Consider the following 60,948-nt stretch of genomic DNA (forward strand, 5'->3'; position numbering starts at 1 on the left):
ATAATACTATATATTTACATGTTCTTTGACACGTAACAATAATCGTACGGAGCAATAAATTCTATGGAGTTTGCACTATAATACCTGGGTACCTATATATAGTACTTATAACTGCAGTTACCATACTGCGACCATGGCTGCAGCCCACCTATATATAGTTATGCACATTTAGTTTTCACAATTTTTTTTTTCCCAACAATATTTGTAACTCGACCAAACGGTTAAAACACCGAACAGTAAATACCTAATATTATAATATAACATGTAGAAAGCTATTATTAACGAGTGCTTTAGATGAATAATATCAACCTTTGTCCTGACAAGTTCGATATAATACATACTATCGTAACATACCTACATACGGTTTAACAGACAAATTTAGTTCAACATATCATTAAGTAGATTTGCGTATAATTATTGCTTGTGTATATATAAGTGCTACGTAAATAAATAACACTACGAGATTATAGATCAGAGAATATTATAGTATTATATTATCACGCGTATACAAAAATATTGTATTCACAAATTAATGGGTTTCAAAGTGGAAGGGAAAAGTAAATAAGACAAGTATTGAATTTCCGTATAAAACCTACCTCAATCCATTCTTGATGTGATATATAAATTTAATAATCCGGAATTTCCGACGATTACTACGCTACAATTTATTTGTTTTGTCACAATACCATTCCATTTCTTACGAGAAAATTTTTGTTCATTTTAATGACGTGTCTTGTATTATATTATATGGAAAATACTGTGATAGCAATGAGTATATGGGTACGTACAAAGGTATAGACTATAATACGATATAGATAGGGTGCTGATTGTTTGGAGGTAGGTACTGTTTTAGTTCATTACCCCAGCAGAACATGTTAAGTACCTACTTGGTGTTTTTCCAAAAAAAAAAATTAAAAAATGTTTCTATGTCCCTTACTATATTTTTACAAATCAATTTTATTTTAGAAGTTTTATCGTTGTACAATAATTATTCTCCGTGCACCTTCCTCGGAGACTTTAGAGAAGTCAAAAAGTAAGTTGTAGTCATTGCGGTACGTTTTATAGATGTGTGTCTAAACCGTAAGTACCTACACCGCCGTCCACGTTCTTCGAGCCCACGGTCGCTTCCGGACGCGCAATAATGTACACGAATGATTGACGGGCACCGTCTCGTCGGTGGCGTCGGTGGCGGCGGCGGTGGCGGCGGTGCGGACGTAGGAAGACGGACTCGGGCTCGCAGAATGCTCGTCCAAGACGTCCACCTCACTCACGCTCGTGTAAGCATTATGTTATTATATTATATTGGTACCAGTCCGACTCTCGCCTCGGGGACCTCACAAGGTGATGATCGTAATAGGAGCGGCGCGGTCTCGAAAATAAGTGGATCATCTCTCCGTACAATAATAATAATATGTTTCATAATGTACCACCTATACGGCTGTATAACGTGAAATGTGTAGATTTATATACATATAGTGTGTGCGTGTGTGCGTGTGCGTGCGTGTGCGTGTGTGTGCGTGTGTGTGCGTGTGCGTGTGTGTGTGTGTGAGTGTGTGTGTGTGTGTGTGTGTGTGTGTGTGTGTGTGTGTGTGTGTGTGTGTGAGTGTGTGTGTGTGTGTGTGTGTGTGTGTGCGTGCGCGCGCGTGTGTAGGATTCACCGAGGGCGTGCAACGATCGCGAGCCCATTAATTAACCGGCGTGGTCTTACACATGTGACCTACGACCTTCCTCGTCGCTTCTCCTCGCTCGCCCCACGTGCACACCTCCATCGCGGTCGTCTGCAGTGCGCCAACCGCTGTTTATGGTCGTATATAATATGTGTATTATATATAATATAATATAAACCGTGAAGAAGACGACGGATACGCACATAGACTATAATATACGGGGTGATCCGTTTAACTAGCTACACCGATATTTACAACAGCATGAGGAGGTATCGTGAACACGTTCCGATGAGTATGTTTTAAAGTTGACGAAGCGAAATGAAATAAGCTCACATAAACCCCGTGTCGAAAAAAAAAAACATAATGATATAATAAACGTAGTCGAATAGGCGGTAACCGTTAAAACACATTTTTTCGAAAATACAAAAGTTGGCTTAAAAAAACGCGTGTAAGTCTATTGTGTATACCTAGTCAATTAGATGCAACACCCTGTATATCGTGACTCTGGTCCATAAGTATACTGTATAATATAGATAATTGCAATATAACAATATAACCGTCTACTCCGGCGGGCCCGCCGTTGCGCTCGCGAGATAAAATGCCGACTCTTCGTCAATATACTGCAAATATCTATACATCGCACACACTATACACACATAGGCACACAGTACATAAACATACACCATGCGCGCGGCACCTATATATAAACGTATATATTATACCATAATATAATATTATTATACCCGGTCGTAACCATAATATAATATATGCCTGGCAGTCATATTATATACGTTCGTCATTGCGATACTCGTACATTTTTTTTTTTTCGCTGTCGATGAGCGCACACACGGAATATCGTTTTATCCTCGTCAGTCGTCACTGTGTGTATTATCGTACACAATAATATATATATATATATATTATAATATTCTACACCATCGTCGGTCCCGCTGTTGCAGCCTACAGTACTCGAAGAGATTATAATAAAAACACGAAGACGTAAATCATATATACCTATTATAATACTAAAAGAGAAGAGTCTCGGTCGTGTTTGTTGTTCTTCTTCTTCTTCTTCTTCTTCTACTCCTTCAAAAGATAGAGCCTCGCGCGCACTCGAGTAATGCGGCCGAATTATAATATGCCACGCGCGCGCGCGTGCGCTTTTCTCATTGTTATTGTTGAAGACTTGAAGTCTTCGTGTCATTCTTTGCACGTCTACACAATAATAATAATATATAAGCGCATTACAATAATATGATAATAATACGATTACGCATTCCGTTTCGTAAGATATAATAAACTTAAATAAACAGAACCGCGTCGAGTTCAACAACGGGGGGGGGGGATACTTACTGCAGGAGACAGCGGGATCGAAGTTGAGAGATCTGTTCTCGTCCGTTTGTCTGCACCGTCGTATAAACGTGTGATATCATGATAACATTGAATATTATATAGTACAGGAGGGACGAGCTTCGCTTTTTAACTATAGATCGGCCGGAGTATTACCGTCCGCAGACTACAATACCTATACAAGACCTTGGCCTCGCGAACTATTAAACGGTTAATTGTTTATTTACCGATGTGTTAAAAAAAAAAAAAAAAAAACCCGAATCCTCCGCGTATAGACAATGGTTCTTCGTCCCATTTTACTACGATCAGTTCAATTGATATATTACAAACCTGTAGGTTGATGGGTTTAGTCGTTATAAAATATATACACACATATTCTGCGCTTTTGTATGCGCACTTATAAATATTAATACGAAATTCGTACTTGAAACCAATGTATATATTAATAATAATAAAAAATAAATAAAAACATTACAAACCCGAATTCGGTTAATTTGTATACGCTCCGAAACAAAGAAATTATACTGGATTGCCCTTATTGACGTCGCATAATATATCATACACTCCTGTATAATATATATATAGGAAGTATTCTGCAGGTACCTACTAATAACAAGGTTTTTTTATTCGATTATTTCAATAGCACTTTTCCAAAAGTAACCGTTCTTGTAGAACGCGGCGGGATTTCTATTCTAATGCTATAAAATAATAAATCGATATTTATATATAGGTACCCGTCAAACTTGTGAAAGATGATTGAAATTTACATTAGGTACACAGACGAGCAAATATAATATTTCATAGATACAATTTTAACGCGATTAAGGGTATAAAGTTTAGTTTTGAGCGGATCGATGAATTTGTTAATGGTTACAGATGTGTGCTTGTTAATTTTTTATTTTATTCAAGTCTGACATCACGTTTTGAAGCAGAAGAACTGTTGCAACCTTAATCATGAACTTTCATTTTTTCCGTTTCTAGTGAATCTAGTTGGTGATTTGTTTTTGTATAGAAAATTTCTAGTACCCATCTGCCTAAATTTTTTTTGAAAAAGCTGACGAAAAATGCAGCAAATGGTTGTTTTTGAAATTTTTTTTATGTAAATTATACAGGAATAATCGTAAGGACTTGACATTTTACCTAGTCAATTTTAATATTTTTAACTCGTGATTTAATTTTTAAAATATATAAACTGTTTTTGAACTATTTATAGAAATTAAAAAAATGTAAATTGTTATCTTTAAGTTAATAAAGTTTTTGTTATAAAGACAAAACGTTTGAAAATTGTGTACGAATTCCCATTTAAATCAGTTAAAAAATATTAAAGATTATATTTTCTCCGGAATCAATAGGCTGTTTTTAGCCTACCTGTACAGGCGGAATCGATGCTGGCGGAATTCATAGCCTTATACTCGAGTATAAAAAGGTCTGGCAGAATCGATGAAACCCTCGATGTCTCTGCACCGGCGCCACAGCCTCTATCGATAAAACGATTATCACAATGAACGCTATTCTGGATGTTCGAGAGTCGAGGTGTCTAGATTTGCAAAACCGTTTTATAGAACAGCACAGAAGTAATCCATCTATACCAGTTAGTATTTGATTATATATCATGTAAAACATATATCAATACCTTAAAATTGCACACTAATCTGATGAGAATAGTCACCGTTGGGCAGAGAAAAATTATTTTTGCTGTTTGCTGGACGGAAAAAAATTTAAGTAGGTACCTATTTACAATTGTTGCTGCCGGCATTGAAAATTAAATTTTCTGTGCAAGCGTGACACAAAAAGAATATCATAAAATATCTTTAAATATAATGAAATAGACACAACATGCATTAGGATACCATCAATGATTTATCAATGACTTCAAAAATTTAACCCAATCATTACAGCGATCAACTCAATTGCGAGGTACACTCGAAACCTATAACTATACATTACCACGTGTCCACGAAAACTGTGTACACTCCATAACTGAGTTACTTAAATTACTAAGTACCCTATACATATTTTAGAATTCTGTTTGCTTGAGATTGATGATCTAGCACTCTAGTTTCATGTCCTGAAAATAGAATTCAAAAATATGTATAGAGTAATATGGGTGATTTAATTATACAGTGTACTCTGATTTCAAGGACACACGGTATAGCAGAGCGAGTTCTGAGAATTTTTTTAAGGAAGTACCAATCACTAAATTTTTCAAACGCCCCTCCATCCTGTCCATACTTAGATATGGACAACAAGCCTGGACATTCACAACGTGAATAAAAAAAACCGTTATATTCATATGTATAATTATCTAAGTATGTTTAATTATTTTGAACCCCAAAAATTAAATACACCTTTTACATATCCTAATAGATGGAAACGAATTTATTATCAAACGTTGTGAAAATACACAGCGATTAATAACCCTTAATTAGGTACAGGTACTACCTATACTTATGTGATACAACTTTAATCAAAAACTGAATAAATTTATAGGTCGGACTTAATCATTCAACACTATTAAAATATATATCTAAATATAATATTTAAATACATTTGTATGATGCATATGTATAATTATACCTTTTGAAATTTCGAGGGTCTGATTCTGAATTTTCTAAAATAAGCTGTTTACCCAAATTTGTGTTACTTTATTACTGGTGGCACATTACATTTCTGTATCTACCTATAAGTATAGGTATTATGGAAACACTTCAATTATCAACTACTAATGTAATGAAATATCGGGTGGTCATATAAAAGTTCATATAATCATATAATTATTTCTATAATTGTATATGAAATTCTAATCTCATCCGGAAAATTCGGTTCAAAACAGCTTAAAATTATTATATTGGTTCCGAGGTCAGACAGTTGACCTCTAACAAGAATTTGAATTTTTAAGTATGAATTACTTCTATTTTAAAATATATATTAAAAAATGATTATTAAAAACATTTACTTATAATAATAATTTTTTTTTTTTATAGAATATATATATCTACCTAAGTTAAATAAAAAAAAAATCATTTAAAACTTTTGAATAAATACCAGTATTGTATATAATTATGTATGTTTAATAATAGTTACGACTATAATATACATATTTCTATGCTAAAAAAATCGATTATTCAACGCTGAAATTAAATTTTAAATATCCCTGAAAAAAATATTAGTTGTATGACCAACATTAATTTTGAAAGCGGACCGAAAGTATAATCAAATCCAAGTTGATATAATGACGGTGTAAAAATATAATGTAATATATAAACATTTAGTATTAATGTTCTAAAATTTGTTTGACAAAAAAACGTAATTTCATGTATAATAAATAATTAAATCATGATTTTCATACCAGTTTGACCATCTGGTAGTAAGTCCACCTTGTTTCCTTTACCTTCGCTGTAAAATGTAAAATGTAAATAATTTAATTATTTATAAATGTTTTTCGCCCAAGGTTATCCACGACACCTAAGTACGTAGGTACTTAATATAATTCAAAAGTATAAACTTACTTACGAGTAACATTGTTGGCATTCTGAATTCAACATTGCACGTGGCATTAAACATATTATGAATAAAATGAGTAAATATTAAATAGCCTCTAATGTGAATAATCCAAAACTATAATAACTTTTTTCAACGACAAGAGAGTTTAGGCACTTGTCACAGGTAAGATTACACACTGGCCGGTGTCACCAGTTCCCGGATGGGTGGCCACCTGGGATTTTTAGTGACAAATCCTTGCCACACACACGTGTTCAAACCAACAGTACCCTCTCCCACAGTAGCAAGCTAATGACCTCAGTTGCCAAAGCCTTAATTTCAAATTGAAAAAATAATAATAATACTTAAAAAAAATTGAAAATTATGCTAAAATCATTAACCCCAAAGTTGATGATATAGAAGTATTTCTACTGACCCAAAGGGTGAAGCGTCAGACACAAAAATATACGCACATGCATAGTTGAAAAAACCAATACATTCATCGCTTCACTCAGAATCTAAAATAATGTGTAATATTATACAAAACATTTAAAAGATGCAATTCAATCAAAATGATAGGCACCTATTATAGCAAAGGTCATTATAGAAAAGTTCATTACAGAAATCCACTGTAATCTTAATCACTAATGAGAACATACGGTTTTGTATTTTTTATCAAATTCAAAATCATACACAGTTGTATTCTTAATCACCCCGCGGTCACCAAATGGACATCAACGCGTATCGTCCCGTTCGTACGTCTAATTCGTAGAACGTAACATATTATATATGAACCGAAAAGCAACTTTACTATTCACAACATAGGGTATAAACCCTATGGCCTATGACAAGTAAAAATCAAGGGAATCTCAGAATACGACCGCTGTTTTCTTACATAAAACGAGCGCATTCGATAAAATATTATGTCAGCGTGCGACTGGTCGAAGCAGACGATCGGCGCCCGTTCATCCGAGTGTGAGACGCAAACGGAGGAACGATGCAATGTGGCGGCAGCAGTTATATGTGTGTGTATAATAATATTATATTATAATGGTATGTGTAATTGGCACGTGGGTGGACACCCGCGAGGAGATTGCACTCGAAACGGTCGTAAACGCGAGAGTGGAAAATTAGACGAGACCGTTTTTAATCGCTCGGCGTTTATTATGATCGTTTTCCATTTTTGACGAGACGGCCCGCGCGAGACACGTTATGCCAACGTCGTCATACGGGGTGCGTATCACGAAGATCTGACGGTTTTTTTTTTTATTCCAGCCACACATTAATACGTTGTAATATACGTCAGATCTCCGAGACGTACTCGAGATATCTGTGTGAGCAACACGCATTTAATAACATCCGGTCGGGGCTTCGTCGTAAAGCAAAAAAATTTATATATAAACTCTCGCGGCAGTATAAAGTTAAGGAGAAAAAAAATCACTGAACGAATTGTCTTTATAGTCGACGAACATGTCGAACGCACGAACGCAATATTACACTTGGACGGCCGTTCTCGTGCTTCGGCGCATACATTTACCAAAATAAACACTATCCATAATATTGTGTCGGACTACCTATATATAAGCCCATTGCCTATGTACAGGGTTTTCGTCCCCGAAAAACAACTTTTTTGCCAATTAAATGATTTCGAATAATTATTACTTTGTTAATGATTAAAATGTATAATATTTTTATTATGTTCACCTGAACTCCGACAATTAGAGCAACATCCAACACCTGTATGGAAGTAGATTACTTTGATTGCTATGAGTATTTTATAAATTGAGTTACTAATTTCCATTGATCGTGTTTTAATGTTTTGGGGTAGGAGGCGCGTGCAGTGCTCTTTAAGAAGACGCCTACACACCCAAAAGTGTGTGTCCCTGATTTACAAACGTATAACACATACCTAGTACCTACCTAACAAATTTGTGTACAGCAGTTCCAATTTAGTGTAATGAGTTTTAGATAATATGAAATTGAATAATATCAAAATCAAAGGTTAGAACAGCCTCTGTGTTTTTTCGTGGTTTCTTTTCTAATATTTTAATATTTTAATTTATGTTGGCGAGATATAGGTATTTTTAAAGAAATTGTAGTATTGTACACACCTACTCTTAACTTACTCAAAAATTAAAATATCGTAAAAACCCACGAGAAAACACAGATAATACTCCTACCTTTAAGTTTGTATTTTTTGCACAAAAAATGAATTTGTTTATATTTAAAATTACACATAAATTAATTAAAATGAATGCTGAACGATTAAGTTTGAACTAACTATCCACGTACTTATAATTCATAAATAATTTTTACATCCCCTACCTATATGAAAGAAAACATGTCACAAACAATATTTTATCACTAATCGGATAATGAAACAAACAATCGAAAAATTAAAATATTTTGCCCACCCCCGCCCTTAACAGAATACTGTGGACACCCTTGAATTACGAGGACAAAGCCTTTGGGCTTTTAAACACTGTATAATACCGGTCATATGAACCTACGAATACACTAACAGACTTGGGTAGTATTTCGTACACTGTATTCGAAATAATTTTATACAATTCTTTTTTTTTTTACTTTAAGATTTAATATTTATTGCTATGACTTATGATGTGTATCATACAACATTGCAGTTATGTATAGTATATACATACAAAGTATTACAAATCCAATATATTTCAAGATTGGATATATTTTCGAATTTTCCTCAAGACAAGACCGTATCGAATATATTTAATATCTAAGACAAAAAATATTTGAAAATCGTATCAATCGTGTACTCAGAATACCAATTTTCAGTGTTCGAGTATTTATTCCAATTGTTTTCAATAGTATTTTCTCTCCAAGTTTGCATTCGAGCGTTTACGATATCGATAGAACCTTATATCATAATAATTGTTTACGCGTGATTTATATTCTGTGCGCGCCGTGCGTTGTAATAATTTCATGATGTATAGCAATGATATGTAATCAATAACTATGGGTAGGTACCTGCAGTAGGTATTATAACACTACTATGACTTTTAATAATTTTCACTCGTCGACAAAAAAATAAATAAACAAACTCCGGCTCGAGCTCGTCAATGGCCATCGTCTTGTACCTTATATACGTGGGGTCCGGTAGGTATATAGTGAAAGAACGACGCACGAAAATATTGCTACGTCTTGTATTATGCGTGTTATATTATTATTATGAAAGTCACCTAGTCTTCGTCGTCGTTAAACCGCTCGGTCATCCGCACGGAGCATTACAATATCGTATGGGTAATAATTCGTATATTATATTATATTATAGACTTCGTAGGCGAAAATCGACTTTTTCATTAGTCGACACACTGTTACAGCTGCTGTATAAAATAATAATAATAATAATAATAATAATAGTACAAAGTATACAAGCATTATTATTATTATTATTATTATTATTATTATTATTATTATTATGCGGTACACGCGCGCGTCCACGACGACCGGCGAGCGAAATCACGTTGTTATATTATACGACAACGATCGGTGTGGTTTTTTTTTCCTTTATACATAAATTCCAACCGAGATAGATGTAAAAATAACGACAACAAATAGAAGATCAATGCGTCATTGTATGTTTTTATATCGGTACGTCGTGTCTTGGCCGTTTCGTGGCGATATAATCGATCGGAAATGACAAATATGATGCCACGGTGGAACGTGTTCAATTATGTTAAATCCAACGAAACTCGTATTCGTAGGTTACGATGATGGGCGAGGCTGTGTTAATGTTATACTAGCCCCACCCAGGGAAAGTTCGGGTAGATCAGGAATTATTATTAAAAGCTGGTCAAGAATTCACAAGTACCTGTATTGAGTAGGTATTTTCCTAATTATTCGTGAAAAAAAATTTTTAAATTCTGGTTGGTGGGTTGGTGGGTGGGGTGCGATAACGTACGTGAAAATAACAAGCCCGGCAAGGCACCTACGCATATTATTTTTGATTTCATATTATTTTGAATAAAAAAATTTTCCGTTATTGGTGATATGTGTGTACGAATATCGAACGTTTTACCAACGTCAACGAATTAAGATAAACGGACGATAGTATATTATAATAATACGATATAGCTGTATATAATATAGACTATATAAGTGCACCTGTACAACATTTCACAGAGTATTCTCTGCCATCCCATTCCAATAGCTATTTCAACTTAAGGTAACCGTTTCCATCCAGAAAAACATTTCACTTTATAATAATATGGCATTAAAAATATCTACAGGTATAGGTATATAAAAAAAAGTTACACTACCACAAGAAAAATCAAGTTTAAAGAATCACTGCGTGTAGGTATATATATACCTAAATATTATATATAATATTATGGTATAATTATTCTACAAAATATGTGGACTTAGAGTCCAATAATTTTGCATCGATGATGAACTAAGCAGGAAACCCATCGGAGGAATAGCTAAAAATTAATTGTGGAAAATCAAAGACTACAAGATTTTAAACCGATACTCACCTACATTATTTCAATCGACAGACTTACATGTTATTATATTATATAGGTATAAGTACTAATAATCACGATATCCAGCGGTACTGACGTCCGTAAAGTATAAATATCGTTTGTTGTTATAATAACTGCAGATTATAAAGTTGTGTACGTTACTGCGTCTCGTCAGTGATTCGTAAAACTTAAATTTGAACGGAAGTTGAACTATTCAGCACATGGGCGTGCAGAAAGCCGCAGAATATGCAGCTGCACGCCCTGATGGCCAAAAAAGGGCTAATTTAATATTTAGTTTTCGACTTTCAACGACCACCATTGTATTTCGGTGTGGTTTTGAACAGTTATTAATAATTAGTGTGTTCTAAATTATAGAGTAGAATATAATATTAAAAACTGTTTTTGGAATTTGTATGTGATAAATATATGTCATTAGTAATAACTAGTTTTACTAGTTTAGTGTATAACTTTCAAGGTGTATTTATATTTTACACACTGTGAATGTAACTCGACGATTTGTGATAATATTATGTCTGATGATATTATATTACATTATAGATTATAGGGAAATAACTAACTGCCGGCGGTCAGTTGATTTAACAATGCTCCTCCACATATTATGTAGATGATAATAGCTGACAAATATGTTTGTAGGAGTTTTCTGTTTTTAAGAAAATCTAACTATCAAGTTATAATAAAGTCACGCATGATGTCTATCATGCGTCTATTGATGTTTGGGGCGAATGTAAACCCTCCCGGGACTACTTCAATACTACTTGAAGAGTATAATATATGCAATCTGAGGACTGAGACTAATCTCACCTGTACCTGTAATAACTTTGCTTGAACATTATAATTGTATCGTTATATAGAATATAATATGAAAATACAAATTTAAAAAAAGTCAAGTATGTAAATTATAGTAAATAATTAAAAAAAAAAATAATACGAACCAATTTATTTAACTATGAGCTATAATTATAGTCAAGATACTAATAAAATAAAAAACTATTAGTTAAATTGAATATACATTTTAATTTATTTTTTATAATAATATGAACTAAACTCTAGACGAATGTCTCTGTATCCACTTCTAGGTAAATATTCCAAACTTAACCTGAATAATAAATTGCTGCTTTACAAAACCCGACTGAAGTCTATTTGGGCCTATGGTTTCATTATTCGTGTAATTACAAACGCGCTCTTCTTTGTATCGATTATCGAACCACACACTTCACTTAGATCTTGGAATTACTGTCTGTCGCTGAAGTAGACACATCCTCTTACAAGCGTTTCCGTTCTTGCCTTATATATACCACCCTTAATCTTACATTTTACTCGGTAAATAATAAATATTCCTCGAAAACTGCCGACTTAAGAGGCACTGCTGGCGTGATTTTGCTTAGCTAAACTGATGATACAAAAAATCAAAAACTAAATTAAATTAAAAAAATAACACAAAATGTATGTGCGTGAATTAATAGTCTAACAATAATCTTTGTCTGAGTGTTACTGCTGGGTAACTACTCTCGTCGCAAGCTTTCATATCGCGTATATATTTTTTCCTACGATCATAATAATATGCTTATTGTAACTGTTATTACAGGTTGCACATAGTCCAAAAAATGTTAAAAAAAAAAATTCAAATTTGAAGTGTCCAGTGGTTTTCAAACGTCCTCGCAAACCATCACAGTGCCGTTATATTTCTTAATGATAATAATATAATCGAGTAGGTATAGTTTAAAACAAAACCGTAAACGGGCGAGTAAAAACGAAGAGGGGAAAGTTCCCTTCCCCTTGTATCCGATAGCCGATTAATATTTAGCACAGTCGGATGAGGCAAAACACCTGGGCTACGCCTTTATGATTTACCGAGTGTGATGCGTTGTGCGCAAAGCGGCTACCCCCGCGCCCGCCTCGGCCGACGACGCAATATTATCATAATATTATTATGTTCGGTCGTCCGCGTAGACGCTCGCCGCCCGGTAAACGTCGATAGGGGACGTGCGGCGCGATGGAAAAAATCAAAAAAAAACAAAACAAAAATGATAATAATAATGGTAATGAAATCGACCAACGACGTGTATACCTAATATGAATAAACTGCACGATTTGAGGACCGACTGCGTAACGAGTGTTGTTCGTGCGAGCGGCCGCGTTCGACCGATAGAAATCACAGCACGCGCGGACGCCGTTGTTTTGTTTTTTTTTCGTCGCGCAATATCATAAAAATAATATAATATATAACAATATTAATCGGTCGGCCGCGGACGGACGCTGCGACGACTATCGTGTGCGGACCGACTGCGGAGAGAGCAAATTCCGCACAGACCGCGCGTGACGGATGCAATATACATACACACTATATGCGTGTACGACACGGCTCCATGTGCACTGCACACATATTATATGCATACAATATATATATGTGTGTGTGCACATACCTATATCATTTCCTACACGTTTTCGAATGTCGTGTGCGCAAGCCGAACGCCGTACAAGCGCATAACACACACACACACACACAATATAATATTATTATCGTTATTATTATTACCATTATACGAGTCTATAAAATATTACACACAACACATCGTCCTAACCTAACCTATCTCCAGACCCGAGCGCGATATTCTGCACGCAGCGAATCATAGTGTAGGTATACGCCGAGCGACCCGAAATATAGGAATGACTCGCGGGCCTAGGTATACCTTTACTCGTTCGGACGGCAGCGCAGTCCGTCCTCCATAATAACCACCTGCAGGACTCGGGCGAGACGGGATAATAAAACACGACGACGACGACGATATAATAGTATATACGCCGGCCGGTGCAGATCCATTTAACCTAACACAGTCATTGCTTCAAAAACTGTTGTAACTTTTTCAAAAATATTTGCGTTGCGTGGTTTTAAGTCATTAAAAAACCAAATTTTTTCTTTATTTTTTTTTTTTTTTTAGTACTTTGACGAATACAAATCAAATTTTGGACGAGTAGCTTATACGAGTTATAAATATTTAAAGTATAGATTACCGGAGCGGAGTGTTTATAGCCTACAAGCAGGGTATAGGTACATCGAAAAATGTACAACTAATAAACTACTAGTCCGAAATTCGATTTATATAGATTGGAAAAACTACACCAAATAATATCTGGCTTTGGAATTTTAAACAAAAATTCTATGTTGTCATTCAAAACGGTTAAAACTACGAAAAATATATTGTTTTGTAACGACTTAAAATTATGTAAAAGAAATATTTTCAAAAACGTTAAAGATGTCCTTAAAACTCGTTTTCTGAAACAATAAGTGTCTTTTATCAAATGGATGACACCCTATAATATACAACGTTATAATATGATGTGCAGTAATACATACCAAGCATAGATGTGTACAACTCACTGTGGGTGCTAAAATAACTATATAAAATATACACCTACGAACATTGGTCACGGGTACATGGTATATAGTTTATACGATCTGGCGTGCGTCCCGTTGAATAATATTCGCGTTTACTATAGCGAATTATGTAACACGATAGTACGCGACGCATCGTATAGTATTCAAAGAAATTTTAACGAACAATTTTACAGCGCTCCAAACGCCGCCGATGTTGATGTCTGGTATAGGTATACTCGGCAGCGGACCGAAACCGGAACCAAAATTAATCTCCAGAGGACCAGTCTCGTTTGTCGGACCAATAGCAAATATCATAAGCATAGTGGAATACACAATATAATGTATGCACGTTATATTATGCGTATTATGTGCACGAAATCTCTGTCCCGGAACACCCATACAGGTACACAATGAGAATGTCTCTACAAGCTCAACTTTATGATTAACGTCAAATCATCGACGAAATACGCGAGGAACCGCATGGCCGGAATCCGCAAAGAAGACCTCCGTTACATCAAACGTATGAAATAGCCAATCCTCGTTCATTGCAGTTGCGATAGTGTGCTGTTAGTTTTGATAATAATTATAGAGTGAATTATTAGAAAATCTAAAGGTAAGATTATTATCTATAGGGCACGTCGAGGCGACGTGAGCTTTTATTGATATTATAATTTTAAGTAAGTTATGATCATTTTAAAATGTACAGATTCAAAAAGGTCATAACTTACTTAAAAACAATAATATCAATAAAAACCTACGTCATGCCCTAGATAATAATATTCCCTTTAAACTGTATTATAGGTCAATTCACTTTAATATCAAAACTAACAGCTGCACACTATTGAAATGCGTCACAAGACGCAATTCACGCAAAATACTTTTTTCATGATTTTATTTAACAATTTTATATTTGACTTGAAAAATAAAAACAAAAATTTTGTAAATTAAAATAGATATTAAATTATTTAGAGCCAATATTTTAGACAGTACGATATTATACTGTCTGTCCTCAAAATATTACTCTCTATAATTTTTGTAATGACTGATTTTTACTCGAAGATTACTCAAAAACATGATTTTTCGTGAATGCGTTTTGTCGATATTTTTCGCGTGGGCCAGAGAAAGAGAAAAGAAACAGTGCGCTGACATCCTCTTAAAAATCAAACTGATATCTGTACACATGGCATTTCGTGTTAAAAACTATATAACATTAAAAATCATAGTATAGAAACTCCACTAAACACTTTATTTTTATGAACAATATATAATATCATATATTATAGAAAAACAATTTTATACAGAACATACTTTATATTATTTTTTTTAAATTTTTTTTTCTATTCATAAACAATTCCCTCGGCGACATAGGTCATTAGGATACGTGTATTATTTACACCGAGAACTTATTTCTAATGGTAATATATCAAGACAATTTTAGCGCATATTACATTATCATAATAATATTATGATGATATGCAACGATATTGTAAATTATTATTGTTGACGTGGTCAATATGGACTGTTTCAAATCGAAAACCAACTAAACGTCTATGCCACGCAGACTTTACACAGACAGCAGCCATAAAGTATACAGCTAAACGCCGCGCACACGTTGTAATAAATTCTGCACACGGCCGCGGCGGTCGCTATATTGACTGTGCCCAAAGTACCATAATAATATTACGTGCGCGGCCGTTCGAAAATCGATATTATTATTATAATACACTTCAAATCGCTTTCGGGCCCCAATTACACACGCCACTAATGCGTTCGTTTAAATTATTCCACCTCTGTATCGATTTTCGACCGGTAAATTATGCCCGCGATGCGTCATGTCACATCGACACGGATCACAGTAATTTCCATTTGCATACATACGCATCTCGTCGTAACTAGGTATAACGCTATAGAAATTAGCACTTTACATACCTACTCCAAAACGGACATCTTCTAAAAACCAATTAGGCAGGTACATGGCCTCGTTCTCGTCTCCAAAGTATTTTCGTCCCGCATCTCGACACATAGATTATTGATCGTTTCCGAAGACTCGGTCCACACGAAATAATAGAAATATTGTAAATAGGCACTATATTGTAAATCTACCACCCACCCGTGCTGTTTATGTCTGAAAAGAAAATATCGAGTTATAATCGTTTTTCTGAAATATCCAACACCTACCAATAATTATTGTATGAACACACACGTGCATCATTGTATATATACCATATAATTCCACACCATACTCGTTTGTGTTTCATTCAAGTAAAAAATAATTTACGTAAGCTATATACCTACACACAGTAACCGCCGAAAAGCAATTGAACACCAGCTTATAGTATTTCTTAAAAAAAGCACACAAATTTTACTAATTCTATTTATTTTCTATAGTACACTTGCCCTACGTAATTTTATAAACCCTCAAATGTTCCACCGATTATGCGTACCGTTGCAGACGTAAAACGCCAGTAAACATATTATTATCAACTATAATAACCTATTCACAGACTCACAGTTTAGACAAGAGGATTAAATGAAAAACTCAACGTTTCCTATCTAAATGTGAAATGTCTAATTACACTAATCTACAGCTGTATTATACGAACTGAATCCCAATTAAACCTTTATGAATGAATTGAGTACCGTGTTGTTTTCGATACATACTAATATCGAGTCCCATGAAATTTAAAATATAATACTAATTGGTACAATATGTTTTAATACTATTACTGTAAACTTGCAAAACCAAATGTTGGTACTATTTGAATGCTCAAGTTAGTGAATTAAACGTAGTTACCATGAAGCTGTAATGCAATATCACATATTATATTATATTTATATAATTATATTATATAGTCTTGTGGATCTGGTCGACGAAAATTACTCGTATACATATATAGTATTTACCTAAATCATCTCAACAGTTACCAGTATACATTTTACAGAATTTAAACAACATGTTAAATAACGAATATAATAAATTTTCAAAAATATATTCATATTACCTGCAGATATAGCCATTAAAAATACTATTAATGATTTCATGTTCGAATAATAATAACGATAACTATTTGAAATGTATCCTATAAATAATATCAAAAAAATATATACTATACGAATTAACATCATAATTATAGCGTGGTGTAAAATTGAAAAGTAAATAATTGATCAAAACTACCAAACATTATTCAAAATTAGCATTAAAATTTTTAAACTGATTCGATTCCGACTGATTTTAAGGAGTTCAGTATAGGCAATTTTCCTAAAGATGTGTGTCGTGTAAATACGTCAGTAGTTGCCGTAGTAAGTGATCACTGATCGACATAGTGAGGCGAAGTATGAAAGAAATTTAAGACCACAAGTGCGCGTGCATTACTCTAACGAGCTACACGAATATTAATTCGAAAGTAATCAAGAAAAAAGTATAAATATTTTGGCAAATCTATCAATTAACCTGTTTATCTGATGACATTTCTGAGAACAATATATTTGGATTCGTTATGAAAACGACTCTATTGCATTTTTTATACTTCAGTATATATAATATATATTAATGTTTTTAAATTGTTAATTTTTAAGGAATTAAGAGTTCAATTTGATAATTAAAAAAAAGGGTTTAAAGTACACATACTTTGTACTTAACAAATTAAAATATTATGTTTTCAGAATTTTTAACCTATTATCACTAGGATAATCAATAGGTACTAGGTATTAGTATATTAAGTCTATTTTAGAAGAATACACAGCCGGAATCGTCTAATTCTGTATTACCCATATATGATTATTAATGTAACCTATTTATTATTGTTTTTTACTTCGATAATTTAATTTTGATTACCAAAGTTATAATATCTATTAGAAAACCACTATGTTAAAATCGATATAGCAATTTGTCAACAGATTTTTCGATGTTTCCAAATGCAATAACTATAAAATATAATTAAATTATATAATATATTATATTGTGAATACATTCAGACACATACAATTGACTATTATTATCGTTAGACTTTATACAACATAGCTGATATTACAAATATACACGTAATAAATTACATTGTTTTTATAAAATATTAATATAAAAACATAATATACCTAATAACATTTTCTAAATCCTTAAATTTAAAAATCAAATTTCTCATTAAAAATATTTTGAAATTCTAAAATTAAGTACATCATAATTATTATTATTACCCACATTTATGAACACGTTTACATAAAAATAAAAGGAGGACGTATTTATCACTGTCGATAATAGATAAAAATAAAATTATATTAATCACGAGTATGCAAACAAATGCGTGTGGTGTGTATAATATAAAATTTGTATATTTACATTTTTATTATTAAAATTAAATTAATTTTAATACCGTGAACAAAATATAAACAATAAAAAATGTTAAAACAACAAAATATATTAATAATATTAAGTAAAAAATAATCAAATAAATTGTTTGGAAACAAAATCCAACAATTGTACAGGAACTAAAGACATCTCATAAATAATCGACGACTGTTAAATAAAATAATAGTTGATGTACATGGGTTTAATAGGCTGCAGGTACCTATATAGTTTTATCTCCATGGGACTTGTTCAAAAATCCATTTCTGACTAGCATGATCAGCACAACCTTTGAGCACGATACTGGATTCGCCGGCGGGCAAATCCAGACACAAGTCGGTGTGTATGTGAACCAAGTTCATGGTCTAAAATCGTAAAGCAACAACAATATAATCATATTAATATCATGATAACACGGCGTTAAAGTCAAAAACTACTGCGCGCTATTCTGAAGTGTATACCTATATATATATACATACTGCCGGACCCGCAGACCTAATCGAGATATATTCAATCACCATGGACTAGATCTACAGTAAATTGTTGTGGTTTATGTAAAAAAAAAATTGTATGTAATATTATAATCTAAGAAAGTATAAGGGGTGGAAATTACGTAGGCCTAGGAGTAAAAATCTAGAGTTTTCAAACCTATAGTCTAGGCGTGTGATCATCCTGGACTGTGGAATCCTATCTTATAAATATAACTGCCGAATATTGTACAGACGTACAGTTAAGTTCCATCCCAGTTGTATAGTCCCATCGAGTGTGGTCGTAATTTGAAAAATTCACAATAATGGTTAATTTTTATAAATTATAGGTGAGTTATATTATTTTGTAAGCTTAAATAAAAATACGAGATCACCTACCAAGGATTGTAATAATAAATCAACGCAATACGAATTTTCAAAAGATGTTTCACATACGTTTTTGCAAAAACACACAAAACATTTTAAAAATATACAAATAATTGATAAAAAAAATTCTTTAAAATAAATACGAGGAGTACCTTGAATGAAAAAAAAAAAATTTTTTAAAATTTTAATCACATACCAATTATTTTTTAACTTTTATGATACAGAAAAAAATATAGTATTCAATTTATGATAATTACCATGGACAGTTCCAAGTTCCAAGAACCCAGCTGGAAAATGTATATTTCGTGATAAGTACATTGATGATTATTGATGTCCCGGACATTAAACATAATATTATAATATTATATATCTATGATAGAATATGATTTAACTAAAGACTCTAAAGTTTACGACCTCCCGTCCCCCCCGAAAACATCTAGGCTACGACTTACAGATTTTACAGCATTCAATTGTTTTTGTTTAATCTAACTGCCCTAAATCATATTACTGTGTATAGCTGAAAAATTTTCGATCCACCCCCGGGACTGAGCTCACCTCTGCATCATATTTCCAGCGCTGGCGTTTTTGACCCGTGCAACCGACGATCCGGACCTTCAACGCAATTTCGTCGGTGGCTTCCAGCTCGGGCGTGTCTAAGCACACGGACTCGTCGGTCATCAGAGACCCGGACCACACCACAGAGTCCAGCCCTTCTTCCGGGGCCATGACAAACATGAGCGACAGGGACGCACGACCCTGAACGTCGCACCCTCTGATCCCGACCGGGCCCATGGGCTGGTTCAGTGAACCACGTCCAGACGGTTTTTCCAAACAACGATTCGACAACATGTGTTTGATCTGAAACGAAAACATTATGTATCAAATACATTCATATACAACATATACATTCATTATTTTTCATCAACTGATATAATATAATTCAGGTTCTATTTTAGGTATCTGTATATAATAAATCAGTGTTCGTCATTTTTTTTTTTTATATTCATTATTATTTGACAACTAAACATTATATAAATGCACCATTGCACTCTTCCAAATGCACATTCACTCAATTTAAATCCTATAGTACCGTGCTTTTTAATAATATTTAAGTTATTAAAATAACTATAGTTCCTATTAATCATTACACGCGTGAGTTTAAAATACTATAAAAGAAAACTATTAATAATTGTAATTACAATTTAAAAAAAAATATAGTTAGATACGTAGTACGTACTTATTAAACAACCCTAAATAAGTACAATACGATAAACAATCAACATAAAAAAATGAATAAAATAAATGATGAAATCTATTCTAGTTTTTGGGCTATGAGAATAGTCTAAATTAAAGTCGCAATATTTACATTAACACATTAAAAATGTTAAGGTTAAAATAAAACGAAACAGAAAGAGAATGGAAGAAATTAATTAAACTGTACACATACTACTTACAATAGGTGAGGAGATGTACACTATATTTTAAATCGTTAATTGAAGGTATGAAAATGTGAATAACTTTTTTAACAAAAAATATATGTAAACAAATTAGTAACTAGGAATTACCAAATATAATGTATGCTTAAAATAAAAAAAAACTATAACCAGAATAATTACAAAAAAAAAGTGAGAGAGTGTGTGAGCCCCACCATTACACCCTGGGGAAGTAAAACTTCTTTCATAAGTAATTTGGCCCGTGGAATTATAAGTGAATTAGGGAGCGAGAGTGAGAAAAATCAATAGAATAAAAAAATATGTAATGTACGATAGACATTTTTGTTTATTAATGGATGCTATGGACATATTATATAAATAAATAAAAAAAACGTGTTGTTTCATTTTTCCCGTCGTTTTATTTTTCGTTACGATTTTTTTTCCACCCACACCACAAGAAAAATTTTTAAATTAAAAAAAAACTAATTATTAACCTTAGAAACTAAACGAGTACTTATAGACCAAAGATAATTAAATTATTATTATTTATGTTTAAATGTATTTACTGTATTACCTAACAAGTAACAGTGATGGCACCCCTAACGTTACGCGCATGCACATCCTATAGATTATAGGTCACGTCCAACCTTGAAGACTGCAGCGGGGTCAGTTTTAAACGAAATTACCTTTCCAAAAAATCTTTTATCGGTCGGCATAAAGTGTTCGGGCCACACGTTGTCCAGGTACCATTTGAACCCTTTGCACTTCAGACGGTCTCTAAGCTCCAACCTCGTCCTGATCTGCTGTTCGTCGCGATACTTTTCCGCTTCTGCAAATACCAAGAAACGGGCCACGGTTAAGCCCGTGGATTTCGATGCGGTGCGCCCTACTTACCAGGGTTGAATTTGAAGTAAAACTCCTGCCACTCGTCCATCCAAACCAGCGCCACGCGTGCCAAGTTCGTGTACAGCACGTGAGACACGCCGCCGGGGAACGTGTAGGGAGACGATTTCCGAAATACGTGTCCGACATGAGAACACGGTGCTATTTCGATGCTGCCACCGCACTGCCAGACCTGTGCGCCGACGACGACAATGTAGTTTACAACGATTTCAATAATATTATCATGCGTTTTATCGGCCAAGATTTCTAAACCACTCCTTACAGAGGGCCGTATTAAAGGGAATACGCGCACATGTTTTATAGCAAACAATTTATTAAAAAGTCAGCCAATCAGAAAATAAAATGGAATACGCAAACTTTATTATTTGGTATTCTAAATAGGCACCTAATATTACAATGTCATGGTCGGGGAAAATATGGTATGTGCAGGAGTGTAAATCTGTAGCACAATAAAAAAATGTGTTTAAAATCCAAAGAAAAAGAGTTTAAGAGAACACTACTTAAATTGGTCAAAAATACATTTAAAATTCAAAAATACACTTAAGACAGGACAATTTAAAAAGTTAACAAGTGTCTCATCATAGTGCAAACAAAGTTTTTAATTACTATGTTAAATTTACCAAAAAACATGTGTATAAGCGTGAATAATAAAAAAAAAACGTAGCAAATGTTTTCATTGGGAATTCAATATTTTAAATTTTTTATTTTTTTATTGCTTGTATACAATAAGAAAATATCTATAAATTCTTGACGAAACTCTATTAAACATTTATAGTACATAAATTGTGAGCTCTGGGTGTGGTGCGTAAACTATAAATACGGCCTTACAGGAAACACATCATACCTACCCTGAACGAGAGTTCTAGATTTTCCCCACCCCAAATTTCCATCTTTTCGTCATAGCCACCCAGCTCGAAAAAGTATGATTTGTCCATGGCGAACAACCCCCCGGCCATCGCCGGGGTCCTGAACGCCTGCGTGATGTCCCGCTGCCCCTTCATTATGTCAGGCGTAGTTCGCGTGTACCACCGGAAGTGTAAATCCCAGTTGAATGCTCCCCAGTGCAGTTCGAAACTTCTGACGTATGCAAACGTCTCGTCACTTATGATGTCAATCACGGGACACACTACGCGTTTCCGGTCTTCGGCCACTCGACTCACGAGGGCTTCCAGCCATCCTAAAAAAAATTAATAAGCATATTCATAAGCCACAGCGAAAAAATAACGTCGACCGCGACGTCTAAACGGATTACCTAAAGTGCACTCGCAATGCGCATCCAAGAACACCAATATTTTGCCCTTAGCCTGCCGGGCTCCCATCAGACGCGCTTTTATCAGGCCGATCCTTTTTGGTGAACGTATTATTCGTGTTAAGACCGGCAATTTGGCAACGTAATCGTCCAATTCTTTTTCCAAAAATTCTAAAATGAAAAAAAAACGATTTTATTAGTACTTATATATATATTATAATATACCAATGATTTTAATACACGACGTCTGTAATTGTTGAAAAATATTTTATTCTTCTACATTTTACATTTTGAATAAAATATAGCGTATCCGATTGAAAAGTAGTCGACATAAATCTTGTTCACCTATTGCATATATTATTATACGACTTTTCAGAACGACATGGTTCTTTCCACGCATTTGCATTAATAATAATGTATTGCATGGCATAAAAAAATGTGGAAAAAATGTCTATCCTTTATTATAGATAAATGTTATTATTAATATAGGACTATCGAGTCAAATGAAAACTATATATACGATGACCAAAAGAATTTTCAATAAACTATAGGTACTATTATAACCAGGCTGGACCTACATTTTGGATCCTATGGGCACGCCTTGGGTAAAACGTAAGTACATATAAAAAAATAGTATATATTTAAAAACACAAATTCAATCCGTTCTACTATTTCGGGGTGAACCGTGGCCAAATAAACATAGAATTTAAATAATAAATATACACCATAATACCATATAGGACGCACAAAATGTAAAACTATAATCAAGAAGGAAAATATTATACGAAACACGTTCGGTTTAAAAGATAAACAAGAAATTGTAGATACCTATACCCATGTAATTTTAACATAATTCTACAGACGATGTTAAAAATGAAAACTAATAGTAGGTATGTAGTGGTTGCAATATTATTATTATGATAAAATATATGGCGATAGTAATACGCCCTCTGGCGCCAAGTAAGTACATCGTCTAATTCCATACTTGTCGAAAATAATTTTAAATGAGAGCATTTTTTATTAAATCTGGCACGACAATTATGTTTAATCCATTGCATTTGGTTTATAATATTCTTCACGAGAGCCAATTTAATCAATTGTCATAGTGTTACATCTTTATTCCCTGAGGTGAACGTACCAACTCAATAGTCGATTTACATAATATGAAACCTAAACACTACTGCAGGCCATAGCGTGAATATCTTGTCGAGACTTGAGTGCAGTTATGATCTTTTCGATTATAATAAGTCGGGAAGTTTTTATTTTATACTTTTGACATTGACTCACTCGGGTGGGTCGACCAGAGAGACTTAATGACAGTCATAAAAATACGATCGCATACTACCTATACAAAACATAATATACTTTACCTACGGATCCACTTATAATATATATTATATAGACAAAATAATAATATAGGTGCCTATAATTTCGATCGAAATTGATAAATCGTCCGTCTATTTTCAATTATTTCTTACGAAACCTAAAGCATTTATGGTAATATTTAATTATTTTCTGCAAAGTGGATGTATACATTTGATACTCTACAACGTGACTATATGACGTATATTATTATTATTATATATTTAAATGAGTATTTGCCCGTGTAAAAAATCCAATCTACCCGATTGTGTGTTTAATAGTAAATCATAACAAATTAGATATTACGCATCGAAGTCACTAATATACCTTAGGCAGTTAGGTGTTTCAGATTTTGTAATAAATAAACTGCAACATCACAACCTAAATACCGAAAACAATATGACGTGCGCGTGGTTTTATACATATAAAAATGATGTTCACTACGTGGCCATGGAATATTATTTTCAACGGATATATAGATTGCCCTTCAAAAACGTCCGATGCTTTGAATTATAGATAGGTCGTAGGTGTAATATACATACTTCGAGTACTGGCATCGTCGACTAGAATGATCTCGTTCAGCAAATATTTCGGTGAACGATCTATAACGCTCTGGACCGTTCTCATTAACGTCGACCAAGCCTCGTTGTGGAAAACAATTATTACGGTGCTTGATGGGAGCTTATCGATATCAATCTTTTTCAGCCTACATCTGTGAAGTGTCATATATTTATCAGTGCCTATTGGCCATTATATTTTACGTTTGATGACCACGAACGCTGTAGCGGATAATTACGATTTTTTTCTGACGTCCGGTAGAGACCTGTTCAACGGTATTCGGTCACTGGCCATCAGATTGAACCTGTTAATTCTGTAGAGTTTTTGCATCTGTAAGGACATGTGAGGCGGTATAATGACCGGAGTCCCATCGCGTCCCTCCTTCGGTTTTGGGTCGAACATGTTTCGATTGAGTAACTCTATGGAAAAAAAATTGATAAAGTACATCGTATTATAATATAAGTATACTGGGAATAGTTAAATGAAAAAAAAAACCACGTAAGAATATTAAGACTTATGTTACAAAAAAATATTCCCAACACATTAACCCTTTTATTTTTAAGGATTAAAATCATAAGGAAAAAATGTCACGGCCAACGGTTCGTTTCACGGTAAAATTACCAGAACCATTACGGACTTAAATAGGATATGGCTAGTTAGTATAGTTGTATTATATTTTAATATTCTTTATAAAAGTGTAAAGGAAATGTACCTTTTATTATAGTTATTATTTATTTACCATCTGTGAGATTCGCACTTGCCCCCACGTTGTTAACATCTCCCAAATAGTGGCCAACAACTACATGCAATCCTCTGTGATCAATAAATTCCTGTTGGTCTCTTTTTAATCTGAAACACACGACATACAAATGTATTACAATGGTTGGTACGAATTTCGATTAATTTTATTATTCATTATTCAGATGAACATTGTCTAATAATATTCAATAAATGTTGTACGTCACATAGTACGAGTAGATAGCAATAGTATATAAAAAAATAACCGTTCACATTATTATTCGATAATAGTACCTAGTTAAATAAAAACAAAAACAATTAGAAACTATTATTATATTACATAGGTATTATATAGGTAGGTATACGTTTTGAACAATACATAAGTTTTTCATTTGTTATATAAACATTTTTTAGAATCTTAAATTGTACCGACGGCACCAAAGTAAGTACTTGTATGTATATATTATATAAACATTAACGAACGATTTTTTAGCAATATTACTTTACAAACATTATAACTCAACAATTATTACAGATAATATATCATGGAATTACAAGGGTGTTTATTTAATAATACAGTTTAATTTCTATGGTCCTTAACACGTTTGGGTACCTACATAACGATATTTTTACCTAGGAATTATTGGGAAAACGTTTCAGTACACACTCTTGGGTTCTCCAAAATATAAATGCAACATTTGACATCATATATTTAAATCATATATTTTTTAAAAAACAACATTTAGGTAAAAGTTTTAAAATGTTTTTTTTATTATTTTACTTTTTAGAGCCTATCAGCATATAAAGTTAATTATCCACTAAAAACTTTTCTTTTCAAATTTAATTAAAAATTATGTTGATTAGTTAATCATTATACTATATTATAATTTATAACCTATTTACGTGGAATCTTGTTTTAAATTTTCAATCTTTAGCTATAAAAATTGAACATTTTATACATTTTTAACTACAAAATAATTATTAAATTTTGTCAAAATTCGAACTTTAAATGTTTATAAAAAAAAAAATGTAACTATGGATTTTTAATATTTGTCAAGCCTTGTATTAAATTGTTAAACTTTTTTATCCAACAAATAAAGTTTTACTGACATTTATAGAAAAAAAACTTATAAAATTAGAAACTGAAAATATTTTGAAAATTTTATATAGAGAATGCGAATATAAACAATCAGTGAAAATTTCATGTACGTTCATTTGTTTTAGAGTTACACCAAAAACCAAAATCGATTTTGTTAAAAACCGATTTTGCGTAAAAATTTCCGTTTTCCCTTAATTATTATGTTGTTTTACCCGGCACTTTTGGAAAGTATTGGTAATTGTAAATGTTAACCTCCCGAACGCACTAACTAGATGCACTTTCCCATCAAAAAAATACTGTTGAAGAAAATCAAAGCAGTTTTATTACCCAATACAGTGGTGATGGATAAAACAATTAAAAAATTTAAAAACACACATCATTGTATCGCTCCGCTCAGAATCTAATAAATACTATAAAATATTGTTAAATAGATAAAAATAATTGTATCAAAAAATAATTATTTTTGGTTTTACTCATTTTTTTAACTCAGTCGATAACAATACGTCAGTTTACCACTTACCGTTCATTTTTTATACCCAAACGTGTCTTGTCTATTTGTTCCCAAAAATCCCAAAAATTCTTTGATTTTCTAGGCAAAACCTACATTTTATTCTATGAGTCCAAACATTGTGTCTATTATTTACATGTTTTTTGTATGCTAAATCAGACACAAGGGTGTTACAGAATTTCGTTGATTAACGGATTAAATACCTATCAACATTTTATGTTTAATGTAATGAGATTTAGGAACAATAAGTATATTAGTTAAAGTAGTGTAGCATACTTTAATATTTAAATTATTTTTGACGTTGAATATAAAATTATTCGTTTAAATGTTGGTGTTGAAAACTCAAATAAATTATAGATAATTCGTAGTGTAGCCCGCAAGTACATAATATTATATTAGACAACCTTTTCTCGAACATAATTAAAACATAAGTTAAAAATTGTTATTTATTGAAAATAATATGAACACCTGCAATTATTATAAATGGTTAAAAAAATTACGAATAATGTTAATGTTATAAATATCACATCTATAACAATGCGATTTGAAAAATAATAATAATTTTAAAATGTTTCTCACATATTAAACCGACTGTTGATCACGTAAATTACCAAGTATAAAATGAATGGAATAAACGTGTTGACTGTGAAAGTGTAGGTAAACAATATTCGTTTTTGTACCTTTTCAGTTATCAATCATGGTTCGATCGTTTTACTGTCGTCAAACCCGTACAAATTACAATCAACAACAATGGGTTGGAATAACTCGATGAAAAAAGAGGACGATTGTTTTGAAAATTGCCACCAAATGTATTTATCTCAAAAAAATACTCGTAGACGACCGGTACGTGCGTATGGGGACACGACTTCTACACCGTTTTGCTCGAATAACTTTCAAACTGTACACAATCCACACACACACACACACACACACACACACACACACACACATATACATACATAACTACTTGCATTTGTTCTGTACACCACACCGACACAACAGACAACGAGGCATCGTCGACCGCTCATGTGGTACGCGATTGTTTTGGTCATAATTTTTTGGGTCCCACGTCCAAACATGATATTATATAAAGAGTAATTACATTATATACGACGTCTTCTTCTCCTCCGTCGTTATGGTTGGCGACGACTGCAGCCATGTACCTATACATCACTTATATTATGACGTGTTACGATATTATACCCAGTCACTCGGATGGCAAGTGTACAGGGTGATCCGTTTAAAATTACTATAAGTACACCAATTTTCTAAGTAAATTTTATACATTTTTTACACATATACCTAAGTATTTGTATTAAGCTTGAAGTATTTAAACCACTAGGTTTTTATAATAAAACTGAAGTTTTTTAGTGAATTTTCTCACATTCTTTTAGTGATTCCCAATACTTTTAATTTCCCAATTGGAAGCAGAATATTTTTATGAAAATATTTACGTATTAGGCTTTTAATTTATTTTAAAAAGGGCAGTGACACAATGCTTTCATAATAATAAAGAAAACAAGTTTGTACCAAGCAGACGTACACAGAATACCATATAATTTAAATAGGAATTTCCTTGATAGGTATTGAATAAATGATTCTCCGTTAATATTATAGTATACGTTAAGAAGGTAAGATAAACGAAACATTGGAACACAAGTTTTGAGGGGAGCCCCTTATACTATTTAAATTGGCTCGTCTAAATGTTTAACGTTTACTAATAACGGAATAACAGTTGTCAGTAATTTATCAATATTTTTAGAAAAGTATTGTGTTTTTGTTTATCAAATTTAAAATAAAAAATAAAAAATAAAAAATATCTAAAATATACCTAAAAAATTTAAAAAACTACTGACAAAGAATAGTGAAAAATTTGTTGGAATGATTAATAAAAAACTAAAATTGACTGAAATTTAGTGTAGCCATATAATCAAATCATTCCGTATTTACACAAGTTGAAGTAATAAGTTTATAACCTATATTATAATTATAGTATGTGGCAATGCGCTGAATGACATTCCACACGTCATTGGAAAATGTAGGTAAAAAATAACAATAAGTGACATCATAATAATATTATTATACACTAACTGATGCAAATTCGGGTCGAATTGGTTACAATAGTAGCGACGACGACGACGACGTCCAGTCCTAATAAGTAGGTATTATACTACCTATACGCGATCCGTGCCCCGCCGATCGTATGTACAACACAATTTTTTTCTAAATATTTTCTAATCGCCGACGATATTTCCATTCCGAAACGTGCAAAAAGTGAGCGTAATAACACGATGTCGACATACGCGTTCCTCGCGCCCATTTCCGTTGTCGGTCCGGATATCTAAATTTTTATTTACGCGACCGCTGAAAACCGACGCCGTTCAACTCGAAACGGAATATTGCGGCGAATCGGCCATTCTTCCCGCACGAAAACCCCGTTTCAGGGAGACCGTAATCACTGCACCGGTGCAAGAATAATATTATATCATTATTAGGTATAATATGTATAGCGGCGCCGCGGTGTGCCCGCTCGTCGAACAATGGAGGTTGCGGTATCGCGTCTCGCACAACCGTCGTGACGTTGGTTCCTACCAACACCCCCACCCCCCTATCCCCTCCGCCCGTGGATCTTCTTTTGTCTCCGATCGATTATATTATGTTACAGTATATTGTGTAACCATATACGGGTATACCAATAATAATGATGACGACAAGTCGACAACCGACGGTCAATGCATAATATTATTATATCCCTTTGTTTTTCATCAGTGCATTTATAGCGGTATCTGCGCGACAGCAGCCCATCAGCTAGATCGACGGCAACGACGACTACAACGGGTAACCGCGAGGTCATACGTCGCATGATATCAGGTATACGGTTACGTTACGCAGTGCACGGTTTTCTTGGGTATTTCGCGCAGACGCGCATACGCGTTTCAAACGCGAAGTCACCGGAAGAACGCAGAACTCGTTTGTCACACAAGACCAAAAAATAAAAAACCCCATTTAAAAGAGCAAGTCTATAACTGCATCGGTAATAATAATATTATCTTCATAGAATACTACGCATCCGTTGTACCTACATAATATTGTTATTATCCGCGGCAACGACCGCTTTACGAGCCATTACACGTCTGTAAATTAATGCGCGCGAGTAGAACATAATAATTAATAATATTGTAAACGTATTTTAAAGTATACGCGTGCTGTGCGGCGGCCGAAAATATCGTCGCGCGCATTGCTTCCAAACGGAAAACGGTATAGCATACGATAGGTATAATAACTAATAACAAATAATAATAATATGTTCTACTCTCGAGGCCCGATCTTTACGATTCGGATACACGCACTCGGCGTGCCCGCAAAGCGTGCTAGATAGACGCTTTTATTCCTACAACTGTGAGACGCGAATAGGACACAATACGAGTGTTGATGTATAATATTGTAACAGTATACACTATTACGATTCTCGAATCCAGTCATCCAGACGTTCTAATATTCGGTACACTGCACGCCGAAAAACGACAATTTAATACGAACACGTGTCATGTGTCGTACGCGTCCAAGTCAAATTTTAATATATCGAGATGTGGATACAAACAATTATGAATACTCGTATGAACTAGATAACTAACATAATAAACCAATCGATCCGATTCAGGGGTTTACTGCCACACCAGCCACCCCCTCCCCACGACATTACTGTACCTCGACATTACCTAACATAACACGAATTCGTATTTTCTTTTAATGTACATATTTTCAAAGGCGTTTTAAACTACCCCTTCCCGGCTTCCCCCGACCACTCCACTTAGACAAAGCCCAAGATCGCCACCGTCCAATTAAAGTGACCAACGCGGTTCTTTAAACTCTGAACACAATACTTGATTTTTTAGTTTGCGGTGAGTTTCTATTATTAATATTGGTACCTATACACTACTTATCAACTATAGTCACACAAGGTTAGGGCGAGTGTAAGACATACTAATTCGTTGAGCATACGCCAATTCGTAGTGGCTTTTGTCATATACAATTATACATTTATTATAGTGAGTTTTACGTTCAAAATTAAACCCATTGTCACAGTAAGAGTGTAAAACACTTGACTGAATTAGAGAAGGTACAACCACACTAACTATTGAACACCGCGACACTTCGCCACGGTGACGACTGACGAGTGCAATGTCTAAGTAAAGATACCCACGTCTTCTGTGATCTTCATAAGTCATAAATCATAATATTAACCTACACCGTAAGCACCGAGTGATATCCTGTAAGAATTGTTTTTTTAGGTTTTCGATTACAATTTCCTACACCACGCTATACGATTCTTCACCGGGGCAATGATTTGATATGACGTTCAATGTCAAAATCAAAATGTTACCGTGGCTAAAAATAAAAGCAACTAGGAATAAAAATATCGTGAATCCAAAAATGATAATATAATATTATAGGTACGTTTTATAGTTTTATTACTCGGGCTTTCTTACACTATTAATTACCGTGCGCAACAATGACCGATTATATAGTCTACGTAGTCACGAGTCTTCCGACTGCCAGGACCCCATAGGTATAGTCACGATTTTCCGTGTTAATTAATTGTCGGTTGCACTGGTTAAGTACTATACGTAAAAATTTAAAGTTATAACTGCCATAGATCAGTTGCATAACAATTATTTGTCTTGTATTAATAATAATCAGATATCTACTCCACGCAGAAAATATAGTTAGGTAGGTACAAACTGTATGCGGGTACAGCAACCATAGTATAATATACGCTATAATAATATTCGGATTCATAAATTATATAAGACTATTTTATTTTAATAAGAATTATGGAGCATTTCCGCGTAAAACACTATGGCAAAAATAATAATTAATTAGTATGCCTATATCACCAAGCCCCAAGTCCGTTGACCGGAAATATTGTTGATGTTTTTTGTACTCATGATCATGAATTATTATTATTATTATTATTATTATTGGTTGATTTGTTTTAACGGTTATATCAAATAACGATCGGAATTCTTATTCTTCACTTTTCATATACCTATTTATTTGTTCAACGTATTTTTTTATAATAAAACAGTAAATTACGTGTTTTTCCTTGGAGAATGTTATTTATGCATGATATAATTTATTTCAAAACACTAACAAATTTCCAGATGTAATCTTAAGAACTATAATTGTACGAAGACAAAAAATATTTACCTCTTACTTTATTAGTAATCGTTTTTGTCCAGTAACCACCACGCATTATAACTACGGTATAAAACAATTTTATAATGAGATTTTCTGTTTATCAGATTGGATTATGTGAATTTTAACAGTTCTATGAATCTCAATTAACCATCTTAGGCTAACCTAAGCCAACCATGACCATACCTAAAGTCTATATTGGTACATGTAGGTAAAGGTACATATGCAAAAGTACAAATAATAGGATTTAAATAACTGTAATATTATATTCTTCTTATTAGTTGTATACCGTAAATAATTATACGTTAATTATTATTATTATTATTATTATTATGAATAAGATACTATAGCATGATAACAAATCATTGAAATTTAAAAAACAAAATAGTTTTGTTCATGTTTCTCCATAATTCAAACTAAAATAAACCGAAGGAGGTACTAATTTTGTCGGTTCAACTCGATCCCGGCTGACTGGAATATATTTTATGAAAATAATGGACATACGAGACTGCAGATTTTAGGAGGACAAGTATTTAATTCGTCGGTGGATGATAATATATGTTGTCGAATATTATTTTTCTATGTGACCCGGAAGTCTTAATTATATTGTTATAGCTTGAACGTACATATAATAATATAATGGTACTGAATCGTAAAATGTAGACAGAACCATTGGCAGAATAATATAAATACGACGAATGTAAAAGATTACACTGTGTCGACACTGCAGCAGCGTCAAAGTACTCAAAGTCCGTCCAAATTGGTTATTGCGGTCTGAACCAGTGAACGGTCCGAGAACCACTCGCGGTCAGATCGGACGACGTTTCCCGCGTACATTTATATCCTGTTGTCTACCGTTATAAAATACGCGTACGGTCGGTGAGAACATATTATTATTTGCCATTTGGTCATCGAAATCGTGTTCAAGTTCGATGATAGAACCGTATAGATGACCTAGAATATAACTAAATGGAGCTGAACAAACCAAACAATAAGTGTCACGATAGAAAGGTCGAATAAAGGAAAGCTTAAACTCTAGAGTCCAGAGCATTTTTCTAAGTAATAAAAAATATCTTTTAGGATAATTTTGACAGTCGTTGAAGTTACTGTCGTACATCGTCTAATCAGAACAATGAGAAAACAGATTTTGCAATCTGAAACATCGATAAACTTAATATTATTAGACATATTTAAAACTCCGATGAGATAACACCGATTTTATTGAATTCGTCCATCACATGACGTCGCAAATGTGACAACCTTACTAAATAAGAAACCATTCAGTTAAAAGTGGTAAAAACACATTGTCGGTTAATTTAACTATTAATATAAGCAACAAAATGAATATGTTTAAATACTCATTATTTATTTGGTGTAGGTATTTTGTACACTATATAAAAGAAAATAAGATTTCATACAAATATTATTTTTATATATTATCTTTGACTAAGGTTAATAACGTAATATAATTACCTTATACCAGTTATACCTATAAAATATGCCCAACATTCATAAAAAAAGTCCATCATAAAAATGATAGTGAAAAAAATTGCGTACTTCTAGAAATCATAGGAAAATTCTTTTAATTATTTAATGACGTTGTAGATAAGTAATATTTTAGTGGTTATTATATAATATTAGGTATTATGATAATTGTATTGGTAGGTATAGGTATAATGACACACTGTTATAATGACCTAACAAATTAAGTAGGTATGGTAGTATAATATCTTAATTTAAATATTTAAATACTCATATTTTAAGAAAACCTTTAATATACTATGAGCATAAGGCCCTTTTTTAGTCTGTACCTACACCATGTCATTATTCAATTATAAATGGATAAAAAAATAAAATATAATATAATGTAATATATATATATTATATAATATAATATATATTTTATAATATATGGATTACATTTCACAGCAATATTAATTATTCTTATATATTATTTTAATTTGTCGTGATTTATTAAGAAAAAATAAACTCACATTTTTCAGAAAACCGTACTTCAAAACTTTCTTACATCCTTACTGGTTACTTAAATACTTAATACATAATATATTTAATGTCATATATGATATAGGTTACCTATAATAGGCATACCTACATAATACACAACTATATCTACGGCTATACTATAATTTAAAAAATGACATGTATATATTATAAGACGTACTTCACTGAGTGTATAAGACACTATAAGCATATATCATATATATATATATACCTTAAAATGTAGACTTCAAAGAATTCGAGCAGTCCGTTCAAAGTCATTAAATCAAATATAATAATGAAATACTAAAAAAAAAAAAATCGAACGCAACGTTCTACAAAAGTAACTTGTAAGAAAACTGCAACGTTCATATAGATAATTGTATAATTTTGTATGAATAACCTCGGCAGGCCATTGTCCAAAACAAAGTGATTACGCTCGTGAGGATAATCACATTTCCAGTCATGATATAATGGATCATCGTAGTGACGAATGACCATATATATATATATGTATACAACAAAGAAAAATAATGTTTGCTTGCGACAAATGTCATAAAAGATAATTCAAACCATGATTGTTGCATGTTATTTTATGTTATGACATCATTAAAATTTTTGAAAAATATAATTATTAATATTATTATAATTTAAAAAAAAAATGGTTTAGTTTAAAATTAAATGCATGTAAATAACAAAAATCCATCAAAACAAAAAAAAAATATAAACATAAAAATAAATGAAAAAAATATACAAAAAAATCTATGAGTAATTTAGTGAGTACTTGGTTATTAAAATTTAAAATACCACAAAAATTAAAAATTAGCCATCTATTTTTGTTTTTGATGGAGTAGGTATTACTGCATATTTTATTAATTTATTATCGCGTGCATGTACTATAATAATGTACAAAACAAGTATAAACATATAGGTACAACAAGTATTATTGTTACTACAACTGTTCATTGTTAGTATTAATGTAAAAGTAATAAGTATTAACTGTTTGTTGTTGGAATAATAAATTTAAATGATTACTGTGTCACATGTAATGGGTGTATTATATTACAAATATATTTACAATGCGCGTAAACCAAAACTTGAAAATTCGGCAGAAAAAAGTTCTCCATCAACAGTGATTTCATTCATAGCCAAAAAAAAAATAGAAAGTATGTGCGGTTGAAAAAATGAACTCCGGGTCCATTAATTTCCCAACCTGCAGGATTGTTTACTTTTGCCGATTTCAATAACCGCTAGAAGAGATGGTAAAAGCAAATCTTTGCAACTGATGCGCAAACTGCACATTGTGCGGACGACAAAAGTTCGGATATTGGGGGACGGAGTGGCCGAGCGGACCAAGGCGTCGGCTGCGACGCAGTCGACCCGAGTTCGATTCCTCGGCCATGGGCGGCATTTTTCTTCGGACCAGTCACGGTGTCCGGAGAACAAGTGCCGCCATCCACCACCCGGGCATGACAGATACCTACGGGTGCCCACTTGAAAATCTGCCAAAAACTACACACACGTGTTTACCAACCAACGGTATCCTCCTCTACAAATAAACAAACAAACAAACAGCTAATGGCCATAGTTGCCGGGCTTAATGATCAATAAAAAAAAAAGAAAAAAGTTCGGATACCGTAAACCTCAGCTCGTGATTTTGTTTTGTTTAAACATGTACATTATTATAATATAATATATAAACAAGATAACTAGCCGGGTGTAGGTGGGTAAGCAGCACGAGACGTAGCAGTAGTGTGGGCACTTCGAGTGAAAGGGAACAACTACTGATTGTAAACATAGTATTATATAAATACACGTTACACGTAGGTATGCTCTTTATGGTCTCCGTCGTTTTTGATGACGTAAGGCATAACCCGTAGGTACAACACATAGTTGTTATTGTATTTATAATATTTACAGATATCATACGCAGAAGTGAACATCCACCGCAACTATATACTGGGCGATTCTTTTAAAGTAAACAGTTAACACCCATTATCTCAAAAAGTATTAACGTTTTTGAAAATATTTTTTATCCCAATTACAATAATACTAATGGAATACAAGAACGACATTACGGACGACTAATAAATTAGTTGTATACTTAAACGTACACAAAGTTTAGATAAGCAGAGTAGTGGATTAATATGTTGTGAAGTACTTACACAGTTACACAGGGTTACCCTAAGGGCTAACCTTCACTCCGCTCATCTAAATTTAAATAGTACTATTCGTTCGAAAATTGATTTTTATACACCATAATTCTCTGACAAATAGCTTGCTTCGGAACACAAAATATAAAAATGTACGTATTGTTGTATAAAAAATTATTAAGATAAAACCTGTAGAAAAATTTATATTATTTTCAAAAATATTGTTTTGTAATGACTTATAATTACTTATTTACTTATGTAAATAAAAAATATTTTCATAAACGTTGATACATTTCAAGATAATATAATGAATATTTACTGTTAAAATAATCACTCTGATACACCTAAGACTTCGTAATACGTATATAATTATTGTACGGTGCCAATACTATGCCGTTTCCGGCTATTCAACACCGAGAAGAATAAAATGGAAAATTAAAAATCTTTACATCCTTATTTGTTTATACACGCATGCACGCGTATCACAATCCAATGCCTCTATCGTTGTACAAATTATGGAACCACTCCTGTTACGTTTAAAAGTAAGATTACCTACGTACAAAGTGACGGGGACGTTCTTTTTTTTTAAAGTTAGCAGAGTTCCCCCCACATTTACTTTGGCAATTCGAGCACTGGACATTCGACAAGCCAACGCAAATTCGTTCTTTCGATTCACAATTATATACAATCAAATAACATAGAATCGTTTTCTAGACGATGTGCCCGGTTTAATGGAATAATAAATCATCCCCATGTCCGATCTGAGAAACTCGTCGTAGGTATATATACCTATAAATTGTATACGCGACCGACAAAAACTGCAATGCGCATATATTTCACGTGTACCTTTCATAACTTCATAAAGCATAACATAACCATCCGATGTTTTAGATTTTTGAAGATATAAAAAACAAAATTCTTAGCTCTTCGGTCTGCGCGTCGAATCGGTATAGGTTTAATAAATGTCCGCGAGCGGCACGCGCTCACACGCAAATAACAAAAATTAAACGGTGGCAAAAAAAACCCCCCGTGATGCGATCTCCTATTATATACCTACGTGCAATATAATATATTATAAATTATAATATAAAATACCACGTATATTATTATGACTGTTAAAATTGAAATGTATACGTGCTCCTTCTCCGTCTCGGAAGCTGCAAATGTAGGACTCGTGTTCCGGGTGATTTTTTTTTTTATATACCGATATCGTAATAATAGACCGAACGGGAGGCGAACAAAATATAACCGATTTTTCAAGGACTGTAGTCATCTTTGCGGAGCTAGGAAGAACAGCAGGAGGATGAGGTGGAAGAGGAGGATGCGAACGACCTGCAGGCGATGCGCTACGATTGGTAATTGAAACCACGACCGGCATTATTATAATATGTATTACCTATATACCCCGTGAGCACGCTGCGAATAATCGTTTTCGCGGTCCGTAGGCCTTGCACGCAGTATTTTTCATTTTCTTTTTTTCGCCACGCGCAATTCGGACGTCTGCGCTTGTCGGTGGTTTTCCACATAGGAGTAGGTATATATAGGCGGTATACGTCATATTATTCGACTTAGCATCATAATACTGTAATAAGGGCCGTTTGAGGTTTGGTGGCGTCCCTGGCGAATCGCTGCATTTGCGCCCCCCCTTCCAAATCGGATATTTACATTAGTTTAAAAAAACCATATTTTGAGATGTATAAAACATGTATAAATACATAGTAAATACCTACTAAGGCCCTGACTATAAAATATACAGACACACAAACACGATACGCGCGACAATGATCGCGTTCGGCGGGAACTGCTGATTTTTTTCGATTTGCTCCGGCCGGTCAATTATTATTGGATATTATATTTTATCTTACCGCCTCGTCTCCATATTATAATATGCGTGTTTAATGCAGTGTAGCGTCGTACATGTGCGCACGTATTACGTCCAAAATCCAACAGGCAATGACTGCTTTCAAGCGCAAAATTACGTCGGATCGCGGAACGACGTTTTTACAACTCCCACAATATTATTAATAATAATAATAATAATAATAGTTTTTATTATAATAATAATATAAAGAACCATGGCGGCCGCATCCGAGATAAGTCTACGGCCACACTGCAGTGCATTACTATCATAATATACTGCAGATTCCGCGTGGTTATGATATTATTATTACCTACCACCACACCCATTATTGAGGTTTCGGTGAATAATTTATTTTATTTTTATGGTTTCCGAGTAGACACAGGTATATGCGAAAATATATATATATTGCATACTATAATTTACCATAGACGTACGTGCGAGACAAATACTCCGCACAAGTCAACAGTAAACACAAAAACCAACTAGACCGTTGAAATTGGCGAAATCTAAAAAAAAATACAGCTCTCGCGTGCATCAATCTATCTCATATACGAGTACAATCATGTATGATAATAAATTGTTTATATTAATTATTTGATTAAATTAACACTTAACGTATTTTAATAATATTATATCATGATGTTAGTCCAAAACTCTGCACTTTGACATTTTTAGTACACTTTAAACTGTAATGCAGTCTGCAGAAGTGTTCCACGTGGTCACCGTAATTACTAAGAAGATAGGTATGATGATAACTCTTTACACCGGCAGAAAATTAAAAAATTCACTGGAACATGAAACATTCTCGGAAGTAAAAAAACATTGAACGAAAGCATTGAATAAAAAAAAATTAACTGTTAATAATTCACTTAATTTTTTTATAATTAAATGTTTTGTTTTTTAGTATTCATTGTTTTTAAATTTCTATTGTTCAGCGTTCTCGCAAAACGTGACACTTAAACTGTTACAATTAAAACCAAACAACGTATTTTATCTAATCAAACAGTTACTCAGCTATAAACAAAAACCAATTAGTATAGGTAATTCAGTAATTTGTACTATTTGTATATTTTAATGTATTTTATTATACGTATGGTAAAAATTAAAACCTTATAGTTGTATATATTATCTTATATATCTTTAAATCTTCTATTTTACATCTTTGTATACCTACCTCTGGCCCCTTGTTTTATAAAAAGAATGATTGCCTAAAGTCGTTCAAGAATATAACATTTTTAATTTCTATATAGTCATTATTCTAATAATCAAAATCTGTAATGATCAATATGTGTATAAAGGTACAGTTACCTGCAGGAAATCGAATGTCCAAGTAATGTTAATTCAAGAATACATTCGAATTTTTAGTGAGTATATTTATATACTTTAGCATAGATTTATAGATGAAAGCATGACGTCTCATGTATTCACGTAGTTTTTTGAAACGGATTATAACAAAAATGAATATTACATTTTTTCAACAAAATAAGTACAGGATAGGTAGGTATATTTTCCTATCGATATAATATCGTTCATCTTTTAATCTATAGAATCTTAATGGATCAACATTTTTGACAAAGTTCATAAACAATAATTAGTTATTATTGAATCAACCTAATGTAATTAAAGACACGCTAGTTATAACATCCATTATTATCAAATGATTTTTGCATTTGATTTTATCTGAGCATTGAACCGGATAAACAAAATACATTTTTTTCCTTATCCTAGTCACTCTGTTATTAAAACCTGAGTTGCATTGTCTTTTTTTGTTACACAATATTATTATTATTATTATTATTATTATTCCAGCGGCATCGATCTCCTCTTTTCCCATCGGGACAACGACCGGATGGAATCATTCAACGTGAAGGCCTGAGTGCTTGACTGAATTTTGCCGCGTGCTCGCACACACACAACGTACATAGTGAAGTAATATCGAATATTATGATACGCACAATTACTTTTGTCATGATTGCGGACTTGAACTTGGAAAAAATTTCAAATTACATACAGTAATCTCTTCGAGCACATTCTGCAGAAATCTTAGTACTGATAAGACGTTCACTTAAAACAATAACAAAAGCGACATTATGTCATTATGGTATTGCTAGAATGCAAAAAAAGGTAACTCCAGTGTCTGTTGTCGAATAATATACTAATATTTAATATACGTCATAATTTATTGTCAAGTATCCGTGCAATAGTTACCTATTCCGAATTCCGATGTCATTTAGCACAAATGATTAATTGCACAAAAGAAAATAATCGTCTATAATTATTATCTTATAATTGTATATTTTCATCAGTTTATCAGTTTTTAAAAAATAATTAGTCACACAAATGCCGTAATTAAAAAATAATAACAAATAAGCAGCAAATTACATGAGGCAGTTTTTGATTTGTTGGTTATTACTTATTAGTCATTACAAAATAGTTTGGATATAAAACAATATGCTGCAGTATAATATTAATACTGATTTTGGAACCCAAAAACCCTTAAAAAATTGGAAACCAGAACCTAACCGGAACCAAATTTTAATATTTTCAAATACCCTAAACCGAAACCGGAACCCATATTTTTAAATAAACAAAAATTCGGTTTTACAATGATTATTTTGTGTTTATCTCCATTACCTGTACTCAATTTACTGGCTATCGGAAAAGCAGAAGTTCTCTGATAAACTATGATTACTTTTTTAGAGCTGTAAAACCTGGGACCGGAACCTGAACCAGAACCCCATATTAAAAATAATTAAGTTTGACAAGGCTTTCACATCAAAAACCGTTACGGGAACATTAATGTTAACAATTGTTATTGGTAGTAACCATTGGTTACAATTTTATTGACACAAGTTATTATGACCAATTATTTGTATCCGTGGCAACCATTATTGGTTATTGAGTAAAAATGTCATGATGTCAGAATGACTGCAGAAATGTTTACAAACATAACCTATACTTATTATAGCTATAATATAGCTTTAGGTGTTTAATTTATCACAAATTAATATTTTTACTAATTTATAATATGTATTGTAGTACCTATTTTAGTTTTTCAGATAGATTATAGATGTTTTAGATGAAGTAAAAAATATTGTATTGAAACGTCGGTATACTCGGTATTTTTATTTCTAACTATACCCAGTTATTTATGAAAAAATCGTAACATAATTTTGTCATTTTGAGTATTTTTTACAATTGCGATATAGCCATCTAGGGAATAGTTTGTTTTTACATGATAAATTTGTTGGTATTTATTTCGACCGCCAACGTTTGAAATTATAACGTTACATATTATACTATCACGTTATATGTTAAGTATTTACTTAGAAACGGACACCGATAGAGACCGTCCCATCAAATAGAGCTTAATCGTCGATAATAATTTGTATTAATATTATATTTAATTCCTATAATAAAGTAAAATCATAACCAATTATAATCTAATCCATGCCACACACGGGTAGATTATTACTACTGCAGAATATAGGTGTCTACATACACTGACGACTACTACTACTACTTTGCGTATACGATGTATATATTCAAAAATAGTCGATGGAACAAAATAATATAATGGTACGTACCTCAGGGACACCCAATCGTCGTCTTCGGAGGCAGCCTGGTCGACCGTCTCCGCGGGATCGTCGTTTTTCGACCACAGCAACAGGCATGACGTGACTAGGACGGCGATCGCCCACGGCAGTCCACGGCGAATCCTTCTGCGGCAGCCCACGACTACCATGGCGAAGACGAAGACGACGACGACGAAGACAACTTGGGGCGCATCCCACGCGAACCACCGGACGCAGCGGACGGCGGCGTTGGCGTTGGCGTTCAGCTAGATCATTGCTGTCAAAGCGGCGGCGACAAACTGTGACGATAATAATATCGACGGAGATTTAGGGAAAAAATACGCGCACGACAAGTAATCGAAGTACGATTCTGTTACAGAATATCAGACGGCGTGCCGCGGTAATACGTCGTCGTACGGCAGCGACCGGTGACGGTCGTGAGGTGAATGAGAAAGAGTATGGAAACCTTAACTGCCGTCACAGTCGCACATGTTATAACATCTCGATACATGTTGTATTTTTTTTTTATTACCGGTTGCCGTGGTGGTGGCGATGTTGTTGCTGGAGGTGGTAACTGGTATACGTATGGTAACCTTGACGTGGTTGCGGACGGTGTCTACGGACATCCACCGCCGATACGCGAGAGCGCCATCTGCACAGGCGCGCGTCCACCAGCCCAGGAATCTTTTCGGACGACCATCTCGTCGTCGTATTATTATTATTATTATTATTATAATGCATTGCGTGTGTTTGTTTCAATCGTCGTACCCGTCTAATAATGTCCACTGACTGTATATACAAAGCGATGATAACAATGGTACGCATCAATATAATAGTATTATTATAGTTAATTATATAATACAGGTAACCAAAACACCTGCTGCTACTGATGTCGTGGTCCGTCTCCATATGGCCATAATCATTCGGAGTATTTTGTATTGCGTAATCACGAACCAAATTATCGTATATCATTTACGGTGTGATGTCGTACGGGTCAGTAGGGTCATAATTAACTATAGGGTCTATATGTAATATGTATAAAAAATAACCGTTCGCCTCGCGCACAGTGCTTTTTAAGTTAAATCTCATAATTAGTGCTGCAGTGATTTCGATCATTCAATACACTTTGCATTGTTTGCCAAAGCCTAGCTAAGCGATGCTAGTCTTATCATACACCACGTTTCGTATATATTTTTGAATCAGAATATGAAGGTTTTTCTTCCGTTTTTTGACCATTTTCAATTTCAAGGGGATTCCACGCATTACCGTTTTTTGCAGTGGAAAAATCCGCCTATACAGTATACACGTGTTCCAGACGTGCTGACTTTAGGTTGGAAGCTGGGACATCGGTTTTTTCGGTTCCGGTACCGGTTTAGGTATTCAAAATATTTAAATTGTTGATTTCCGATGGTGGTTTCTGTTCTTAAAGTTATAACTTCCGTTAACGCAACAAAAGATTCTGATTTCTGGTTCTAGTTACAGTAAATTTACATAATATGCTGGTATCTAAAAGTAAGTTTCAATGTTTCACCAGTTTTATAAAGGATTTAATGTATAGACTATAGTCTATAGACTATAGTTTTAACGATATTTTAAGAAATTAAGACCATTAAATTTATATCCCATTGGCCACTAAATATTTTAAGACTTAATAAAATATTGTAAACAGTATAAAATATAAATGCATATTCGTTATTCCTTTTTAAAATATTCAAAAAATTTTCAATATTTATTATAATTATTATATCTAATATATTGCCATATATATATTTTCTTCATTTTACCTTACCTACTTATTTTTTTCAAAAATTATGGTTACGTTTATGATATTAAATTAATAAATACAAATTAAATAACTTATTTTGTATTAATTTAAAACCAATACTAAAATTGTAATTTTTAAATAATATCATTTTTTATCGTTATTATTAAAACATATTTCATGATTTTTTTAAAGCATACATATCTGAGCCCTGAATATCTAATGTATTATATTATTACAAAAAAAATATTTATAATTGAGCGATTTGTTTGTTATTCTTTAATATATTATTGCCTGCGTTGGAAGGGAGTCAAATTATTATTGATTTATTTTGTTTTTGAAATATTAATTTTATATTTTTATGTTAAATGTAAACTTGGTTGCCAAGTATTACCTAAGTAACCAACTATTCATTTCCAGGGGGACGGAGTGGCCGAGCGGACTAAAGCGTTGGTTGCTACGCGCACCGTCGCCGGTTCGAACCACGGTCTCGGGCGGCACTTCTCTTAGGGCAGTCACGGTGTCTGGAGTGAGAGGCCGCAATCCCCCACCCGGGCATGGCAGATACCCAGAGTATTCTTCATAACGTCTAGTTGGAAAAGACTTTTTAACTTTTTTTTTTTAAATTAAACTCTTGAACTCTTCAAAATTAGATTTTTTAATTTTAAATGTTTTAGAATTTTAAAACGTATAATAATAATATGAAAGAAAAAAATTAATTTAAAAATAAAGTACCTAGTTTTCAACTTTTCAAATAAATTTCCTGACGAACTTCAATCATTGAGTGTACACATTAGGATTTAGGAGCACATTGCCCACATAGTAAGTTGCCTATATTTAACTCCTTAAAAAAACGTCACACCCATACGTGTTGGGCACTGTTGGCTCTGCCCACGGTTAAAGATAGTATCTACTAACATATTAACAAAACAAATCTACGTACTCGGGCTCTTATTTCTTGCTATAGCTTATTTATAGTGAATATTAGAGCAAATTTACATAACATTATAGAATTTGCAGAGGAGAATAAAACAAATCGTGCTCGATTGAAGAGTTTTTTGTCACATCATGTTTCGTAAATTTTAAACGAGTTATAATAATAATATATGAATTCAAAATTATTTTGAAATATTATTCAAGCACATTATAAAATATCATTGTAAAATAAAATTATAGAAAGAAACTCTTCGCCCTTTCCTCCTCACAACAAATTCGATAATGCGTAAAATTTTCTCCGATGCCTATAAACTACCGTAAATAACCCGGAAAAGACTGACCGGGCGTATAAAATACGTTACGCGCGTGTACGCGGATCGAAGAGAAACAACATGCGAGCGTCGTCCTCCTAAAAAAAATATCGATTTCCGTACAACAGGTGTATCGGTCGCGTTTGGCACGCGCTCCGCTCAAACAACCGACGAAACAACCAGTGTCCCATAATACTGGCGGTCTCAGATCGGCGTCCGCCGGTTGGCCGGTTGAGAAAACCGCCGGGCCACTTCAATCGCGCCGGACGTCGAGCCCATTATTTCCCGTAGTTCCGATAATTTCATAACAATATTTTACATAGTTGTTGTTCGACCGTCCCGACGACCAGATGTCATTGTTGTCGATACGAATTACAATATTTATCGGCCGGAAGTGATCGAATGTTACGGTATTCACGGGACAAGCCGCGTTCTGAATACCAGGACCGTATGCGGCAGCCTGATCGGAGTGCGAGCGTTCGGTCACCGCGCCGCACGAAAGACGGAGCCGTCCGTCGAAATTTCCACATAAAGAGTCCACCGTGTACCAGGAGCTCATGGCGGGCTAGTAACGAGTGACGGTCGGCGTGTTCGAGATGCGATGTTTAACGAAATTTTATCGAATTATTGACTTAGCTCGTAGGCAGTCCTGTAAAGAATACTTTTAAAAAGTATTTGAGTAAATACTCAAATTCAATTTTTTTTAAAGTATTTAGGATACTACTCAAATACTTTGATTGTATAGTATTTCAAATACTACTCAAATACTTTAAAAAGTATTTGGAATACTTTTCAAATACTTTTGGTTTTTAAATTAGGTTCTTAATCATCGTAATATAGTCTATAGACACAGTAGGTTTATAATCATTTTTATTTTATTTATAATTTATTCATTATATATTACATTATTATTTATTACAAACCTTCGGGTGGGGGGACGAGGTGGCCGAGTGGTCTAACGCGACGGATTCGGCACAGCCGGTCCGAGTTCGATCCTCGACCACTGGGCGGCATTTTTCTCCGTGCAAGTCACGGTGTCCGGAGAACAAGTGCCGCCATCCCCCCACCCCGGGGCACGGCAGAAACCTACGGGTGCCCCATTAGAAATTCTGCCAAACACAACACACACGTGTACCAACCTACCCAATATAAAACCTACCAAACCTTCCAAATATAAAAACCTACAGTGCCCTCCCCACACCCAATGGCCTATGTTGCCGCGGGTTACCCAATAAAAAAAAAAAAAAAAAAAAAAAAAAAACCTTCGGGCTTCGGCTAACACAGAAATACAGAATATTAAATAAAACTATTATTCTATTATTGTAGTTCACAATAATATTTTTCCAAACAAATATTTCAAATAAAAATAAAATGTTCGAAATAAAAAACCAAAGTATTCAATACAAACAATTACCTATTTAATAAAAAAAAAAGTATTTAAAATACCATTCAAAATACTTCATGCTGAAAGTATTTATAAAGTTATTCAATACTTAAAAAAGTATTTGAATACTATTTCTCAAATACTTTACAGGACTGCTCGTAGGTCATAGTATTCAGTACTAACTAGTCTAAGACACTAGATAGGTACTATTATTATTAATTACCCTCATGTGTTGTCTCCGTCTTACAAACTAACATAGGTTACTACCACGGGCGGTTTGCGTTTGGGGCGATTTTTAAAAAAAATGCAATGTGGTTGGGCAATTTAGCATAATGCATTTAGGCGAGTGATTTTAAAACATTGTAATGTGTTTGGGCGATCTTTTTTAATATCCTGGGGTGCTGTAGGTATTTTATCAATCCGTTTTCTCTCTCATTTTGACTGACTTAGGTTGTCCATGAATTCCAAGGGTATGATTAAAAGTGGATTAGTTTTTTTTTTGTAATGAAAAATTTGAAATGATTGAAAATCCAGTTAAAATATTATTAAAATTAAAATAATATGTAAGTTAAATATAAGTGTGTGTAATTAAAAATTGAAATGATGTGCCATATTTAGATTGATATAAAATTCCCTATAAATTGTATACATTAATTTTAATCTTTACAAACACATTATAAGAAACTCGCCCAACTGGCAACTGCCCAAGCACATTACTTTTATTGTGTGGGTAAAAACATGGCTTAAATATACAAGGTTATTGCAATAGTACCCTCGTCCCACACTATATCATTTTTTCATGTTAAGGAATTAAAATGGCAGCGTAAGAGGACCACGTATACTGCCATACTGGCTATACAATGATATTATATACTATGATATGGACCGTACCCTTTACGCTGCCATTTTATTTTTGTTCGATAACAATATGGGCTATAAGCAATAACCTTGTATATTTAAACCATGAGTAAAAAGGTAATTTGCCCAAACGCATGTATGACTCCAAGCCCGGATTAAGGGGGGGGGGGTCCAGGGGGGGGGGGGGGGTATGGCCCCTGGGCCTCGATAGTTATAATTTATTTAAGAGCCTCAGATTTGTCCATTACTATTTTCATTACAGGCTATAACACTGCATAAAATCGATGATTATTTAGAGAGGAAAAAAACTTGTAAATTATAATTTATATATAAAGTGATACACTGATACATTATTCATTATTTATTGCTACGTACCTAATACCTATATATACCTATTTATTATAACAGGTACCTAGTATTAAATAATATAATATAAATTATTTTTTTTTTCATACAGGGGCCTCATTAACTTTGGCTCCTGGGCCTCAAAATGTCTTAATCCGTGTTTGCATGACGTATCGGACATTTTACGTTCACAATAATCCATTTTCTGTTATTTTTAAAATTATAGTATGAACTGAACTATTATACAATTTAAAGGTAAGATTATTGCTATTATCTAAGGCAATCTTGGAGGCTATTATTGATTTTTTAATTTTTAAGTTAACAGGAAGTTAAAAAATTATCATTATTATGCTTTGTAATTAAAATGTTAATAAAAGTCTCCAATATGCCCTACATGCCTAGTGGCACACACTGGAGGGTTCAAGGGTAGCAGCTGCTGCCCCTGATTTTTTTGGTAGGTGGGTGGGTGAACCCCTGGCTCCATAATAATATGTGGTCAGGCGCGGTGTTTAGGGGGGGGGGGGCGGGGGGCATAGTGACCATGCCCCTCCTAGACATCAAACTACTTAACTACCTATAAATAATAATTTCTTTCAGAAATCTGTATAGAAGTTCAGAGAATTATAATCACGGCCTCTGCAGGGTGTAAATATCATAAAGAAGCTACTTTATGTTCATCTTCATTTTTTAAAAACTTATATTTTACCCAGTAATAATGTGGCTAATTTAGTTAACACTGAACATATGAGACTGTGTAAGGAAAACAGAGAACGGTTAAAGCCCATCAATAATTTTCAATAATTTTTCTGGGACAACAGAATATTGCCTTGAGAGGTCATCGTGAAAATAATAATCTTACAAATACCACATCTTACTCTTCATCTATAATTTTCTTAAACGATTAAAATTTAGAATATCTGCTGGTGATCAAAAATTATAAAATCATCTAAAAAACACTCATTCTAAGGCAACCTATTTATCACATTCTATTCAAGAAGAAATTATCCAATGTTGCCGTAATTAAATCATTTCTTCTATTTTGGATGAAATAAAAAAAAAGTAGATATTTTAGTATATTTGATGAAACAACAGATATGAGCAATATTTCACAGATGAGCCTACCCATCAGATATATTTATGGTAATCAGAGTTCAAGAAAAATTTATCAATTTTCTTGATTGTTATGAATATGTGTAATATAAGGTTAGGTTAGGTTATATAAGGTAAACGTTGAGCGATCATGTCAACTAATAACAGCATTGACAAGGAATCAGACGATAACTTATGTAATTTTGATCCCACTAAAAAACTAGAACCAAAACTATCTGGGGAAATATTAGGTAATACTGTAGTTGCTATATTAAAAGAAATGTCTATAGACCTTAATGACTGTGTAGGAATTGGTACAGACGATTGTACAGTCATGACATCAACAATACATGGGGCAATCAAGATATTATATAATTTTTTTAATAAATCGTTTAAATTTCAATTTCCTTTTTTCACATTAGATTAAATACATGGTTGCGGTCACAAATGGGTCAAGATTATAGACTAGTAAGGCTAGCGCTACTTAATGTTCATAGAGAGTACAATATATCAGTTTAAAATATAATTAGTCAATTTGCATCGATGAAGAAAAGAAATCTAGATTTTGTATTGTAGTATCACTAATATAAATTTGTATAATATGTGAATTGACTATTTATATTTTTTAATACAGCTATTTATTTTACATTTTTACCTTTATACCTACCTATTGCATGTTTTTCCTCTGTAGGCCAAAGTGAGTAAAAAGATAAAAGTATAATTTTTGGACCAAATGAATATTTCCCCCACCTCTTCCTAGAAAATGAATCAAATCCGCCACTGGCTGTGGCCTGTAGTAAAACCATAGAACAACAGTAAAACTTGATGAATTACACGTCATGTATTGTGCACATTGATAACAACGTGTGCGAATGTGTGATAGTAAAAACCTTCATCAGTAGCGTAATTAGGGCTTTTTTGGGCTTAGCAACCGATAGGGATCTTCAATCAGTGGTCCATCTATATATGAGACCCGCCATCAGCAAACACAATAACATGATTATTTTTATTCCTGTATAACCGAAAGCAGAGGAGGCTGTGTGGACAATACTGATTCTCTGGCCTCTGCTGTCACCGTTTAATGTTATTCAAATTCAAATGTTTTACCATTTAATACATGTTTTTATAACTAATATTATTATATTGCTGTTAATTGTCACGCTTGCATATCATACGATATGTCGATAGTACCCACTACGCATAGATAATAAAGAATAATTAATTCTTTATTATCAAGGATAGTACAATAAATTATAGTACATAGTACCTATATTAGTACCTAATAGTTACGATTTTTTTTAAAATAATAGGAATAGCTTGCCTAAAAAGTTTAAAACCACTGTCGCAAAAATAAGCATTTGATTTATTTGCTTTGCTCGCTAATATCAGTAATCCTATAAGAAACCTGAAAAACAGGGATTCTTACACAAAATTAGTTTTTAACAAAACAATTTTTTAACTAAAAAAAAAAACATCAAATTTTTTTTTGGTCCCTTAAGACTGAGATACCGAGGTTCCACTGACCACTGTATTGAATTAATTTAAAACACTGTTAGATGATTTTCTTGAAACACATTATAAACATTTCAATTCTTTTTCTCTGATGAATTTATGAAAAAAGTTGTTTTGAAACTATGATAATAATATAATATTATAACAAATGTTCAAAACAAAATTCATAAGTACATACTCTATTTACATAACACATTATATAAATAATATGATATAATACTATATTTCTAAGTCATCGTCCGGATCTTCCTCATCCCAGTCATCTGCTTCATCTGGAACATAATGAATCATTCCACCAGTGTTGGATGGAATTTGCACTCTAAAAAAATAATAAATAATAAATGATTAAAATACAATTTTAACTCTACAAAAGAATTTAACATACAGAGTATATGGTAAAATTAATTCTTCTTTGGCTTTCTTCTCATTGTCTTGTAAGTCTAATTTAAAACTAGCTAAATTTGTTGGTATGCCTTTATCCTCTTCAATTTTTGGTGGTGGTAAGTCATTTATTAGTTTAAATGTACTATCAGATTTTAATTCACCTTTTAATTTCTAAATAAAATAAAAAAGATAATTATAGAAATAAAAATATATAACTAAACATTTTATAATTACCTGAACTACACATTTCCCATTTGATCTTTTATGTTCTAATATTAGATTTATAATTAACGGATTGTTAGTACTTTGTACATATACATGAGTCTTACATATGTTTTTCAGGTGTTCAATTTGATTAACTTCTGTTACATCTTTGTGTATCACTGCCACAAATTGAACAACTTTAGGAACTAAAATCATATTACAGCAATCAGATATTGTTTATGAACAAGTTACCAAGACATATATCATAATACTAATGAGTAACATAAAATAATAAATTACATTTATCTGATGATGTAATATCCAATAATTCTTTATACACTTTTCTGAAGCCAGTTAAAAGTAAATACATAGACAATGAATCAATCAAAATGACTATTTTTCTGGTTGATTTTTCAACTATATGTGAAACAGTTTCAAACATACTTAAACTTAAAGACGAAACGTTAATCATACAATCATGGTATTGAATATTAGACAAGGAGGGAAATAAAGTTTGATATTTGGACACTAAATGTTCATAACAAAGTACATGGATGTCGTGCGATTTACGATTTGCAGATATAAGATGTAATAGAAACTGTCCTTTGGCTAAAAATGAATCTGCAAAAAAACAAAGTTAGAAAACCATTAATGATATAATAATAAATTATTACATTTTATTTTTATAATGTTATATAATATATTATTATATAGGTATAAGAATATATAAATTCATATAACAAAATTTTTAACAAGTGAAATATTCATAAATCAGCAATTTAATTATAAACTAAAAGAAAAAAATACAGAAATATTCTTTACATGTTATAAATAACTGATATCAATATTTAATGTAAATTAGTTTTTTTTACAAATTAAAAATTTCAAACAATTATTATATTAACTTAAAACACAGTGTCTTATAAGGTTACAATTGAATGGTGTTAGTGTGTTACCAACACCAATTTGACATTTTTTATTAATGTTGGAAAGTACCTATTACTTATTAGTAATATAATTAATTTTGATTTTGAGTGCTCATGCCTAGGATAGGAATTATCATTGATTATCAAAAAAAAAATAGTTGTCTGGGAAATATACATTGGTACCACATAAATATAAATGTGTACACCGTAGATTGTAGTTCACAGAATTATTTATATAAAAATATATTTATATGTGATATTAGGGTCTAGTATAGTATCACATATTAACAGGTTAAGTTAGGTATATTGTTTATGTGTAAATTTGAATTGTTTAATTACGTAAATTGTCTCACCTTCAATGAGTATTAACCGACTAGCCTGTGTACCTCTTACAACACTATCGTAAACGTTCATCGTGTAAGATTCGAACAAATAACAATTTATTTTTATATTCTACAAGTTTATTGAAATTGTTAATACTTTATTCTATCAAATTATCAAATCGAAATTTTGTCTCACTGGCGTCTGGCGCATCTACATCACTATGGAACTATATAAGTATAGAATTTTCAACTTTGATTATATTTTTTAAATAATTTTATGACGTCTTGGCAAATTAAAAGATCGTCATATTTTTCAGTTCTCGACAACAGCAGCTACTGCTATCTGCCCAGAGCTCGTGACTCGTGAGTCGTGACTCGTGGCTCGACGGCTCGTGCATATAGATTATAGATATGATAATATTCAAATACTATCACAAAATATTCTGTGATACCACAGAATAAAATACTATCATATGATACTATCATGTCGTGTTATCACTTATTAATTCAGTTTCGGTTAACCTACAAATTATGTAAAAGAAGGAGCATGCAGACCGGCGGGGGTTGGGTGATGCGGGGACGGCAAACTGCATCACGCAGTGATGTAGATAACTAAAAGGAATTTATCGAAAACGTTGAAATCAAAACCAAGAAAAATTACTAGTAATGTAAGTATAATATTCATAATAATTCGTTTAAAACTTGTAAGTTGTGAGAAATATTCGTGAATCGTGATATTAATAATGAAATATACGATAGTAAATTTCGTAAATATATAGTTTTTGTTTTTAACTATGCACAATACCGCACAAATTGGTGTGGTCTACGAACATGCGCAGAAACACACGTTTAGCGCCACTCGCGTTGACCGCGTGAATTACCATATGAGCATATGCAATAAGCCGAAGTATGATCAAACGACGGCGGATGAGTACCGTACGGACCTAACCTATAAAACCTACGTTATGTACACAATAATAATAATAATAATAATAATAATAATAATATTTCAAAACCACTGATAGTGGTTTTTGGTGATGTGTTCCCGTCTGCGTCTACTACTTTATTACACTAATAGTTATTACCATAGGAGAGTAATAAATTCACTCATTCCAGTGAATTGTGAAACGAACCACGGCGTCGGTGATCGTCCGAGACGAGTCTTATACTTCGATGCCATTCTGAACCGGCGGCAACTGCAACTTACTACTTACATGTCGCTTTAGACGTACGTCGCGCGTATACGCATATTATACATGACATTGGCGGTACTCAGCCGTCGCGTTCAACCGTCACCTCCGGACACTGGCCAAGACGATCTAGAGCTGTTATGATAGTGTTGTTCGTGCGCAGGTAGACCAGGAAAGTTTTTTGCTCTCTTTATCTCTTCGCCAACTCGTTCCGCCGTCATGTTTCGCAGCAAGTTCCGTCTGCATACTTGCAAGATAATCATTGCCACGTCGCTGCTGTGGATCTTCATTGACATCATGGTACTCATGTACTACACCGATTGCATTGGTCCCAACTGCAAGGCGAAGAGCAACTCTGTCGTGAATTCCGATGGCGGTGCCAATGATCTGTTCGACGCCTCCGCAGCACCACGCATGGGATGGGGACCGGTGCAGGACAACATGCTTGACCGTTTCAAGCATGGTAGCGACCGCAGCGATGATACCACATACCCTAGTCACTTGTTGATGCGCTGGAAGCCGATGCCTCCTGTGCGTGAAAAGCGCGGTAAACATGGCGAAGGAGGACGTGGCGTCACAATGAAACCCGAACAAGAAGCACTTATGAAACAGAAATTCAAAGAGAACCAGTTTAACATAATAGCTAGCGATATGATCTCACTGAATCGATCTTTACAAGACATAAGACAAGGAGAATGCAAAAGCAAACAATATCCTACGTTGATGCCGACCACTTCAATAGTAATTGTGTTCCACAATGAAGCGTGGTCCACTCTTTTGAGGACTGTGTGGAGTGTCATTAACCGATCACCTCGATCCCTCTTAAAAGAGATTTTGTTGGTAGACGATGCTAGTGAAAGAGGTAAATTCAGTTGTCTAAATGTATGCTTGAAAATAAGACCGCCATCTCTATATATTTCATTTTTTAATTTCAGATTTTTTGGGGAAAAAATTGGAAGACTATGTTGCTACTCTTCCTGTAGAAACTAAAGTGCTGAGAACAGAAAAACGTTCTGGTCTGATAAGAGCTCGATTACTTGGGGCTAAACATGTTACAGGCCAAGTGATAACATTTTTGGATGCCCATTGTGAATGTGCTGATGGTTGGCTTGAACCACTTTTAGCTAGAATTGTACTAAACCGGTATGTTTAACTATCTACTTATAATTTTGTATGATATATTAAATTTAAATTAATATTTTTATTACTAGGAAAACTGTTGTGTGTCCAGTAATTGATGTTATATCAGATGACACATTCGAATATGTTACCGCATCTGATATGACATGGGGTGGATTCAATTGGAAGCTGAATTTTAGGTGGTATGTATTTCAATAAATTTGAGTAGGTAATTTGTTTAATTAAATACTTTTAAAATTTATTTTAGGTACAGAGTTCCTCAAAGAGAAATGACGCGACGAAACCAAGATCGCACAGCACCATTAAGAACTCCCACGATGGCTGGTGGACTATTTTCTATTGACAAAGATTATTTTTATGAATTAGGGTCATACGATGAAGGAATGGATATATGGGGTGGTGAGAATCTTGAAATGTCATTCAGAGTAAGTATTGTGTAGCATAATCCTTGGAAATAGTGAAATAAATAAAATATCTAAATTTAATCTTAATCTGGTTAATCAGTAAAATGTCAATTAAATTATGAATAATTTCCATACAGATATTTGAATTAAAAATTGGGTTTAATACAGAAATTAAATATTCTTTTAAAGAAATTTAGTTGTGGGGGAAAAGTAGTTGATATGGATATTTCTAGGTGTGGCAATGTGGCGGCACACTGGAAATAATACCATGTTCACACGTAGGTCACGTATTTCGTGACAAGTCGCCATACTCATTTCCGGGAGGCGTATCGAAAATCGTGTTGCACAATGCAGCCCGTGTAGCTGAGGTTTGGATGGACGAATGGCGAGATTTCTATTATGCAATGAATCCAGGTATAGGATAATATATGTGGCCTGTGAAAATTCGTTCCGCTTTTCTAAAATTTACTAACATGAAACAACTATCTAACCAAATTAATGTTGCTTGCTGGTTTAAATATTATTGTTCCCATATTATAATATTAAAGTTTAAAAATATTATAATATTTAATACAAAATATAAAAATTATAAGGATAAAGGTTTACACAGTCCTCCATGCATTCTGTATGAATTTGTGCAGTCCTCACTTGTACTTGTTGATTGTTGTGTGCTACAATTGATAGAGAGGGATAGGGAATGGACATAATGTGTGTGTGTTTGTGTGTCTAAATACAAACATCTTTATTCATATACAACATGAACCATGAGTTTTCTTTCAATATTATCTTTATTGAAATGATTACTCATAGATTTGGATGTGTGGCGGCACATTGGAAATATCGCCGTGCTCACATGTTGGTCATGTTTTTCGCAAATCCACACCTTACACTTTTCCCGGTGGCACATCACATATAGTCAACCACAACAATGCCCGCCTCGCTGAGGTCTGGATGGATGAGTGGAAACATTTTTACTACGCCATAAACCCAGGTACCCCTTCTTCTCCTATGTGATTGAAAACATTTCAAGCACACAAACACCTACACGTATTATTGTGAAAAATGTGATATTTTTCTCTACACCATTAGCACACCACGTAGTTATGAATGTTTATCTTTTTATTTTTCAGAACTTGAAACACAAAATTTCTTATGATTTTTTTTTTATCACTATTTTTCAACATGTTCTTCATTCATTGTTTATTTTAATAATAGATATTCCACCTCCATATTGTTTATGAATTTAAAATTATTATGCATGTTTAAAGATACTGGCATATTTTTGTCCTTGCAATTTTTGTCCTATAGTTGACTCATTAGTTTCATAGTTTAACAGTATATTATAGTTAATATGGTAAATTAGGTAAATGGGTAATTGATTCCCGTATCAAAACGTAGTATGTGGAAAATTGGCCCCTGTCATAATTTTATATAAGGACAATTATTGGTCCCCAGGCCACAATTTTTTTCTATGTGATACATTTTATTGAAGATTTTTACTTTTTGCAGCATAATACATCTAACAAAAGTAAATTAAGAGGACGCATATGTTGTTTCCGTCTTACAAGTGCATAACATAGCAAATTGTACGCTCAGCAGAAAATGTATGGCTCTGGTAGTTTAAAAATTATAGTGAATTGACCTCTAATAAAATTTAAAGGTAAGATTACTATCTAGGCAATCGCATGGGTTTTTTATTATATTTTAATTTTGAAGCGAGTTATGAGTTATGAGTTATGAGTATTTTAAAATTGTAAATTTTTTGTAGATCTTAAAATACTCATAACTTGCTTAAAAATTAAAATATAATAAAAAGTCCATGCAATTGCCCAGGTAATAATCTTACCTTTAAATTTTACTAGAGGTCAATTCACTCTAATTTTTAAACTACCGGAGCTATACATGTTTTGCTGAGCGTACAATTTGCTATGTTATGCACTTGTAAGACATAGACAACATATGCGGGTGAGGCGTCCTCTTAAGGTATTACTTAGTGTTGCTAACAAACAGTGTATCCACATTTTGATCGGTTATAAATTATTATAACAGACTAACTATTTTTAACAAACTGTTTTGAAATATACCATGATCTACATTCTTCAGTGGTAGATTCTATACTGACTATTCAATATAATTATCTAATCAATATTTCTTTTCTAATGTATTTTATTCCTGATTATTACAATTATTCAACCTGTCAGTGGACTGTATATTTGATGCCAAGTAGTTCTTAATGCATGTCTATATGTCTATTTTGGTAATAATAATAAATTGTTTTAATACCAGCTATAGAAAAAATAAAAATGTTCAATGTCAAAGAAAAATAAATTGGACAGGGACCAATATTATCTGTGTGTAAGACTATGGTGCGCGGGGCCAATTGTCTGCATACAGTAGTTTTTTTGGGAAACCAATTTTCCTAAACCTGGCAAATTAAATTATATTAGATAAAACTAGTTCTTAATGCATGTTGTACACTTTATAAAATAATGGCCTTATGGATTGTAGTTATATTTACTTGCATGATATTTATTGATCACATTGTTAGCAACTTAGAACGCAGAATAACAGTATAGTCAATCAAATTATTGTTATCTGCATTTGTATAGTAATTTTAATTAATTATTACCAATAAATAATAGCTGAAAAATTAAAAGCGTGTATTAATTTTTTATATAATTAGGTGCGTCTAATGTTGAAGTTGGAGATGTTTCTGAACGTTTGGCTTTAAGAGAAAAGTTAAAATGCAAGTCTTTCCGTTGGTACTTAGAAAACATTTACCCTGAATCTCAAATGCCACTTGATTACTATTATCTTGGAGAAGTCAGTAAAAAAAAAACTAACCTTAGATCACTGTTTAATAATTACTTTAATTTGTTCAGATAAAAAATGTTGACTCCCAACAGTGCCTTGATACAATGTCACGAAAAAGTGGTGAAAAAGTTGGCATGAGTTATTGTCATGGTCTTGGTGGCAATCAAGTAAACCAATAAGTTTGTTTTATGTTTTGTATATTATGTATTAATCTTTAAACATGTTTACAGGTTTTTGCATATACTAAACGATCACAAATTATGTCTGATGATAATTGTTTAGATGCTTCCAACATTGTTGGACCCGTTAGTCTAATCAGATGCCATGGTCTCGAAGGCAATCAAGCATGGGTTTATGATTCAAAGGTAAATTTGTTAAATACTCTTTATTATTGATATGTAATAGAATAATTTTTAGTTAATTGGCTAATCAGTAATCAATAATTAACTTTTCAGGAAATGACAATAAAACATAAAACTACAGATCAATGTTTAGAACATTCAATGTCTGCTGATCAGTATGCTGCCATATTAAATGAATGTGATGGTTCACGTAGCCAACAATGGACAATGAAGAGTAACTTTCACTGGCAAGCTAGCTCAAGATAACGTAATCTAATTTTTTACTCTTTATTTTAATCAAGTGTTAATTGTTTATATATACATATATACATTTTGGGGATCAAAATATTTACTTATAAGTTCGTATGAACAAAAAAATCTACTTATATAATGAAATAAAAAATCTTTTATACTACCGAACAAATAAGAAATAACTTATAAAATCCATGACAGTTTAAAAATACTTATAATAGAATCATAAGAATTTTTACTTGGTGACTATTTATCCTTGCCCAAATCATTACACTCTTTAAGAAACAGCACTAATATTTTTAACACAATAAAAGGATTCAGTGAAAACACTTGTGATATTTATATATTATGATATAAGTTATAATTATTAGTATATTATATTTTGTATAGTAAAAAAATTATGAAATAATTTCTCTCCCTTATAAAAAAAAATAATTGTGTGGTTTAGAATTGAAATACATAATATGTTATGTATCTGATATTTACATCCGCTTTTTTTTTTTTATACAAACAAATTCAAATGTTCCATTCATTTTTGTATGATAACTAGTTTTTCTTCTTTTTATTCAATATAGTCATTAATGCTCAAAATTATATCCCATATGGAGTTGTGAATATAAAATATTAAGTTTGGTAGCCTTAAATGCTATTAATATTGTACGGTATATTATGTTCATTATCATGTGATAAAATGGACACTAACAATACAAAAAAAAATTGTCATTATTCTATATAATTTATAGTTGATTCAGTGATTCAGTGATTTCCACTTGTTATATCCATGATTTTTATTCAAATGATTCACCTTTTAAGAGGGTGTGTATATACATATATAAATACCTGCATATAGGATATGTGAGCTTCATTGTAAATTTAAAACTGATGACTGATCTAGTTATTTTATTACGTGTCTAATGAAATAAGGAAAAACTTTTTTTATTATGAAATATTAATTTCTCATTTGTTTTTTAGATAATAATATATATTTCTTTTTAAGCAATAACAAAATTCCATTTTTAGTTATTAAACAATGTATGTGGGTTAGAAGATCAGTTATAAATTATAATTTAATAGTTTGCATAAATTCAATAATTATTTTTATTTTAATTTTAACAAAAATCATGTCTAGGTAAAAGTCTTATGCGTCACTTTTATTTTTTTTAAACATAAATCTTTTATCCTAATTTATCTAATAAGCATTTATTTTTGTACTAATTCAATTTGTGTCATTGAATTACCATATCAAATGATAAATTTTGAATATTTGTATAACGTTAATACAACTATTTGAAAAACAAAAATAATTCAACTCTAAATCACTCGTTCATTTCAAATGCACTGTTAAATTTCTGTTTAAATATGTTAAAAAACTAATCAAAAGTATAGACAAAGAAATTAAAACATTTTTATTGAAAAAAATCTACTTAAACTTCTATTTTATGAGAATTTTGGTGAAAGAAATAACTATTACTTAGAAGTGATCGAAAATTACTTAATAATGGAGTAAAATAAAATATTTTTTACGGTATATTATAACCTTGTTTTAAGATTTTAATAGATTTATTATGTATATTATGCAATTAGTTAATCTTCCAAGTCATATTATGTTTTATTTTTATGTTCAATGTTTTTTTTATACATATATATATATATATATATTTGTTTGGCATCTCTTGGTCATTGTAAATGTGTAAGTTAAATGCATGTATGTCTATTATCATTGATTATAAATACTAGTATATTTATTAATACTAGTATTTATAATCAATGCTATTATGTATCTTTTTTGATTGAATGTTACTTGTTCAAATCAGTACACAATATTGACTATTGTTATTAATACGTTCAAAAGTATCGTTATTTAATTAATGTGACAAACATGCCAAGAGATGTCGACCAAAGCAATATGTTTATTTTTTAATTATTATTATTATTTTATTTTATTTTTACGTATTTGTTTACACGATACATGACCACATTCATAAAATGTGATAATATTACTTTATTTTACCAACCATTAACATTATGTGCAATCAGATATTATACAGACAAAGTCAAAGTATGTTGTGTATTATTATTTTTTATATGCCTTTTTTTTCGTTTATGAAATTTTAATATTATTTTTATGTGTTGTTTATTATTTATATTAGCTTATATTTTGTACACAAGAAATAAATCAAATCGCATCATAGCCATTGGTGCAACTTTATATTATTGTCTATAATTAGTTGTTTTAAGTAGGTAACTAAATCATCAGTATTTTAATTTTTTTTTGTTAAATGTGATAAAATTTTGTTCGTCTAAAATTAAATTTTGTATTTAAAATAATATTGAGTTCTATTTCTTTAATAGTTAGATATTTCCTTTCCCTCATATGACAAGTAATAACTAAACAAAATCAAAAAACCTTATAATTTTAAAATTATATTTAAATTTTGTACATAAAATATACAAACATTGTAATTTTAAAAACAGGGAGGGGGGACAGCAAAATTCCGGATATGTAACTACTAACTACTAGCTGTCTACTTAACAACAACCGAGACAAAACTGG

General features: G+C 32.6%; 3 protein-coding genes across 4 annotated transcripts; 1 reads left to right on the top strand and 2 right to left on the bottom strand.

Moving 5' to 3' along the window:
* Positions 1 to 18,694: 18,694 nt before the first annotated feature.
* LOC132947083 (polypeptide N-acetylgalactosaminyltransferase 13-like) lies at positions 18,695 to 42,705 on the bottom strand. Its single transcript, XM_061017281.1, has 10 exons — positions 42,232 to 42,705; positions 25,828 to 25,937; positions 25,327 to 25,507; positions 25,073 to 25,242; positions 23,172 to 23,339; positions 22,768 to 23,096; positions 21,911 to 22,091; positions 21,703 to 21,845; positions 20,139 to 20,441; positions 18,695 to 19,094 (listed from the first exon to the last, which is right to left on the bottom strand). Exons 1-10 carry the CDS (start codon positions 42,387 to 42,389, stop codon positions 18,963 to 18,965), a joined length of 1,875 nt encoding a protein of 624 aa, XP_060873264.1. The 5' UTR covers positions 42,390 to 42,705; the 3' UTR covers positions 18,695 to 18,962.
* Positions 42,706 to 50,244: 7,539 nt separating this feature from the next.
* LOC132946330 (elongator complex protein 5) lies at positions 50,245 to 52,641 on the bottom strand. The gene is made up of 5 exons (XM_061016281.1): positions 52,284 to 52,641; positions 51,305 to 51,625; positions 51,035 to 51,210; positions 50,802 to 50,971; positions 50,245 to 50,735 (listed from the first exon to the last, which is right to left on the bottom strand). The coding sequence occupies exons 1-5, from the start codon at positions 52,342 to 52,344 to the stop codon at positions 50,636 to 50,638; spliced, it is 828 nt and encodes a 275-aa protein (XP_060872264.1). The 5' UTR covers positions 52,345 to 52,641; the 3' UTR covers positions 50,245 to 50,635.
* Positions 52,642 to 53,249: 608 nt separating this feature from the next.
* LOC132946328 (polypeptide N-acetylgalactosaminyltransferase 5) lies at positions 53,250 to 60,603 on the top strand. 2 transcript variants are annotated; one of them, XM_061016280.1, is made up of 9 exons: positions 53,250 to 54,305; positions 54,379 to 54,586; positions 54,655 to 54,765; positions 54,831 to 55,008; positions 55,798 to 55,978; positions 57,671 to 57,810; positions 57,870 to 57,968; positions 58,032 to 58,166; positions 58,257 to 60,603. In XM_061016280.1, exons 1-9 carry the CDS (start codon positions 53,663 to 53,665, stop codon positions 58,407 to 58,409), a joined length of 1,848 nt encoding a protein of 615 aa, XP_060872263.1. In that variant the 5' UTR covers positions 53,250 to 53,662; the 3' UTR covers positions 58,410 to 60,603. The 2 variants fall into 2 exon arrangements, with proteins under 2 accessions (XP_060872263.1, XP_060872262.1); XM_061016279.1 differs by lacking the exon at positions 55,798 to 55,978 and adding an exon at positions 55,221 to 55,401 and having other exon boundaries at positions 53,258 to 54,305.
* Positions 60,604 to 60,948: the final 345 nt, after the last annotated feature.

This window comes from Metopolophium dirhodum, chromosome 6 (genome assembly GCF_019925205.1).
Source record: "Metopolophium dirhodum isolate CAU chromosome 6, ASM1992520v1, whole genome shotgun sequence".
NCBI classification, from domain to species: domain Eukaryota; kingdom Metazoa; phylum Arthropoda; class Insecta; order Hemiptera; family Aphididae; genus Metopolophium; species Metopolophium dirhodum.

What these genes read in the sequence shown, in the direction of transcription:
- LOC132947083 (XM_061017281.1), bottom strand. Translation starts at nt 42,389, where the DNA reads ATGGTAGTCGTGGGCTGCCGCAGAAGGATTCGCCGTGGACTGCCGTGG. An exon ending in GACGATTGGGTGTCCCTGAG is followed by an intron (nt 25,938 to 42,231) that starts GTACGTACCATT and finishes CGTGTGTTTCAG; the next exon opens with ATTAAAAAGAGACCAACAGG. An exon ending in GCATTGCGAGTGCACTTTAG is followed by an intron (nt 23,097 to 23,171) that starts GTAATCCGTTTA and finishes AATTTTTTTTAG; the next exon opens with GATGGCTGGAAGCCCTCGTG.
- LOC132946328 (XM_061016280.1), top strand. Translation starts at nt 53,663, where the DNA reads ATGTTTCGCAGCAAGTTCCGTCTGCATACTTGCAAGATAATCATTGCC. An exon ending in TGGAAGCTGAATTTTAGGTG is followed by an intron (nt 54,766 to 54,830) that starts GTATGTATTTCA and finishes AATTTATTTTAG; the next exon opens with GTACAGAGTTCCTCAAAGAG. An exon ending in ATTACTATTATCTTGGAGAA is followed by an intron (nt 57,811 to 57,869) that starts GTCAGTAAAAAA and finishes TAATTTGTTCAG; the next exon opens with ATAAAAAATGTTGACTCCCA.
- LOC132946330 (XM_061016281.1), bottom strand. Translation starts at nt 52,344, where the DNA reads ATGAACGTTTACGATAGTGTTGTAAGAGGTACACAGGCTAGTCGGTTA. An exon ending in TCGGTTAATACTCATTGAAG is followed by an intron (nt 51,626 to 52,283) that starts GTGAGACAATTT and finishes GTTTTTTTGCAG; the next exon opens with ATTCATTTTTAGCCAAAGGA. An exon ending in ATGGGAAATGTGTAGTTCAG is followed by an intron (nt 50,972 to 51,034) that starts GTAATTATAAAA and finishes TATTTTATTTAG; the next exon opens with AAATTAAAAGGTGAATTAAA.